General features: G+C 36.8%; 1 protein-coding gene across 3 annotated transcripts; it reads left to right on the plus strand.

The window, feature by feature from the left end:
* Nucleotides 1-5,611: 5,611 nt before the first annotated feature.
* LOC131036269 (formin-like protein 8) lies at nt 5,612-55,723 on the plus strand. 3 transcript variants are annotated; one of them, XM_057968121.2, is made up of 8 exons: nt 5,612-5,762; nt 5,873-6,245; nt 35,477-37,239; nt 37,411-37,607; nt 51,778-52,013; nt 52,156-53,071; nt 53,222-53,419; nt 54,542-55,723. In XM_057968121.2, the coding sequence occupies exons 2-6, from the start codon at nt 6,027-6,029 to the stop codon at nt 53,026-53,028; spliced, it is 3,288 nt and encodes a 1,095-aa protein (XP_057824104.2). In that variant the 5' UTR covers nt 5,612-5,762; nt 5,873-6,026; the 3' UTR covers nt 53,029-53,071; nt 53,222-53,419; nt 54,542-55,723. The 3 variants fall into 3 exon arrangements, with proteins under 3 accessions (XP_057824104.2, XP_057824102.2, XP_057824105.2); XM_057968119.2 differs by having other exon boundaries at nt 53,256-53,419; XM_057968122.2 differs by lacking the exon at nt 5,612-5,762 and adding an exon at nt 11,932-12,073 and having other exon boundaries at nt 6,109-6,245; nt 53,256-53,419.
* The last annotated feature ends 16,366 nt before the right edge of the window (nt 55,724-72,089 follow it).

Below are 72,089 nucleotides of genomic sequence, written 5' to 3' on the forward strand. Positions count from 1 at the left end.
GAGGATGGGAAGCATGTGCCAAGGCAAATCACCAGATTCTTAAGACTTCCAGTGCAGAGAATGAATCAATCTTCACGTGGAGGTAGGAAATGGGTGCTACGTCTTAGTAGCCAGTCACAAATCTTGACATCTGATGAGTACATTCAAAGAGAAAAAGATAAAGAGGCTGAAAGGAAAAGAGATGAGGAATTGGCAAAACGAAAGAAAGAACAAATGAGATAGAGGAAGGCACAACATGAAGCAGAAGCGATAGAAAAGGAGGCTATGAGGGTGGAAAAACAGGCCAAAAAATTGCGGATTCCCAAGAGAAGTTCATTCAAAGACAAGAGAAGGCAAAGAAAGATGCAGAAGAAAAGCTTGAGAAGGAGAGGAAGGCAACTGAAAAGGTAGCCAAGCATGCAAAGAGGACGAAAGATGTGGCCACAGTTGGAGAACCTCTACCCATCTAACACCCAATTCTCATGGACATGATGAACCTCTTGTCCCTAGCCTTTGCAGCCATCAATACTATGCAAGTTGTGACTGCACCTGGATGCTCAGACACCATGCAACTTACTTCAGGTGTAAACCAGGCATTGCTTGCTCAAATAACAATTTGCTTAGAAACCCCTCCAAGCCAAGAAAGCACCGTTGTTGGGTCAGACCCTAGTAGGCCACAGTCTGTTGGGGTTGGATTTGTGACACCTCCTCCATTTAATATCCATATGGATAATTGATCGAATTTATGATCAATTATATTTTGTGAGCCCTCTGAAGAGTATATTTTGAGTTTCGATATAACTGTGATGTGATTATAGAATGACATACTGCCATATTTTGTAATGTTTTCATAAATCTCAGATGAATATTCCAATGAATTGATGGTGTTGTTATAACTCTCATATGTTTTTTTTTTCTAATGTGATTATAGAATTTATCACTATGAAAAGAGGCCACGTCACAGTTCAAATTGCTCACTATCAAAAAGGCCATATCAGTGGCATCTGATTATATAGATCCTAGTGATATGTCCTCTTTTGGTAGTGAGAAATTTGAACACTTGTAAGTGTTCAAATTGTAGTCATCATATATAAATTGCACTGTCTAATATGTCTACTGGGTCATTGCATCGAAATGATAAAAAAAAGTGTCCTATTTGTAAAAAGGGACCAGACAAAGAATTATTTTCTTGTGTCTACAAGATATCTTGTTAGCTGCCAAGTTTTCCTTGTTGGCAATATCTACCAGAATATCTAATTAGGCACCATTAAACAATTCTTTGTCTGATATATATGTGTGTGTGTGTGTGTGTGTGTGTGTGTGTGTGTGTGTGTGTGTGAACACAACAACATAGGCATATAAATGTTGAAATTGAAACAAATTAAATTCCCAAAAAGAGATGATTGAAACATAAGCAAATCACAAATTTTATTGTCTACTAGATCATTGTCAAAGTAAAGTCCCACAAAGAGAAGATTGAAAGATAAACAATTCACAAAATGCATTTTCTACTAGATTTTTTTCTAATGTGAAGTGAGTGTGTTTCTTGCAACCATATGAACTAAGTGAGGAATTTAAACAAATTGAAACATAAACAATTCACAATTGAAACATAAACAAATCACAAATTGCATTGTCTACTAGATCATTGTCAAAGTAAAGTCATATTGACTTTACCTGAGAGGAAGATAGAAGTCTTCGACATAGTGACTCCTTATCATATTTGTAATTGCCCGCCATAACAATCACAACAAAATACAAAACAAACTAAAGTGTGTTATGAAATACATTTAATAAGAAATGCATAACTACCTAAGATATCTACACAAACTAATTTAAAATGTTAGCATTAAAGGCATAATCTCCAAAGAATTGAAAGTATGTTAATAAACACATTTACATTGATATGATGATCTTCCACAAGTATGGTTCTTCCCTCGATGCTCTAGCACGCCTACAAAAAATAGTAATAATCGGGGGTAGTATAACGTTCTCACAACAAATCATCCATACAATATTGAATGCATAACAACTAATTGACTGTCTTTAACATTTGACAACGTGCATACAATCCTTACACACTCATACATACATATTCAAATGCATAAGTACATACATATGCACATGTACATATAATTGCACATATGCACATATACATACATATGCATGTGCATATGCATAACATACGTACATATTGCAAACAAATAGTTACATAAGGAATGTGCAAAGGGAATTTGTAGAACTCAGATTATGCAATGAATTGGATTGTAATGAAAGTGACATGAAAAATTATGTCTTATAATATAATTTGAATGTGCAATACATTCGATTGTGGTAGCTAGCTATTTTCAAATTTGAATTTTTGTGGGAAACAGTCGGTCATGTTGTATTAAATATGCAGTTCTCCATTGCTTTGAATTGTTTAGTTTTCTTCTATGCTTTGAATTGTTTACACTATAATATACAAAGTATAATGCAACTACGAAGGAACATAAACCATCATTGGACATCCAATATGGCTGTTAATATTATTTATAGTGACTATATTGAACGAAATGTTGATTTGCTGAAAATGGTATAATTTAAATTGAAAGATTTATAACATTTAACATTGATTGCAGAAGGAATTTAATTATTCGGTGTGTACCAATCTGAATGAGTGCCCTTGAATAAGGAATTTAGTGATTTTGTTGTTGATTACAACAAGTTATGTGGCTATATGGTGATTGTCCATATACATATACACATTTATATAGACAATAACCATATAGCCATAGAACTCGAAACCATCATTATAGAACATATTATGCTATCGTGCGTGTTTCTACATGTATACACACACACACACACACACACACATATATATAATATACATATATATGTATAGGTGTGTATATATATGTATGTGTATACGTAGATATGGACAATAACCATATAGACACACAACTTGAAACTGTATATAACAAGGAGACAAACTAAAAGCATGAGGTGCAAGAGTAAATATATGTAACTGTGATGTGATTGAAAACTGAATATTGTTGATATTCTATTAGATACTGAACAATTCCATCATTGAACATCTTTCAACAAAATAAAAATGCTACCGTGTGTGCCTGTATAAATATATATATAGAGACAGATCATTGAAATGAAACCCTCAATGCCAATGAGATAAATGATGAAAAACAACTCAATTTATGCAGGTACCAATGAGTACAAATCCATCATTGAACATCTTTGAACAAAATAAAATGGTGTTGTATATATATATATACACTCACACACACATATACATGTATATATATGTGTGTGTATATATGTGGAAAATAACCATATAGGTAAATAACTCGAGACATTATGTATCAAAGAGAGAAACTAAAAGCACAAGATGCAGGAGTGAAAGATATAACTGTGATGTGATTAAAAACTAGATATTGCTAATATTGTATTAAGATGCAGATTCATTTCTCAAATGACTAATAATTGAATGATGTTGTTGTATTTCTCATATGAAATTTATTGGAAGTAGTATAGTGTATGCCCGACAATATTATTTATAGTGAGTATATGAATAAATTGAAGACAAAACAAACAATGAAAATGCCTAAAAAAATCTTCATTTCCCAAAGTTTTTAGGACGATGTAGTTGGCGGTAATTTGTGCCAAGTGGCCCATAACGTGTATGTGAGAAGGTTGTTATATGTCGACAATAACACACACACACATATACATATATACATATACACATATATACATATACATGTATATATATGCACGTACATGTACATGCACATGTGTACATGTACATGCACATGTTTACATGTACATGTACATACACGTATATACATACATGTACATACATATACGTATATACATGTATATGTATATGTATATACGAGTATATATGAGGACAACAACCTTAAGGCTAGTATCAAGCATACACATTATTCCTCTTTCAAATAATTGTGAACAATAATAATTTTTTTTTGCATTCTCTATAATTATTTTGGCATTATAAACAGAGAGAACCATTTAACAACCCACCCATAAAATAAAATGATAAATAAAGAAGGGCTTTTGAATAATTATAACAATAACCAATTTTTTTTGCATTCTCTGTAATTATTTTGGCATTATAAACAGAGAGACACCATTTAACAACCCACCAATTAAAAAAATGATAAATAATGAAGGGGTTTCGAATAATTATCAACAATAATCAATTTTTTTTGCACTCTCTGTAATTATTTTGACATTATAAACAGAGACACCATTGAACAACGCACCCATAAAATAAAATGATAAATAATGAAGGGGTTTCGAATAATTATGAACAATAATCAATTTTTTTTGCACTCTTTGTAATTATTTTGGCATTATAAACAGAGAGACACCATTTAACAGTGCACCCATAAAATAAAATGATAAATAATGAAGGGGTACTGAATAATTATGAACAATAATCAATTTTTTTGCACTCTGTAATTATTTTGGCATTATAAACATAGAGACACCATTTAACAACCCACCCATAAAATAAAATGATAAATAATGAAGGGGTATCGAATAATTATGAACAATAATCATTTTTTTTTGCATTCTCTGTAATTATTTTGGAATTATAAATAGAGAGACACCATTGAACAATGCACCAATAAAATAAAATGATAAATAATGAAGGGGTATCGAATAATTATGAACAATAATCAATTTTTTTTGCACTTTCTGTAACTATATTGGCATTATAAATAGAGAGACACAATTTAACAACGCACCTATAATATGAAATCATAAATAATGAAAGGGTTTCGAATAAATACGAACAATAATCAACTTTTTTTACATTCTTCGTAACTATTTTGGCATTATACACAGAGAGACACCATTTAACAACTCACCCATTAAGGGAAATGAAAACGACGGGGAGAAACCACGATGGGAGAGAATGAACAAACTCGATAAAAATGCATTTTCCCTAAGTTTTTAGGGCAACGTAGGTAGCGGTAATTTGCGCCATGTGGGGCCGTTTTTGGTATGCGGGTAGGCGGACATGGGTGGTCAATGATTTAGTTGACCACTCATTTAAAACTTATTAATATTAAAAGTTTATTTTTTAAAATTCATTACATATTATAAAAAAGATTTTTTGGTGTTTTAAAAATGTGATAAATATATTATTTATTAGGCATTTAATAAACATCTATTGCATTTTCATGTGCGGGTATTGGTGCAAAAAAGGTCAAGTATCGGTCATCACTTCGAAATGACCACTTTTTGACCTTTCGACACATAACGACCCGTAGAGATCGGATCGTTACTACCCAAAAGCCAGATCAAAAGCTACAAGTAGTTAAGTCGCATATGAAGACAACCCAAATTTTTTTTTCGAAATTCAATGTACCGTTTAAGATCTATAGATGCGCGAAGTTAGCTATGATGACTACTGATGCTCTTCCCCTATGTGATACCATCCAAGAACAAATATAATGATACCCATGATCACCACATCACCACATCAGGGTTTTTACCAGTAATTATCTAGGGAAAAAAACTGAACCAGATTCAGGCACAAAATACAAAAAGACTAGACAAAGTTTAAGGGAAAAGTAAACTGAAATTTAAAAATATAACTTGGAAAGAGGGAAAAGATCTGAAATGGTCTGAGACGAGGCAATTTTCTTTTTACAGCACTTGTAAACGGCGCGATTAAGGGGCCGCGTGCAGAACGCGCTTTTGTCTCAATTGGAGTCAACCATTACATTACAACGACAAATTAATCCAAGGTAAGATTGGAATAATGCGCACGTCGATCACGAATTTGTCGTCTAATTGCAGAGCTGTTATCTTATTCAATTATGACTGAGCTCCTGGCATGGCCCATTGTGGGAAACAGGAAAGGAAGGAGGCGCATGGCTGGCATCCTACCTAAGCACGGCAACGGACGGGAACTCGTCAAAAATATCTGAACTGCGGTAGCCGCGTTGTTTTTGTATAATTTCCCTTATTATTATGGTTGTGGGAATTATTTACGGGACAGTGAACGATCAATGGCATCAGAGGGGATGGAATTATGCAGATTTAACAGGGGATTTTGGGGGTTGTTATTTGTATGTTTTATATTTGGGTTTCTAGCTGATTCAGACGCTAAGGAAATGACGAGGTTAACAGGCAAAGAGAATTCAAGGTACAGAAGTATTTCACAGATTTATATGTTGAGAGGGCTTGCAGACACCCATTTTGAAAATCGCAGGGATAAACTTGACCAGGTAATTTCCCATGCCTTGGATTTTTTTTTCTTTCAATGGGTTTGTTAAAAAATTATAGAAATCCCAAGTTTAAAAAAATGATAGAAACGCATTTTGATCCAAACGAAAACCTATTTAACGAAAAGCGGAAACCCATTTCAACTTTGAATTCGTGTTCTTTCCGTTGGCAATGGTCCTTGACAAATTGAAATCTCGACCACCGTTGTTTAATAGATGTTCTATACATCTTAGCTGCTGTTATGGTAATGAGTAATGTATAATTGATCGCAAGTATACGTTTAACGCAGTTTATCAGTGTTTACTTACCCTGGGTAAAGAAGGGGCTTCGATTAGTGGGATCCTGTCTATTTAGCATGATAAACAGACAACTCAAACCAGAGAGGAGGGCGTTCAAACCGACAAGAAACCTAAATTTTAGCACAGATGATAGCAAGCATCAGTTTAACGCAGTTTATCAGTGTTTACTCACTCTGGGTAAAGAAAGGGCTTCGATTAGTGGGATTCTGTCTATTTAGCATGATAGACAGACAACTCAAACCAGAGAAGAGGGTGTTCATAGGGACAGATGACCGACAAGAAATTGAAATTTAGCACAGAAGAACTAGCTGCAGATCCAAAAAAATGGAGGATTAGATTTTGCGTTTAGTTCTTTCATTTAGACGATCAGACAGACCAAAACCTGAAGGCAGATCACCTGCCTTACTAGCTGAGATACCAGATAACAAGAGAAAACAAAAAAGACAAAAGAACTACGACTAACATGAAACTGCACATCAGAACAGAAATAATAGCTAGACCAGGTGAATATAAGATGCAGTTGAGAACTAGGGTGAACGTTTCCGAACTGATCACTATCTTTATCCTTCTTATTGTGAAAGGAGGAACTTTAACGTTCAGAAGGCAAGATTGTCCAGGTCATTTCAGCCAAAGTGCAGATAGTTTTATCCAGATTAACCACATATAAGTGATATTATTCCAGGATACATCCTTTTGACAAGGTTTGCAATGTACATGTTCATTGCAGACTTGAGATCTTTCAGAACTTCCTCGAGTACGTAGGAAACATCATTGCTAGTTGTCATCATCCCAGTGGCCAAAGTTTGAGCTGTGGACTGTACATTCCTAAATATTATTTGTGTTCTCACAATGGCAAAGTCGGGAATTGAATTGTTGGTTCAGGATGTGGAGTTTGTATTACCATTTCCATCCAGTTCCAGCCCATTCTTATTGGAAACCCCAAGGCAGTTGTGATTAGGAGGATTCTTAACTAAATTCTTTTGCCCTTTTGAAATTGCACTTCCGATTTACCTACACTTAGGGCATAAGGGTTAACAACTTAACAATTCCTTTACCCTTTTTTGTCCGCTAACCTTCATAAGCATGTTTTAAGTTTAAGTAGGGGTTTTGCCAAAGTTCCAAATATTGAGGGTTCTCAGAAGTTTTAAATTTTGTGCTTTCTCTTATAAAACATTCTTTGATTTGTTCCTCTGCAAACCTACCAGCCTCATACCTGCCAGTTAAGCATTTCAGCATTTGCTTTGGGTGAACATAACTCATTTTTTTTTTTAGGAAAATAGCAGCTATGGGGCTGCACCTGTTTGTATTAAAATAGAGTAAAATATTACATCTGTATGTCTTCGAAGTAGTCCATCACTGGATAGAGCAAAGGTAACTACCTCAACATCTAAACCCATCTCCAAAAACACCATCCCAGACAGATGGAACCGACCCAATCCTATTCTAGTAACCAAAATGGAGCGGGACACCAAACTACCATCCCAAAACAAAACAAGCTACTTTAAGCTCCCTGGTTGAAAAATGGAGCTGGCTGCTATACATTATAGGCTGAATATAAACAAAGACTGCAAAGACAAACCAAAGACATATCATAACTGTTATCACAAAAGCTCGCACCCTTGCTGAGCTCTCAACTCAACAACCTTGTGAAACATGGAAACAACCCCGAAGTGTGGGACTTTGCTCAAGGGGGTTGAATCTCCGGAGAAGGTCGGCTTCCTTTCCAGTCCAGGTGCAGGTGTTGAACCAACTCAACACTTAAAAACTAAATCCTAAGCCTATCCTAACAATTTTGTAGAGGTAAAGGGGAAGAGAGAATGCTTGAAATAGAAGGAGGTGATGCACCAAAAAGAGATTGTTCCTCTCCCCACTGAGATGACACAAAGAATTAATTGAAACACCCAGGAGATGCACAAAATTTAGTTGCATGAGTGACTCCAATGCATGTATGGAGGTTAGAATTCGCTAAGCGTCAAGAGGGGAGAAGGATTCCCACAAGTCACACTCAGAAAACAAGTTAACACAGCATATATGGAGAGAAAAGCCACAAGACATGCACCTATAATGAAGGTAAGAAAACATAAACAACATACATAGGTTGAAAGAAGGCAAGAATGGTGATTTTCAATTAATCATAAGGCCAATGGCCAAACTTACAGTTGTATAAATGCAAGATAAATACAAGAGAAGTGGGAGAGCATGGAATAGCTCAAGCTACCAAGGAGAGAACCCCTTACAATGAGGCTTAACAACCTTTATATAGAAAAATGGGTTACAATGGTGATCATGACCCCTGCATGTCAGTCTGGAAGTGCAGGGAAGGGCATGCACTTGGCTTGTACATGCAGCAACTTAGCCATACCCCAAAGGCAATTATGAGGAAGGTGGATAGACTAACCTTCCAAAATCAGACATGACATAAGTCACCAAGCATGGCCCCGTACCTCCTTGATGGAAATCTTGCCAAAAACATTTAATGCACCCTTGTGGCTCCACAAAAGAAAGTGCACAAGTCACCAAAACTGTCGGAGCATTAAAAGCCTTGAATGTCGATCATGCCATTCAGAAGTGTTGCTAGTCGGAAGGAAGTCCGGGGATTTCGGAAGCTCGGACTCCCGAAGTGAGGAAGACAAGGGAAGGAGCAAGGAACTTCGAAACCTCGGGGTTCCGGAGAACTTCAAAAGGCTAAGGAAAGAACTTCAGAACCTCGGGGTTCTGAAGTTCCGGGAAAGAAGGAAAGGCCAAGGGAGGAAAAGGAACTAGAGAGAGAAGGCAAAGGGGGAAGGAACTTCGGAACCTCGGGGTTTGTTGTGATGTTTTCACACATCGCCTCATTGCAAATGGGGACCCTTGCTTTTTTGCTTTTTAGGGTTTGTTTTTAGGTTTTTTAGGGTTTTGTCAGTTAGCCTTTGCATTTTGAGTGTCGCCAAGGGGGTCACCTGGATAGCAGGTCTTGCTTGAGTGATGTCCTGATCCTGAAATTTGGCTAAGTCTGAAAGTCCTGATCCTGAAATTTGACTAAGTCTGGAAATTGAAAAACCTCAAAAAACTAGATTTTGCAATATAGCTCCTGGAGGTCTGAAACCACTCTCAAACATCCTGAAAGTATATATGGAATATAACTTAAAGTATAAGAACTTATACTTAAATGTTATATTCCATAAAAATTATCCTGATAGAGAGTTCAAAAAGTCAAATTTCGCTCCTGTCCCTCACTGAGGATCTACAACACATTTCGCTCCTGTCCCTCTCCAAGGGACCAAGGCGAAGCGCTCCTGTCCCTCACCAAGGGTCCAGGGCGAAAAGGCTTATTTGGGTCATTCCTGACCTTGTTTGGTTAAATTGAGACATCAAAGGCATGGTGGAGGACGAAATGAACATGATAGAGCATCCAGACTTGATCAAAGACGATGAAATGATGGAGTTTTTGCCTAGAAGGTCAAAAGCGCTCCTGTCCCTCACTGAAGGACCAGAGCGATTTTCTTTATAGGCACAATTTTAGACCTTTCTTGGACATTAACTCTTATTCATAGCATGAAGTAAGATGAAATCTTCCCTAGCAAAGGAATTTCGAGATGAAAAGTGAGACAATTTGGCTTAGAGGGCAAAAAGTGCTCCTGTCCCTCACTGAAGGACCGGAGCTCGATTTTCAAATTTGCACTGTTCTTGCAGGATCAAGACAATTTTATGATTTGAAGAGGTCAAGGGAGGCATGTTCTGTCCATTGAATATAATTTGAGTGGTCCACAAAGGAGTAAATCAACCCAAGTGACAAAAGTGCTCCGGTCCCTCACTGAAGGACCAGGGCGAAAATGTTATTTAATGCATATTTGTCACTGACTTTTCTATTTTGTTTTGTGTAGGGTCTCCCGGAGTGATAATTGGACGTGACTTGATACTTTTGAAGATTTTGAAGGCATGAAAATGGTGAATTTTGAAGGTTAAAGGGAAAAGTGCTCCTGTCCCTCACTGAAGGACCAGGGCGATTTTTACAAGACCAATAACTTCCCTCCGAGATTATGCTAAGGCAAGGTTGTGCGAGATGGGAAGGGTCTTCTAAAGCGTGGTGAACAAAGATTTGCCTTCAAAAATTTGATAATCCTAGCCTAAAATGCAAAAGGCGCTCTTGTCCTTCACTGGAGGACTAGGGCGAAAATCTTTAGAACACCAATTTTGCCTTACAAAAACAAGTTAAGCATGCATGGAACAAGTGAAAGAGATCATCGCTTACTCCGCAACGAGAATCGACAATGAAAGATGAAGGATTGACGACAAAAGTGAAAAAGTGCTCCTGTCCCTCACCTAGGGCCCAGGGCGAAAATGTCATAAGGCACGTCCCTTCTAAAGATCAAGTGAATTAAACTCAAGACTCCAATCAAAAATGTCATTTTAAAATGCCTAGATGAAGTTTTGAATGTGAAAATGAGGAATGCAAGGCCTAGATTGAGAATAGTGCTCCTGTCCCTCTCCAAGGGACCAGAGCGAAGTCATTGGCATTCATTATTTTTTGCCATATCCCAACGTTGACATCCTCCAAATCGCATTATATGCCAAAATCATCAACTTTGAAATATTTGAAAAAAATTAATTGGCATTTAATAAAGGCGCATGGCATTTAATAAATTAATTTTGAGCCTTAGAAAATCGAATTTTTATTATTAAGGCATTTAAAGTTAATTTTTGTGAAATTAAAAATTAAAAGTTGAGCGCACAAGGCATTATTTTGCCTTTATTGTTAAGTCGGCCTTCTTCTTAGTGGGATTTTATTTTATTTTAAAGCTTATTTGCTAGGTCGGCCTCAACAAGGATCAAGGTAAGCGCTCTATATAATGGGAGAGGTTCTTTAGCAAATTCAAATCATTCTTGCATTATCTCTCATGCGAACTTGAAGAGCAATTTGAGGAGGGCGAAATTCATCTTGAAGGCTATTGGAGAGGCGTATTTCTTGCTAGTTTGGAGGATAATTTCCAGATTTTTTGAAGACATTTGAAGGTGAATTTCCAGATTTTTGGAGAAGCTAGTGGAAGGTGAAGCTCTTTTGAAGGCCAAAGGAGGCGTACTTCATCCAAGGGAGGACTATAAATCTTGCCCAACAAAATCCAGTCTTCTTTCTTCATTTTTTCAAGGTTTTGTAGTTAAGCACTCAAAGGAAGAGGTATGAAGAATCATTTTTGAAGTTCTTATTCAAGACTTATTGTGATCCCATTGCAATTTTATAAAATCTAAGTCTTGAAAATCCAATTTCCATTCATTATTAATTTGAAAATGTGTAATTCTTGATTTATCATGACTTTTTCAAATTAATATCTTAAGTTTTACCTTTGAAAGGTCTTAAATTTCATACTTTAAGGTTTGATGCTCAAAAGACTAACTTTAATATTTTGTGTAGGCATCAAATGGAGATCCCGGAGTAGGAAGATCAAGCAAGGACAAGGGCGACCTCCTCCAGTCTAGCATCAACAAGGATGGCCTTCTTCAGTCAAACATCATCAACAAGGGCGACCTCTTCCAATCCAACATTACAAGGCGAGGTACATCAACATCCTGCACATCAGAGACAAAAGAAGTCAGAACAAGGGTTCATTGAAGAAGCAGATAATTTCAGAAGAGTTAATTAAGATACCTTCTCAACAACATCAAATTGAATATCTACCAAACCAAGTGTCAAATGAGGTGGCATCCCAGTCATCACTCCTCCAATCAGATTGATCCACCTCAGCATGTCCAGATTCAATGTACCTAACTCATGGAAGGTGGCACAAACTTCGATGTACCTACCTTGGCTATCCATTGGTCGATTTTTCCAGAGAGGACATGTGTCCAAGCAATACAATTATTTCATTGGTCAAGCATTAAATGTAATGTAATGGTTGTAACAAACCCTAATGAGGGTTTTCATTGTTGAATCTTGGCCATTGATCTCAAATTGATCTTAGCCATCGAATTGTATTGAGGGCACTATATAAGCCCTGACATTTCATTTGTAAAGGCAATAGATAGAAGCAGTTAATAGAAGACAGATAGAGAGTAGTTAGAAGGTGATTAGCTAGTTGATAGAATAACAATTAGAGTAGAGTAGAGAGAGAAGGCAAAGATTGTTGCCAAAATGTTGTTGTAAAAGACTTGTAACTTCATTGAAGAAATGGTGAAATTTATGGGTCGATTCGACAATTTGCATGGTCTCTATACTTCTCATGTTTGATTTTATGATTAGATGAATGGAAGAAATGTGCTTGATTGATGGTGAAATTCGTGTATCCATACTACTACCAATTTGTTGATTGCAGACTTGCCTTGTGTAGTCAACTGGAATCATTCAGCTTAAGCTTAACTTCAATTGTCGCTTCTTCATTGATATGCATCAACCTGATGGTGTCTATGTCTGCAGTGATGATTTGAACATCATAAAGCTTTCCTTCGAAGATCGCACTAACCTTGGGGAGATGGTCCTGGGATGTCAAAACAAGACTTAGTTAGAATTTCATCAAAGATCATTCATTGCTCTTACATTCTTAGTGTTAGGATTAGATCCTTTCCTCGCCCTCGTCTTTTTTTTTCTTTTTTTCAAATCAAAGCTAGTAAGAGCCCGTGTTCCAACAATATTCAAAGCAGATCAGACGTTCAATCATCAAATGTAAGTCCCCTTGTGATTCCAGCAAATCACATCATACCATAGAGAACTTATCCACACGTAGAGATCCTACAGCAAAGAACCTTGAAGTCACCCTGATTGATCCTTTTCGCGATATCTTCAGCATTCAGAGGCTTTACTCAAGAGAGGATAAGGTACCCTTGGGTATTTTATTCTGTGTTTGATAGTGTACAAAATACACGTCAACAGGGTTCCGGAGTTTCGGAGAGAAGAAGGGGAGGTTAGGAAGAGAACTGCGGAACCTCGAGGTTCCGTAGTTCCGAAGAAAAGAAGGAAGAAGGGCTAGGAGGGAACTTTGGAACCTCGGGGTTTCGGAGTTCTGGGGGAATTGCGCAAAGGAACTTCGGAACCTCGAGGTTCCGGAGTTCTGAAGAAGAAAGGGAAAGGGTTAAAGAGAGGAGGGGAACTTTGGAACCTCGGGGTTCCGGAGTTCTGAAGAAGAAAGGGAAAGGGCTAAAGATAGGAGGGGAACTTCGGAACCTCGGGGTTCCGGAGTTTTGGGGAAAGGAGAAGCTTAAGAGAAGAGGTGAAGGAAAGGAAGGCTAGGAACTTTAGAACCTCGGGGTTCCGGAGTTCCGGGGAAAGAGGGAGAAAAGCTAATGGAAGAAAGGGAACCTCAGAACCTCGGAACCTCGGGGTTTCGGACTAGGAAGAAGGAAGGAGACAAGGGCAAAGAACTTTCCAAAGTTTCGGAGAAGGGAGAGAGAGGGCCTAGGGACTCTGACAAGGCAACACTTCAAACCATGATTCTTCTGCCTTTATCCTTGATCAACTGGGGGCAGCGCTGGTCCATGAAACATATCTCTGATCGGTTCTTGCCGATGGACCAAGGGTGTCATAAAATGACAACAATAACCCTTACCCAGACCAAACTCGACCCCTAGCATCACGAATTGTGACACTTGCGCTTTCCAGAGACCAATCGAGCTTTGTAGACACATTTTGGGCCACAATTTACATGGTCTTCCAGAGCCATCTCGTCGTCTGCCTCCTCCATCATCGTGCCAGATTCCACATTCTCCTCCACGGTATCCACTGCAAATTCAGGTTCATCTCTTTCAAACACCATCAAACCATCTTCCTTGATATACCTCTGCAACCATCCATTAGTTTGTTTTGGGACCATTCCCAACATCAACTTCAAGAAAGATACACTTCTTTCTGCCGCTATCCTCCTATGCGGGAGCACAAAGGGGTTAGGAGAGTGGATTAAAGGATATATAGCTACCTCTTTCCCACAGCGTTGAAGGACATAATTATCTTTCGGCAATGGGACACCTTGCTCAGGGTCTACATCTCTAAGACGTCGTCCAACTCACCCAAGAAATTGCCACTAATCAGCCTTTTGTAGATAGCTTTTGCCACAACCTTCGACTCACATGCATTTAGCAATGTTGCAAGAAACATTGTTGAGACGTCGGTGTTCACTCTATGGGAGTGGTTGGCTATCAAGAAATCCTCACCGAGCACCGCCTTGATGGCATGAATGATCAAGCTATGTTTAGCTTTAAAAATCCTCCTGAGCCTTTTGTTAGAGACCTCCTCTAGGAATCCCATCTGTGTTTTTGCGCTCACCAAGCTTAGCGGAGTGTCCATAGCTATCGCTCTCTGCAAATCTACCACTTTATCAAACAAATGACTCACCACAAAGCTGCCGAGATCTCAGGGAAGAATATAACAAGGCTACCATGCTTGAGTCTCAAAATTTTCTTTCTTGCAATCAATAAATCTTCATCCGAGCATAACACATCTGTCCATCATTAATGTAGGCACTTTCATTTGCGGGATAATCAATATTCGATGTCCCATATATCATGCATGTTGAAAACGAGGCACTGAGTTGGCCAGTGGATTGGCCAACTTAGCCTAAACCAACGCCACACAACCACCCACAACCCTTTGTGCGTTTGGTGCAACTGTCATGAAGTTCTCAGGAAGGCCTGGATAAACATATCACTATTCTTGGTGGCAAGAGGCACAATGACCCAGAGGTGACCTGTTGCATAACACGATAACCAGAGAGCCCGTATTCCCTCTAGAGGCACCGTCGAAGTTGATTTGGACTCATCCTGGTTCAGGGGTTTCCTATTTTACTCCTTCCCTAGAATTTTTCGAAAGATTAGCCTTCCGAAACCCATCAATGGAGGGAACATAATTCATTATTACTTTATGTATTGCCCCCCTACTAGGAGGCTGCCAAGTCCTGTAACTTAATAATAGTTCTGATATGATCTGATCGATGATCATGTCACTGGATGCTTTTGACTCCTTTCCTTTATATCTCTCAATGTCAGGGAGTGGTCACACCTCTTCATTGTGGATGCCCTTTGGCAAGAGACACACCGTTTCACCATTAGCACCCTTTGAAAGAGTGCAACTCTTCATTACTTCTGCCCTTTGAAAGGGACACAACCTTTCACAATCAGATCTGCACTTCTTATTTAAATCAGATTTGCACTTCTGATTCCCAAATTATCCCCCACTCAAAATGAGGTTCTCTTCTCCCTTTTATATCCCATGTTTGAGGGAGTCACAACTTTTTCTTCCATGTCTTTTGACCATTCATTAACTTAATTAAATTTTAATTATATTTAATTATATATTTAAATTTTATTTTTAATCTTTTCTATTTTAATATTATTATTATTATTTATTATTAAATTATATTCCAAAGCGGGGAGATTACACTTTACCACATTATCGGGGTTTTTTAAACTTGAATCCCCATGTTTCTTTGTCTCAAAACTTGGCATACTGACATTAAAAAACAAGATCTTAAACAACATAGCTTAATATTGGTTTTGTAAACTGTTCCCTAAGAAATCTACCAGAAGCCAGAGAGAACAGTTTGCAAAGCACAGAGAAAAACACAGAATAGGCCTCGCTAATGAAGGCAAAATAAAAATCCAAGTAAAGAGCCTCTTTTACCCAGAGAAAACCAGAGGCAGAAGACGCTCTGTTCCTTTGATGCTTCTGAAATCCAGCGAAGTCTCTTTATAGGAACTCTGAACAACAAGATCAGAACCAAGTGCAGAACTTTTGACATTATTTTGAATTCATTAGAGCACTGGATTTCAATTATTTGAATAACTTGCCAGCCAATTTAATTTTGGTCCAAACGAATCTAAACTCCTATTTTTCCAATTTAGCTTGCCCAGTCCGTCGAAGCCATACAAGGAGTAAAAGAAAAAGTAGAAATTTAAATTTCCCAACTTCTTTCAGCTTCATAACCACTTACAAATCCATTCCACAAATTGGCTCCTAGACTACTACTTATCTTCAATGCAAAATGATAGTTACCACATAGATTGGTGGTGTATGACCATGGAACAAACTAAGTATACATCACTATAGCCACCACATTGTTTACATGCAAATTGTTCATTGAGTATTGAATTCCAAAAGTTAAATAGCTCCATAACATCTCATTTATGGTATCTCAAATAGAAATAACGACTTTTCTTTCTTTCCTAATTAAACAATTGGGTTTTGACAAATTCAAGGATAAGGTGGTCATGTAATAAGCATTACTCTATTATTATCATATTAGAGAACCATCCAAACTTTTAAATCACCATACCAACTCAAAACATACAATGCCGTAGCAAGTGTTAATACTTACAACATTAAATCATACCAAAGTCGATGGTTAAAAATTATTACAAAATAATCAGAATTGCACACTGTAAAACTTGCAATCAGCAAGCACATAAATGACATTCCCAGCAAAAAGTTTTTTTGTGATTGTCACTTTCTCATCTCTCTTTTTGTTTTGCATCATAAAGTGTAATTCCCCTCTCCCTCATGAGACTCTTTCATGCTACATTCACAACATGAAGAGAGGTCGTTAGTGCCATTAGTCATAAAAATAATTAACATATAATCATTAACATCAATAATATCATTCTTCAATAGTATAATCAATAGCTAACCAATGAATTAACAAGGCGTTAATAGAAAATCCTAGTTAACCATATTAAGTATCTATAATTAACAATACAACATATAATAAATGCCAAATAAAAAGATCATAACATAGGAAGGTACATTTTAGATAATATCATCACCACCCAAGAAGTCATTCATTTACGCCAAATTAAAATTACAGAATTACAGAATGTGGTATTGGGAATTCCTAAAGTTTCTTGTAAAGATGGTGTTTGTCATGGTTGAGTATACTTCTAGTGATTGGGTTTGGTTTGGGAGATGAACCATATTTCAGTTTAAGCAAGGAAGGTGGGAATCATGGTAGTTATTGGCACATACCACATGACAATGAATGGTGAATGGCACTTTGAAATAGAGAGTGAGAGAGGGATTGCTCTTATGAATGTGAGATTCTCATTCTTTAAAGCAATTGTAAAGATCAAAGAGAGTATTGTAACGTCTATATGGGGTCATGCGGGTTTGGTAACGGAGGCATCAATAGAGAAGCTTCCTAGTTTATATAATGGATGGTACTGGTGAAGGGGAATGGTCACTCTCGTAATATTATATATAAATTTGATGCATTGGTGGAGGAGTGGAAGGATGACTTGGGCTTGTTCAACCCAGGGGCGTCCAAGAAGAATGCCAAATCAGTTAGAAGCAGGAATAATTTGACATTATGTGAGTAGTTCCTTAAGATAAATTTGGATCAGAAGAATAATTCAACCCAAGGTCCCAATAAATGTGCCATTAAAGCAACAGAAGATTCTTGTTAGAGGTGTGTTTAGACAGGAATTTTTCAGTACAAACGTTAAATAAGTAATTAAGTGGAATAAGAGTCCTGCATACCATCTTGACAGCCATTAGCTTCATGACATATAGAGGTCCATGATAGCCATTATTTAGGATCTTAGTGAGGGAGAAGTTGAGGAGAGGAGTGAGATAAGAAGAAGAAGATTGTACCTTACAAATACCAAAAAAGTCCTTGGAGGAGGAGGAAGGAATGTCTGGAGTGTCAAGTGTGTCAAATGCAAGAGAGCCATCAAGGAGGATGGGAAGATCAGAAAGGGGAATCTTGATAACAAGATCCACAAAATTGAATTGATGAAGTTGAGGGAATGGATTAGTATATGTCTACAATTTTTGGTTAGGTGGTGCAACAAATTTATTATTACCAAACTATCCCTTTTTGATGGCAACCTTCAATTTTAACCTGTCCAACCACCAACTTTCATTTTGCCCTTCATCTCTCCACCTCACAATCCAATGAGCCTAAAAAACAGAGGATAACCTGTACATCCATTGCAACATTCTCTCCAAAAGAAGAAGTTCAACATGTTTGAGTATCTTCTAGGGATTGGGTTTGGTCTGGGAGGAGGGGGAGGTGGACCATATTTCAGTTTAAGCAAGCAAGGGTGAGAAACATGGTAGTTATTGGCACACACACATGACAATGAATGGTGAATGGCACTTTGAAATAGAGAATAAGAGAGGGATTGCTCTTATGAATGTGAGATTCTCATTCTTTACAGCATTTGTAAAGATCAAAGAGATTATTGTAACGCTCATACGGGGTCATGTGGGTTTGGTAATGAAGGCATCAATAGAGAAGCTTCCTAGTTTAGACAATGGGTGGTATTGATGAAGGGGAATGGTCACTACCTTAATATTATGAATAAGTTTGATGCATTGGTGGATGACTGGAGCGATGACTTGGGCTTGTTTAATCCAAGGGCATCCAAAAAGAAGAATGCCGAATCAGTTAGAAATGGGAATAATATGACATTTTGTGATTAGTTCTTTAGGATCAATTTGGATTGGAAGAATAATTTAACCCAAGGTGTCAATAAATGTGCCATTAAAGCAACAGTTGAAACAGCAAAAGATCCTTGCTAGAGGTGTGGTTAAAGAAGATTTCTTTAGTACAAATGTTAAATAAGTAATTAAGTGGAGTACGAATCCTGCATACCATCTTAAAACTATTAGCCCCATGACATATAGAGGTCCATGATAGCCATTATTTGGCATCTTAGTGAAGGAGTAGGTGATGAGAGGAGTAAGAGAATAAGAAGAAGATTGTAGCTTAAGAGTACCAAAAAAGTCCGTGAAGGAGGAAGGAATGTCTGAGGTGTCAAGTATGTCAGATGTGAGAGAGACGTTAAGGAAGATGGGAAGATCAGAAAGGGGAATCTTGATAACAAGATCCACATGATTGAATTGATGAATTTGAGGGAATGGATTAGTATATGTCCATAAGTTTTGGTTGGGTGGTGCAACAAATTTATTTTGACCAAAATCATCCCTTTTTGATGGGAGCCTTCACTTTAACTTGTCCAAACCACCAAATTTCATCTGCCCCTTTATCTCTCCACCTTACAACCCAATGAGCCTAAAAAAAAGACGATATTTAAAGAAGAACCCATACATCCATCACAACATTCTCTCCAAAAGAAGAAGGTCGACAAAGTCCATCTTTCAATAAATCCTAGAAGAAGCAGCTAACTAATTCTAAAAGCCACAGAACAGGAGCAATCATCTAAAAACAGCAAGCCCTATCCTTTTCTAGCAGTTACAAAGGTCTATCATAGAAGACCTAAGAACCCTGAAATGGTGAAACATAGTTCAAAAACTTGTGTCTTGTCAAAACTTGACATATCCGATTTTAACTGAGCAAAAACTAAACAAATCTTGGCAACATAAAAAATAGTTAAATTCCTTGAAAAATATAAAATTTCATGCAAAATACAGTTATAAAATGTATCAAATGAGTCTATGGAACATTGGGGAGTGTTCTCTATTAGATCTGAATACAAAAATAGTACAGATTTGCATTAACATCAAAGTTCCCAGACTTGGACTCGGCTCGGACTCGACAAGGCCGATTTGACTCGTGACTCGGCTATGACTCGACAATGACTCGGCAAAATAAAAAACCCTTGAAATTAAGAGATTTTTAACAATTTAAAACTTGTTCCATGCACCCATTATTGAATAAAGCCCAATTATAATGTGTGCTAGCTTTTTATGCCATGAAAGGCATGCTGGTAGAGTATCTACTTGTTTGGGGCTTCTGTTTAGTATTTTCTTTGGCCAAATTGAAATTTTGGGAGCACCAACATGAGAAATCATGAACATCTTCACTTGGAAACTGTAAGGAATGCTTGTGTATGGTAGCATTAAATAGTGTGCTTTTTGAACTTAGGTTTTACCTTGGGACTATAGTTGACCTTGGTCTTTCTTGGACCTCTTAGTTTTTAGGCTATATATATGTTGGATGGAAGGGGGAATTGTGAGGCCAGAAGGGTTTGAAAATATGCTCCTCAGAGACATGTCCTTTGCCAAAAATAACCTTGTGCCCCATGGGGGGATTTTTTGGGATGTGGGGACAGGTAGGAAATGTCCCCAACTCACCCCCTTTTTTCAAAATTTTAAGAAACATCCCTGTTGTGAGGTACTCACACATCGCCCCATTGCAAATGAAGACCCCCACTTTTTTCTTTCTAGGGTTAGCTCTTTTAGTTTTGTTGTTGGTCGTTTTAGTGTCTTAGTCTTTGCATTGAAGGGATTGAGTTTCTCAAAGGTCATCAAATCAGGTGGATCTCCTCAAGGTGGAGTCAAGGAGGTTAGGTTAGTTGAGTGATTAGGGGTTATTTAGATCATTCCTAGGGTTTTTGTGTACTATCTGGTCACGCTTCAAGTTGCTAAATCAAACCTTGGTTGAATACATAGTGTCCTCCTAGGTCCCGTCCCTTACATCAAGGTCAAAGTGAACACGCCTTAAAAGTTTGGAATGTCATCCTGATCCTGAAATGGCTTGAAATTTGACTAAGTCTAGAAATTTGAAGGATCCTCCAAAAACTAGATTTTGCATTATAACTCATGGAGGTCTGAAACCACTCTCAAACATCCTGACAATATATATGGAATATAACTTAAAGTATAAGAAAGAGAAAAGACATAAGATATGAATCCTGACGGAGAGACTAACTTGTCAAACAAGTCAAAATATTGACCTGCCGTGGCCGAGTCTTGGAGCTTGGACTCGGCGAGTTTTGCCATAACTCGCCTGACTCAAACTCGCCGAGTCCGCAAAACTCGCCGAGCTTGGCTCGACTCGGCGAACTCGCCTGACTCGCGGCGAGTTTGGGAACTCTGATTAACATGCAAATATAACAGCTGATAAATATGATATGTGTAAAATCATCATAAAAAATTACATATCCATGCAAGTTACAACAATTTACAATTTTCTTGTCCCTGTATACATTCTAATGATGGTTTGGGTCCTACTCTTGGCAATCAACTGTGGCTTTACCTTTGAACTAGAAGGCAATGACTCCATAGACATAACATCATCATTTGCCATGATTGCATCCAATTCAAGGTCTGCTGCTTCTGCTGCACCCACCTTTGCTTACCACTTAACATCAGCAATGTTGTCGTCTATAAACATTGAAGATCCTCATATAGTGTTGTCTAGTTGCTATATGGATCAATGCTATCCATGTCAATCAGCTTTTAAGCAGTTGTGTCCACATTCTTTGCAAGAAGGAAGGTTGTAATGCACAAAGATGAGGCCATTGAGACGCTTTTGTGTCAACTTCTTGTGCTTCTTCCTATGAATGGTCTCAAACAAGATCCAATTTCTTCCCATCTAGGAGTGCTACAAGGTTGATACAAAACTTATAGGGCTAGCTTTTGAAGATTTGGGGTTTCTGCATTCCAATCTTCCCACCAAGCAGATGCCAAGAAGACATTCAAGAGTTTGAATTTTAAGTAAGCAATAATTGTAAGCATTAAATAAAGTGAGGTCCGAGATTTTTTGTTATCCGGTGCTTGAGTGGTTCTCTCTTGGATGGCTAATGGTGAAGAAAAGAGCATTATACTAACATGCTTGTACATTTGCAATTCCATTGTAATCTGGTCCCTAACCTTAAGCTCAAGCTTCATCCTCACAATGCATGGGAAGAGGCCCTTCATAACCTCCCCAGCAACATCTCTTACGTCTTATAAAAAGAAATGAATGGGTTTTAAGTAATACCTCGCTACATGAATGAGTTCGAGGAGCTGGCTGTTTCAGTTATAGTAAATGATTTCTCAAATGGGTTCAAATTTTGTTGTCTTTCTTTTAATAGTTTTGGATGGTCTCCTTGCCTTTCCATGGCCTCATAAATGCAAACTATTGGGTTTCGCTCTCCATCCACTTAGTGTTAAACCCTGAGTAAAGGTTTTGACACCAACACGCAGATTAAAATTGCAATTGAAATATAAACTTAAAAAAAAATGAACAATATCTTGTAATTAAAATTTATAAAAAAGTGAAATCAAATAAATACATTTCAAAATTTAAATTGAAGTTTGAAGTTATTTCGGTGATTAAAGTAACTCTCTTCACAATACATCATAAAAAAATGTCTTTGTGATTAGTCTTCTTGGAATAAGAAGATTCCACCCATTGGCTCATGAACGTTTGCATAAGAGATGTTAGCAAACTACAAGTGCTCTGTAATGTGAGGAAGTTAGTTGCAAACTGTGTTACATCCATTCGCACAAGCTCTTTCCTCTTGGTGTAACTCTTGTCAAGCTTAGAATCCATGGATGATTGTTAATGCATTTGTTTATGTTCTTCACATCTCTTTCCTTAGGTCTCACCCAATCAAGTTTGCCATGATATCTGAGAGAAATGTCAAGATAATGGGTTGTGCAGGGGGTCCAAAAAAGTGTTGGATGTCTCTCCTCAAACAGTCTCTTTGCTGCCACATATATAGCTGTATTATCTGTTACAAGTTGTTCCACAATTTTTATGCCCACCTCTAACAGAATCTCCTCTCACATCATGCACAAATTATATGCATTTTTTATCCTGTTTGAGGTGTTTGTGTGCCTCAAGAACATCTTCTCATCATTTGAATCCACAAAGACATAGATTAGTGTGCGATTCTTTCCATCTGTTCATCAATTTGATAGCATGGTACATAGTTCACATACTTGGACTCAACAAACCAGAAGTTTTTGACTTGGCAAAAAATCAACTTAAAAAATTATTTAATTTTATTTGAAAAGTACAAATCTAATGCAGCATATCATTACAAATTATATCAGATGAGTATAAAATTGTGGGGAAATTTTTTCTTGTAAATTTGAATACAAATAGAGTACAAAAGTACACATTTGAATACAACAACTAGTTGATACTATTACGAGCTTATGATGATTGTCTTTGAAAATCATCGTCATAAATTGTATATTTAAGCAAGTTACAAATTACAAGATTTTACAATTTCCTCTTCCTTGTTCCAATGAAAAATTGGGGAGAGGGTTTAGTCCTCGCACTCGGCTATGACTCCTACCTTGGCTTGGAAGGTTGTGCCTATGGTTCCACCTTTTTGTTAGATGGCAGTGCATCCTTTGTCTCATGTTTGGCATCATCGACATTGATGCCATCCAATCCAATCTTTATAATTCACCTTATTTATGCTTGAAAATCTTCTCTCCTTTGAAGCCAATCAGTAATTAAAATCTTCTTCCACTGTGAATCCTTTTGAGCAGGTACGAACGTGGAAGCTTGAGTTAAATTGAAGTGAACTGCTTTATGTCCTCTATCCTAGAGTTTTCGAGGGGCCCAAATATGCCATGGGTGTAAAAAGGGAGGGGAAAGGTGTAATAGTAAAGAGGATATTGTGACAAAAGATGGATGAATGTGGTAAGGAGATGCCACGGAGGGGATAAGGTGGAAGGGATGTGGGGGTGGAGTGAGGTGGATGCTCTCCCTTTTGTTTAAAATGCCTTAAAAAACTTTTTCTTTCATTCCAAAATTTTGGTGGGGCCCATGCAATGTCAAAGGCAATTGCAATGCCTTAAAAAAACATTCTAAATTTCCAAGCCAGAAGTTAGTGGGTCCCAGCAAAAGAGTCCTTAAAAAAAACTTATTTAATTCTCCATTTTGAGTTTAAAGTGGGGCCCAAGCATGTTACGTGGTAGGAGGGATGGAGAGCTAAAGGTAAAGAGTTTGAAAGGGGGGGGAGGAAGGCGGTAGAAAGGGAGTGGGAATGTGAACTGATGCCGCGGGGCTAGGCTAGGTGACGTGGGGAGTTATAAGGGCTGTGGTGGAGGTATAAGGGGTAGAGATGGATTAGAATGTAGGATGGAAGGGTAGGTTTAGGCTAAGTAGAGGGTGTGAGATGGAAGGGTTTGAGATGGAGGTTAGAGAATGTAGGTGTAGGTAAAGGTAGGGTGAAGGTAGGTGAAGGGTAGTGGATGAGTATACTAGGATGGGAAGAGGGTTGGGTAGGTGAAGGTATAGGTGAAGGTAGGAAAGTGAATGAGATGGAAGGGTGGAAGGGAAGGTGAGGGTGAATGGAAATGGGAGTGATCAGGTTTGGGCATCCACTGGCAGTGCTGAGAGAAATGGAAGTGAGAAAACCTTGGCTGGGCAAAGGAAGTGCTGTCAATGCCTCGGTTGTTCTTTCAAGAGGGCAAAGGAAATTTTCCTATACGTAGCCAAATTTAGCATTTCATCCCTAGCCTTGCAAGCAAAAGATGAGTCATTCATTGCAAAAGCCTTGATAACTGACTGACTTCACTTCATCCTAAAGAGACAAACTTGACTTGATTAACTTTTGACGCACTGGCTTCTTCAACACAAAGGTTAATAGCAAAGACTCTACCACTATCCCAGAAAGCAGAAAAAGTGGGGGTCCCCATTTGCAATGGGGCGATGTGTGAAAACGTCACAACAATGCATCTTTGAAAGGACATGTCAAAGTTATTTACTTATTGTTAAGGCCAACCCTTTTAGAGGAGCATGGATCCTTGAATAGTCACCTCTCTTAGTAAAGTTGTCCCTCATAGAGATGCCTCTTTTGGACAATTGAAATGGTATATAAGGAACATAAGGTGGAGGTTAATAGAACAGGCCTAGCAATGGAAAAATCATAGGAATCAGGGAAGATCAAGAAAATATTATTATAGTAGACTAGAATATATCTAGAGCAGACATAAACATATCATTACAGCAGATATAAATATAACACTACAGAAGACAAAAACATATTATTACCAGAGACATGAATACATATTGTTGAGCAGATTTGAAAGGGAGAATCTGCAGATTTGAAGGAGACCTGAATTGAATCCGAGAAGGTTCAATGAAATGGAAATATAATAGCATCTGATCTGAAATAAGAAATAGAATGATAAAGGAAAGAATTCTTATCTGATTGCATAATAAATTATAGTGAAAATTCCTTAATACTTTAACCAACGAACTGCCTCATTATGGAAGGTAGAATAGAACACATGTAAGGGATGCAAGTAGTACAAGGTTCCATTCAAGTAGAGCAACCCTGAGTGGGGCCAGGAGGCTGAATGGCGGGTGTCATTCCGTGCTCTTGGGCTTGACGGAAAAGAATAAGCTTGAGGCACCTTATATGATGTTCTAGGGGACTCCATAATGAGGATAGGTTTTGTAGGGGAAGTATTATTGAATCCCACATGCATGTTATGTAATTTACAATGGTGATTAAGATAATGTTCCTAACCCTAGCAGGAAAGATCGATTTTATATCTAACATGATTGAGGGCTCTCAATCAGGATCTAATTGGTAAATGATATCTCTATTTCATTTCTTACTTTACTTGAGATTGTGATTTTAGGGCAAAAATTAGGGCATTTACAAAAGGGGACATTACAGACTTGCACCTCATTCTCTATGCTGATCTCTAAGATAACCTGCTCTAACTTTAGGCCCAAAATTTTTACATTTTTTACTAATTTAGAGGCATTAGTTTAAAGAAAACTATTTCATTATTTGAAGCTGCTAAGAAATTGATGAGGGTGCAGTTCTTTCTGTCCGAACACCCATTTGAAAGAATATTGCATCCAAACTTCTGTCATTGCCTCTCTTGTTCTTTTAGAATTAACTTTGCATCTTTAACAACATTCTAGAGCAACTTCTTACACATGTCTCTGGAGAGAGCATCTTGTACCTTATCCCACAACTATCAATGTTGTTATCAAATTCCCTTAGTACGGACTCTTCACCACATTGAAGAAAAGGTTGTAAAACCAGAAACTCACACATGCCTTATTTGCTTCTTGGTGCAATTGTTTGTTCCACTTTGTACTTTGCAATGAAGGCTTTGCTTTGGGTATATTTCTAGGTACAAAAGGCTTTGTGTCCGGACTCTACTCAAACTAGATGTGGTGGATGTGCCTCATATATGTGGACCATGACTAGAGCCACAATGCTTGGCATAGCTACCTCTATTTCCACTCACATGTTAGGATTAATGGCTATTGCTACAATTGCTTGTGTCCTCGCCCTCTCTAGTTTCTTCTCATTCAACAATGTAAGGATTTATTGCATCTCTTGTTTTGTCTCTTCAATGACATTTTCACTGTTTTGTGTCATGGTTAAGAATACCTGCAATATTTATTTGAGGCGATAAATGACTTCACTAATCTTCTTCGTGCATAAGAGGCATATCACACTCCTCAATACCTACTCTATTATAGCATATGTCCACGTAGGGTCTTTGCTTCTAGTGGGATGACTTCCACTAGTTGACGTTGAGCTTGATGCGTAGTTGGATGTAATTGCATCTAACTTGCACTATGTTTAAATACAAAAAAAAAGTGTTTAAAAAAATAGTAATTTGAATATGAAAAGTCAAATAAAATTTATATTATAGATGCATTATAAACATAATAGGATAATTCAATAGCAATGCCATTAATTGACTTTACCAAACCTTGTTTTTTGAATCTGAAGTGTGAAACCCTTTGTTCAAGGAAAAGAGCAGTGATTTCATTCAAAAAATTCATGCGAAGCAGTGATAAATTTCCACAAGTCGAATCTATTGCAAGTAAAATTGTAAATAATGTTAACAGATCTATTATTAACATCCTAAAGCCTAAAACTAATTTATGTACTCAAAATTCCTCAAGTCTGCTTTTTAAATCTGTTATAAAATCCTTTTAGATCACTCTCAAGGATGCAACTGTTGTTTGAACTTTATATGTGGGCATCTAGGGTTAAGTATGCAAAAAAGATGCATTTTTTAGTGTTCTTTTGTGTCCCAATTGTGTTTCTGTGTCTATTGTGCATGGTTGAGTATTTGGCTGGACTAGCTGAGTTTCTATGAGTACTTAAACAATTGCCACCTTTGACTTGACAAAATAGGCCCACAAACTCGTGAGTTTACATTGTGAAAACTTGCCCAGTACTTGTTGAGTACTTTGCGAGTTTCTAATCTTTGATATGGTGCATCCATACTTGTTCCACTGCCTCCACTTCTCCTACGCATTTCTTTATTTTATTTGCCACTGCTTTTTGGAGCAATGACTTATATCATATGTAGTTGGTGTTATGTGCCCTTTCCTTGAAACTATTAAATACCATGATCAAATTCTCTCAATATGGGCTTCTTGCCACATTGAAAGTAGGGTTGTAGAAGCAAAAATTAGTACAAGCCATGTTTGCTTTCTCCTGTTTGTCTTTGTTCCAAGTTGTATTGTTAAGTGAAAGCTGTGATCTTGGTGTGTTTTGGGAAACAAAAAGGCCCTGTGATTGGACTCTGCTAGAGCTCAATGAAGTGGATGTATTGTGAATCTGCTTGGAGCCCACAATCTCTGTCATGTCTATCTTTGTTTTCAGTCCCATGTGTGGATTCATTACCGCTGCAATGGTTGCAATTGTCCTTATCTTCTCCAATTTATTTTGATTTGTCAATGCAAGAGCCACTTCAATCTCTCATTCTACCTCTGGTTCAGCATTGGGACACAATTTGACACTGGGCAAACAATGTGTGCAAGCACTTGAGGTGATTGATGCTGCCACTGATCTTCAACCCACAATAGTTGTAAATAATAGTTCTCATCTTGATATGCCATTCTTCCAAGTGACATCCTTTCCTCCAATGGGTCAACTTCGACTTCCTGATGCCATTGTGTTAAGTGCAAACCCTGGTACTAATAAAATTAGAAAAGCATATTTATTCTAGTCTTTAAAATATAGAAAAAAATGTTTCTTTTTTAATACCATAAATTGATAAGCCCTACAGTAATTTGAAAAAAACATTTTTGGTAAAACTAAAATAACAGTCATAAATATTGATTTGAATGCATAAGAGACATGCCTAATCATGCAAATGAAGAATTCAGGAATGAAAATCAATTCTGGAAATGCTTGGGAAAAAACAAGAAAAGACTTGGAACTTCAAAAATTGCAGAAATTCGTTTCTTCAATTGCCTTGAATTGCTCAAAGGATGTTCAAAATGCTGTTTTTAAAGGCCAGATTTCAGCATTTTTTACATTTTTCAGTGTTTTTCAAGGCTACAAGGAGATGGGGGTACTTGGAGACTGGTACCGGTACTGGTACAACTAATTTTTAAAAATAGGAGACGGGGGGTACTTGGAGATGCCATTTTAAAAAAAAAAAAATTAAATAATTTCCAAAACATATCATGATAGAGAACTTTGAAAACAAGAACTGTGGTAAAGTTTAACATTAACTTTAAAATTGAACAATAACTGAAAGTAAAATTGCTTATATTGCTGATACCATGGCCAGTCTAAATTGTTTAGTTGAAGTAAGGTAATATGGATGTTGAGCACACTCAATATTGTCGGCTCAATAGTAAAGGCAATTTCTCTTTAGACTATTACAATGATAAGAAATCAGTCCTCTTAAAAAGTCTACACTGTCAATAGATCCAATCACTATAACTTTGCATGGATTTTTGTCTTCCTGTGAAACAGTTTCCTTATTGGTCATTTCCCTACGACTTTGCTTTGCTGCAAGCTTATCTTATTTTTTTTCTTTTTTTTTTTTGCCTTTTTACGGCATTTTGCCCTAAGTTTTCTAGGAGGAGACGTCAATTTTTGGTTGGGAGATGGCAGCCAAAAGCACCTTATGCGTCAAGAAGTTTCCGGAGATATCTCTAGTGTGTCTCTGGTACTGGTATGGGTCTCCAGGTATAGGAGACGGATCTCCTAGTAACTATGGTCTTTTTCCATGTACTGTATCCATCCTGCATCAGGTGAGTCTTATGTGCAGACTTGTTGAGTAATTGATTTGGGTCTGATTGTGGTCAAACTTGAGGTTACTTGTGAGTGTTTGGGTGAAATTCCATTACATCAACAAGACATACTGAGCGGGCCAAAGGGAAGATGCCTATTCTCATAGAGAATTTGAGTTGCCCCACAACTCCTTTGTACATGATTCTCTCCTCCCCATCCAGGTGTCCCTTAATGGATTTTTAGATAGCACTCCTGTAGGCACCCATTTGGGGTTCAAGAAAAAGAATACTAAATAAACGTAAAGATAAATTTAATCCTACATACATCATTGCAATTTTCTAAAACTTTGCTACCATTCAGAGTATGACTGGTGTTTGAACCAGATCATTATGACAATTGTTCCTTCATGCTACTAGACATTGGGCCACTAGCCTAGAAATATGGCAGCTCCTCTTACTTATTTTGTAGGCAAAAATTCCAAAAATGCAGGTCAAAGTCCAATATATGCAATAAATGAACAGTATCATGTTTGGAAAATGTGGGCTTCATGCGTGTGAAACACAACATTGGTTATTCAGGGTGGTAAATTTTATACCCCAAAACGAAAAAAAATGTAAATGGTAATGGAAGGACAGAGGATCATTCTCCTCATACATTTATACCGTTCAAGTTCACACTCGGCTTAAATGATCACAACTTCAACTTGCTATGCTATCAAGGATGTGCTCTTTATGCCAAAATACCTAAACCATGCAACAAATAATCAATAATAGTCATCAACAAGGAGAATAACAGCAAAGAAATAAAATGAGGGGTATTTAGAGAAAGCCTGTGCATGGGATATACAATAAGGGGGGCTTGCCTATATGATTCCTTGCACAGTTTCTAGATGCTCTCTCGATCCCTCACCCACTGCCCCCAATTCCATCTCATGGCATGGATACGATACCTGGAGAAGAAACTGATTAAAAATCAAAATAGAAACAGCTGCACAAAGATTCTGTAACCCTGGAATGGAATTTGAGGAAGAAACTGATTAAAAATCAAAATAGAAACAGCTGCACAAAGATTCTGTAACCCTGGAATGGAATTTGAGGCATGAATCGCAATGTGCGAATTTCGAGGTTTGCTGAAAACCCAAAAATTAAAATTTTTCACAAATTTGAAACCTGTAATTTTTCTGAAAATAATCAGAAAAATAATAATCTGCAGAAAATAATATTGATTTTTCTTAAAAAAAAATCAGTAAAAAAATAGACAATTTTTTTTATAAAAAAAAAAATGTGAAAAAATTAGGGCAAAACCCTAGATCGTGGCAGTGCAAGGCAGAAACTCAAAAAAAAAATGTAAAGGTAATCGCAAAAATTGGGAAAGGACCCATGAAAAGACACGGAAATCGCGCCAAAAGAAATAAACGCCTCCGCCGCTAGGAATAAAAACCATAGGCCGCAAAAAATTGTGTGGAAATAATAGTCGCGGTTGCAACAAAACTCATGTGCGTAGCACAGAGACAAATCGTGGCTTTTGAAAAAACCCTTGGCATAAAAATCGCAGGTCGCAAAAATCTGTCAAAAAATAAAGTGTGCGCGCCAAAAAAATTGTCGCAATGGCCAATGTGAAAATTGCGTGAAGAATGTAGAACACAGGTTTATAAACACCACCAAAAATCCGTGCCGAAAGAAACCAAAGAAGAAAATCGTGCCGCCGCCTCAAAAAATGCGATTTACAGGTAATCATGTAGAACCAAGGTCGTATGAAAGCATGAAAAAACGTGAACAGTGCCAAACCCTCCTGCAAAATAAATCCGCAAAACCCTAGCTCGCCCAAAAAACTCTCTTAAAAAATCTTTGAAATTTTTCGCTAAAAAAAATCCTTTCAAAAAATTTTTAGAATAACAAAAATTTCAGAAATTTTTATTCCATGCTTTGATACCATGAAAAATAATTGAATGATATTGAATGAATTAATTACGAATATACATCGTATATAAAAGAATTACAAGATGGTGTTCTAAAAAGAATGAACTGTGAAACTAAAGCTTCAACATGAAGCTAAAATGCTTAAAACACTAAATAAAGCTTAAAAGCTAAAATCTAAAAAGCAAACTATGTGTTTTTATAAAAGAAGCAATAGTTGCATTTAAACAATTAAAACGAATTAAAAAACCAAATGATGAACTAAATGACCATTAATAGTGTAAAGCGGAAAAAATCGAACCCTAGTTGTTCTCCCCTCCCCAACTCCAAGGAGAGAGAAGGGGAAGCCACTAGGGTTGATGGTTTTCACTTAGGGGAGACTTTACATTCAAAAGAGGGGTTGAAACCCACAAGATCCGATCCCACGCAATGCAAGATTGGATTCTAAATGAGTTTCAAGGGTTAAGACATCAAGGATACCCTCTTTTGTAAAGAATGTAGATAGAAAGATTGAACTAGGAATGCATGTAGAAGCAAGAAAGATTCACTTATAAACAGAGATAGGGATATGGGATGAAGCTGCGGACCTGGAATTAGCAGTAAAATGTCGAGACGGTGCTGTTCTGCAAATTTGAGCGAAAGTTGACGGGACGATGGCGCCCGACGTGCACACGGTCCTCCGAAAAATCCGTGAAACGAAGGGGGATCTGTTCGTCTTTGCACAAGGATTCTAGATCTTCAATTACAGCCGCGTACCTGCAACCTACACACAGAAAAGAGAGGACGATTGGGGGGTTAGGGATGAGGGGTTTGCCTTTAGGTCAAACCCCGGTTTTGGAATTAACCAAGAAATGAGAATGCTGTAAATGTAAATGTTTGTAATGTAAACAAGTACTGATACCTTGTTGTAAGAATGTTTGTATTCTTACATGCGAAGGTGTAATGTATGTTGTATGTTGTATGTGATCTCCTCTTCAATGGTTGAATCCTTGTCTTGAATGCAACACTTAGCCTTGAATGGAGACTTAGAATGCTCAATTGTTTGAAGGAATGCTTGAATGCTTGAATGTTTGAATGTTTGAATATCGCTTCCGCCTTTTGCACACATGTTTTTCCTCTTTTTTACCTCCCTTTCTAGGAGAGGAAAAGTAGTTTATATACTTGTCAATTAGGGTTGATAGACTGATTTTCCCGACCTTAGGCCGACCAGGAAACATTATTTTCCAATTTGCAAACTTAAAGACCCGATGCCCACAAGAGAACGGGCCCAAAATAGGGCCAGGGGTCCCACCTCCCGGGACAGCAGGGTGCAAGGAGGGATCAGGCCAGGGTGCGGAAAAATGCAGTTTTTGGTGTTATAAACAGGTTTCGGGGTCTCCATTCAGGTTCAACGTTGCGCCACTATCGTGAAGACCCAAATGCAGTCGAAATTGCAAGTGTCGCAATTTTAGGACGCTACAAATAGAACTACTAAAAAGGTAACTGACTAAAAGAATTAATTATTCTAACAAAATCAGCTCATATTTGGGCTGTATTTGAAATGGTACAGCAATATTTGGTTCAATGTCGCAAAAATATTCATTTCAGTTACTAAAATCTAACATGAAATTTTTTGTAAAATAGGGACTTGAATGATCCATATCCGATGTGTATCCATTTCCATGTAACTCTGGATCCCTGACATTGCTTCGGTAGGTGTTGATCTGCTGTACTCTATTTTTTGAATGAGGGGCACCTTCTCAAGTTAATAAAATCTTATTTTGTCAGTCCTCTGCCTATTTCCTTTTTTTTGCTTGGTAAATTGTGTACATGGGGTCCACTCCCATATATATAAATCAATATTAAGAACAAAAATTTGCATCAACCCTTAAACAGAGGTGCTGCAATATCGCACATTTCTTCAGGATTTTTCTCTTTCTTTGATGATCTTTAACCTCATTTTATGCTTGAATTTTGAATGGGGGGACTACTTCCTCTTTACTTTTGTCCATTCATAATCTGTCCGAGGAGATAATTTTGGGTTTTGTGTGATTTTTCCTTTGGAACAATCATCATTGCCAATAATCACTGGAATAGTCTCTGGTGTCTCTAGTGACACTGGAAAGATCTCAGAATCTGCAGTCTTTGCAATTGCTTTCTCCAGCAAGATTGATGAGGCCTTTGAGATATCTCCTTCAATAGAATCCTCTTACAGGACCCCAATGGTTGGGTTTTGCAAAATAAGTGAAGGTGATGTACTTGGCTTTGAATAAACTTCTGGAAGGGCTTGGGATGAAGCCATATCATTTCGAGTGCCCGGTGGAATGACATGGTGGGGTTCTACTCCAATCTACCAGGTGGACCTTCCACTTGAAGCATGACGTCTCCACTCACGAGCAATCAGTTGAAAACCAATTTGCACTTGAAAGCCATTTTTTCATAATCTACAGGTTGCCTTCAACATTTGTTGCCCACCTTTAGAGATATCTCTGCAGAAAAACCTTTGGATAGATCCATTTCCACACATAAATGCACACAAATGGAACTTTCATAATTGAATGTTTCTTTTGAAGTGCAATGATACTTAACATATGCCATTTCCAATGGTCCACAAACACTCTGATTCCCAGAAATGCTAGGGAAGATAAGGTAAACGCACCCACAGGTAAGCTGAAGAGAAAGTCTTAGTTTGTGGCTCGAAGGAAGGGAACCAGGGTTTAATGCATAAGAAATACTATTGGAAAATCCAGGGACATTTTATTAGCATCTCCTCCTTCTCTTCTAGAGAGTCAAAGTCAAAGTTAAAAAAGTCCCTTGCACAGGTGTAAATGCAGATTTCTTCCTCCATATTTCTTTCCATTTTTGGTGATCCAATAGTGGTCACATAGCTTCAGCCATGTTTTCATAAATCTGCCATTGAGGGCATGATTCTGTAAACATTGCTTATTCCTCCCTATGACAGATGTCACTGTCTGAACAAATCTCAAGAACAAGGGCTGAGTGTCAGACAGGAAGGGGGCTTCCTTGGTTGACAGTCATGCTAGGAGGAGAAATATCGGAAGGAGAGACCACTGAAAGGGTTTTGGGTGGCTGTAATTGTATGCCCCCGACCAAAATCCCAAGTGCCCACCTGATACTGCACGAGCTACCCTCCTTCTGTTGAAAATCCTGTCCACCAGAGTGTAGCAGATTAGGTTAGGTAAATCACGCAGCAGGCATTAAGGAGGTCTTACTTTTGTAGTCCTATGCTTGTGTCATTTGATTTAAATAAAATATTTGTTGCTTGTTCATTCCACAGTCATTTATTTTTCTATACAGTAACCTGGATTTTACTGATTGTGGGCAATATGATTGCTTTGAGAAACATTTAGTGCTTCTAGCTGACATGCAGGCAGTGATAGCAAGAAGGCCTAGGGAATGTATGAGTGATTTAGCAACCACAGCTTCTTGATGTTTGTTATTCAGATCATATTTTCTGTAGTGTTATTTGAGCCTGAAGGAAGATACCATAGTGACAAGATAGACGAGCATATCTGACTAAGATTTTAGAAGCCTAAGTTTCTGGAGAATAATTAAACTATTGCATTATCCGGATGCCTCTATATTTCATTAAAATAGAGAGAAGGATCTTAGTCCTGCCATTATGTGTTGACAAATTGACAACCAACTTTGATATAAGGGAATGTTCTATATTTGTATTCATATGGTGATGTATCTGTATACCATAATAAAGGAGTAAAGGATATGTAAAATACATATTTAATGTGCTCACTCTTTATAAAATGATTAAAGGTGGTTGAAACTTGAGTTTAGCAACGATAAATGCTATAAAAAACTTAACATGTTTAGGAGTAGTTAAGAATTGACAACAATCAGATATGGCTACAAAATGACCAAGTGAAATACGAGTATATTTTTGTTAAACTTGCTGGTGTCTATTTGATAAATATAGGAGACTGTCACTGCAATGATTTTCCATAATTAATATTAGTCAACAATTTAAAGAAGTTAATTGTCCTCATTTATAGAAAATTTTAAGTTTTTAACAGTTATTTCTTGTGAAACATTTACATTTTTGTGCTACATTCAATAGTTCAGTTCATTTTCCTCAGCAGCACAAAGAACAGTATATGTGCATCATTATTTAGTATTTTCTGTTGTGTCGATTGGTTTCATTTCCAGAAATATAACTGAATGTTAGGGTTTTTTTAATCGTAGTACCATTCCAACCTGCAGGCTAATTGGATACCTTATTGAGTTGTAAATTATGTTTTATAGTATCCTGATTTGCAGGTCAATAATCAGATCTTTATTCAGATTTTTATCTATCTGTGGTAATTAGATATAAGCTATTTAATCTTTGTAATTAATATAACTATATTGTGTTATCCTGATCAATATAATTATATTTCTGTTGCTCTTTCGGCTTGGAATCAGGATTTCAATATCTGGCCTCAGGCTGAGCATCTGCAAACCAGTTGTGGTTTTGAACAATTGGAAGGAACAGACATTGATAGTCAGAATTTACAATACTTTTCAAATAAAGGGATGGATGCAAACATTGTGAAAAGGATTCAGAACTCATATTCTTTACTTGAGCACAATTTAGCAAAGAATATGAATATCCAAGAACCTCGGATGAATGATTTTCTTCACAATTCTCTCGACAGGCATCGTTCCCTTGACCCATTTGATTCATCTTCAATTATTTCAACAAATGGGGAGCATGGGGAAATTATTAGGCCTGTCTCTGGAGAAGATGAAAATTCAAACTTGCTGTCATCTCTCGAGCGACTCAGAGCTTTGCTCCAATTTGATGCTCATAAGAAACACTTTTTTCGGAGTCGATATCTAGAGACTCCTGCCATGTCTCTGGTTTTAGCTTTTTCTCCATCGCCTTCAGGATTACAGAATGATCAACATAAGGCCCCTGGTCCATCCCCTGAAACTTCATCACCACAGTTAGTGCCATCACCATCATTGGGAATTGTAAATCCAACTCCACTTTCATTAATTGCGTCACCTCCCAAGCTGTCAGAAAGTTTACTTCCCGAGCAGTCAACAAAGAATGGTGGCAACTCTAAGACAATTATTTTAGCTGTTGTTATCACAGCAATATCAACTTTACTTCTTACTGGATTGTTCTTTTACTTGTATAAATGCTTTTTCAATAGCAGGCGTGGATTCCATCATCTTAATGATAATAGGCCTCTTTTATTTTCAAGCATACATAGTGAATCACTAAATCCCAATGGTGGTGAATCAAAGGTTTACAAGTGGGCAACATTTGAGGACTCCAGTGGAACTTCAAATATAACAACTATCTTAGGAACAGGTAAGACTGATGAGACACACTTGTCTTCCTTCAATCAGAGGAACTTTCGAGTTTTATCTCTTCCTTCACGCCTTAGGAAGACGACAGGAGCTCTTGATATTCATCCTCTTCCTCCTTTGCCTAAGTCAAAGCAATCGCTGGAATTGTGTGATAGGGGTACTTTCACCTCAAATTCAGCAGACACCATTCAAAATTCATGTTCACCCTCATCCAAGGCGCTACAGGCTGATTTGTCTGCACATTCTGCAGCAAAACACACTTCCACTCAATCAATTGCTACTCTTTTTTCCGCTTCCCCTTATTCACAGTCTACTCCACCTCCTGCACCATCAAAACTTCCTCCAACTTTACCAGTGTCCAATCCCTCCTTGCACCCATCTGTCAACTCTACAACACCATTGCCAATAAGTAAATCTGCGCCTTCTCCTCCACCACCAATAAATAAACCCCTGCCTCCTCCACCATCAGCATACAAATCCCCACCTCCACCACCATCAGTAAGTAAACCCCTGCCTCCCCCACCATCAGCTTATAAATCCCCACCTCCTCCACCCCCTGGAGCATACAAAGCACCACCTCCTCCACCCCCTGGAGCATACAAATCGCCACCTCCTCCACCCCCTGGACCCAACAATGGCAAGTCTAATCTACCAAAAGCACCCTTACCACCTACAAGGAATTCTCAGTTACCTCCTCCTTTGCCAGGCCAAAGACCTTCTGGTTCTGGAGCTTCTTTGGAGCACTTAAATGCAGTAGGGGAAGATGGAAATCCACGGCCCAAGCTCAAGCCTCTTCACTGGGACAAAGTTAATGCTAACCCTGATCACTCGATGGTTTGGGACCAGATAAGAGCAGGATCTTTTCAGTATGAATGTTTTCCTAATCTTATTTTATAGTTAAAGATTTCATAATTTTGATTAAGAAATAGCATATGCAACTAGATCAGATAACTATTTTCTACAGTTTGAAGAAGCTGCTGCTGTCTTTAAGGATGATCACTGCTGGTTGCTAAAAGTAGTGAAACTGGCATGTGCAGATTCAATGAAGAAATGATTGAGACACTGTTTGGTTATAGTTCTACAAACACAGGGACAAATAGAATGGCCAAACAAGCACTTAATCCTTCTAGTCAGCACCCTCAGCTTCTGGACCCAAAAAAGTCGCAAAACTTGGCTATATTTTTGAAGGCACTGAATGTAAGAAGAGAAGAGGTCTATGATGCACTATTGGAAGGTATGCTCATTTGCCACATATTTGCCAACTGTCAGATATGGAAATATTTGATTTTCTTAAAATTTTGATATTTTAAATGTTGTCTTGCTGGATTTTGTTGATAGGATTATGTACACTGTTGTTTGAAGAGAGAGCAGAGCAAAAATTATATAATTTATTATAGTTTCATGTTTGGTTTAATATTTACAATGACATCTTCGAGTGAATATTCCAGAGGTTGATTCAAAAGATTCGCAGTTGCAAACAGATTTAGCTAGGAAGTCTGATGTTTAATGTTGTAAGCTCAGTTTTAGCAGATGTGAACTTGCATGCAAATATTATATGAAATACTAATAATATAAGACAAAAGATAAGGTTCTCTTTAAACATTTTCAAAAGAGAAACATGGTGTTATGAGGGCTGATATTTACTTCTGCTTCAAACTGATACTGTACTGTGGAGGAGGATCCTTGTAAAGCAAATTAATTGAGCTCCAGTGATTTACTTTGCAGCAGATAACAACTATTTTAAGGAAGACACCACAGTGAATTTAGTTATTTTGATGTAGACAAGGGAAAGGGGCAAAAGCAACTACTACATCCTTGCAGCCATGTCCCTGGTTCCTTCAGTGGATCCAAACTCAGCACAGAATTCAGTGAATGATTTCAGATTTTTTCCTTAAACATGTAATAGGCAAACACTACTGCTACAGGATGAACATAACATCCTAATTTTTTATTGCTGAAGACAAATTGCTCCAGAAGATATGACAGAACACTATAGGCTGCTACAATTCACACTATATGCAACAACAGAAACTGCTCTAGGCAGCTACATTTAGATTCTACTACAGCAGTGCTTTATCCCATTTCTTCTTTTCTCTTCAAAGAGCCTTCTGCTCTTTTCTCTTCAAGAGTTCTTTTTTCTCTGTGACCCCCTCTGCTCCTTTTCCTTTTAAGAGCTTCTCCCTTTTCCTATTATTGCAAAACCAATTTAAAGATCAGTTTTCCAATGCTCTATTTATTGTTTCCTTGCCTTCCATCTGCCTCTTCAATTTCATTATTCATATGGGGACTTTTCATTTCCATCTGATGACTCTTTACTTCCTAACGATGACTCTTTGCACTACTATGTTTCCTGGGGTTGAAACTGCTGCGATGCATCTTTAACTGATGTCTAATTTATGCTCCAAACTATGATGGTGCACTCTATCTGCAGATTAAAATAAACCACTGAAAGTCTGCATCTGTTGTCATGAGACTGAACCTGAATTCCTTTAGTCCTCAATCCATTGAGACGATATTTCAAATAATCATGAAGACTGCTAACAACAATGAAATCCATTAGTGCAAAGGTGCTCGCCAACTGGTTGGTGCCTTTACACAGTGTCTGGATGTTGTCATTGATGCCCTCTATTTTCTTTTGTGTACTTCTCTCATAAATCAAATTCTTTTGTGATTGTGTATCTTTCTTTTATCTCCAAAACCCAGTGGATGCAAGCAATTACATGCTCATGTTGCTCGTGCTCCCAAGGCTTATCAGACCTGGCTAAACGTATTTATGCTTGTAACAACTCTTGTTTCTTCAACTGCTGCGAATGATCTTCTCACATTGTTTGTGTAACTGCTGCAATAATAACCTGCAATCATCTATATGTAGCAACTGTATAGCTTAATGATATCAGATTTCCACAATCCATAATAATAAGCTGTAGGTTTTCTGGAATTAGATTGCGTTTTCTTTTTTGCATCAATATGTAGCAACTGTATAGCTTAATGATATCAGATTTCCACGATCCATAATAATAAGCTGCAGGTTTTCTGGAATTAGATTGCGTTTTCTTTTTTGCATCAACGTTGATGCAAAAAAGAAAACGCAATCTAATTCCAGAAAACCTACAGCTTATAACTGTATAGCTGCTGCAAATGACTTTCCATAGCTGCTATATAGCTGCTGCAAGTGTATTTCCATGGTATTTATGAAACTATTGCAATTTCTTTCCACAATAACTGGAAGGCTGTTATAGAATGATTTTATTCAGCAACAGTCACTGCTTCAAAGCAGTTTTTCTGTTTACACATTCTGCCTTTGCCTAAGAATATCTTGCTTTCTTTGTTGTGGTGCCCTTAGAAGCCTTCATTAGTGCTCAACACAACCTTTGCATAAAGAGGAAATTCTGTAACTGCAAAACACATTATTTTTGAGTGATGTAGGATTGCACTACCCAAATAAGATGCTCCTCTGTCACACTTTTGAGAGGAATTGTTTTGACAGCATTTTCTAAACATTGAGAAGTTTTGTGCGAATTAAATAATACACTACTTTAGGGCACCTCCATGTCTCATGATATCATTTTTTAGCAATATTTTACTCTTGAATATGATGGTACCAGTCACAAGGGTGCAGTAAGTTGGAATTTCTTTGTAATTGAATATCTTTATATAGGTGTGCTCATTTTAGGATATGATCATAATTGTTTTCTGTTTTTTTAACTTTCTCATGAATGTCACTTTGAAGAACTTTTTTTCATTGCATTGCTGCACTCTCTGATGGTTTGCAGATATCTCTTCTGCTTCGTCTGTTAAAAATTAAACTCTGATTGAACATCTTTCTGTTTAGATTTGTTTTGTTCTCTGCAATTTTGAATTCGTTTCGTTTCAAGGCAATATAGAATGCTTGTTGTATAGGTATACATCTTCATACACATGTTTTAGTTGCTCTCTAGAAAGGTTTTATTTTTCTTTGCAGTTCTCAATGAAATAGGAAAGTGTGTTAGAGTTGATCTTCCTATTTTTTTATGTAGTATATGCAAAACCTGCTAAAGAATGTAGACATTGAAGTACAACTTGAGTGGGCTTGATGGTAAAGTTGTGTGTGTTCCATATTGGTGGTCACAAGTTTGAACCTGGAGGTGGGGTAGGGTTTTACGGCACCGTCTACCCAGCCCCTACAATGCATTGGCACCCCATACATGTTACCATCCACCATAACTCTAGTTCTTCACTTTTGCGATTGTCTGTCAGCACTAACTCGTCTCAAATGTCTCTACTGTAACTCACTGTAACCACTAGTTCTTCAGTTAACTGACCGTAAATACCTGCAGAAAAGTTACCTCTCTGCCAAATTGTGCTCTGCTGGAACTGTTCGAAATTATTGTTTACTCAAGAAGAATTGTTTTATTTTAATTTTAAATAGGATTATGGTTAAATTTTTTCATTTTGTTTGATAATGTAAATTTATAATTTTTCTAAATTAATATTCATTTTTATTAATTTTTATATCATTTTTATTTTAAACAATAAGTTAGCATTTTATTTCATAGTTGTTTTTATTCATTTAAAATATGAAAATATAAATCATGAAATGTAATTTAAAATATATAATCTAATATAAAATACAGAATATTCAATATAATTTAAAATGTAGAATTAAATATAAAATATTAAACATGATGTTAATATAGAATGTAAAAATATAAAATACAAAGTCCAAAATGTAAATTTTGATGTAAAATATAAAATAGAAAATATAAATTTTAACAAAATTAATTAAAAATAGGTCTCTTTAGATATAGTTTAAAAAAATAACATATGATTAAAAAATATATGTGACCATATATTAGTTATGAGATAAAGAGTATAATTAAAATATAAACAACATTTTAACATAAAATAAATTTAATATAAATAAAATTTAATTTAATTGAATTTAAACTAGCATACCTATCTTTAGAGGAATATAGTGAGTACACGAAAAATATCATATTTGTTCATTATTCCATTTAAAGATTTATTATTTATTTATATTGTAATTAATATTAATTTTATTTATTTTTGATCGGTAATAGGCCGAAGCCGATAAGATGTACATACCCTACCCCTATGGGATTTGAACTTGTGACCTCTCTTTCAAGAGCACAAGTTCTCCACCACTAGGCCAACTCAAGCTGTACAATTAATATTAAATTATTATTATATTATGATATTGTAATTAATACTAAATTATTTTGAAGATATGATTATATTATTATTTAAAGTATTTTATTATTTTAATATTATTAAGTTATGTACGGAATTTAGTAGAGCACTTTCAATCCTACATAATGAATATTAGATAATCATCGCTCTCCAACTCAAGTTTCTTTGATGTTAGTAGAATTGGAGGTAATTCATTAAGGCCATCTGGTTCAACTATTTCATCCACCATGTCTGTGGCTTCTCCATTAGGTGTGATTTGGTCCCATTTTGTTGAAGGACCCTCCATGTATGTAGGATCAACACGAGAGAGAAGACAAATTGAGCTATGAATGTACACCAGGTTCTTTGCTTTCTTTGATCCTAATCGGTTCGTCTTCAAGGAATGGATAAAACTATAAGTACTCACAAGATGAAGAGCTAGCTACTTGTGAGAGCAATCTTATTGCATATGATTGCGATTCAGGAGTTTCACCTCCATGGTTCCACCACCACTCTTAGGGTCTTTCTTTGCTCGCATATCATATAAAGCTTCTATTGAAGCAAAATCACCATGCCCACGTGAAAACTTTTTCCATTGACTCATAACTGAAGCCTCCTCATCTCGACCATAAATCTTTTTTTGCAGCCCAAAACCCCTTCATTACGTTGCTATCCTCATATGGAGCCATCTTATTGGTCTCTTGTTTAATATGCCATTTAGGATTTAAGGCATAGGCAGCACAATGAAGGGGTGTGTCAAGCTTGTTCTATCTTCTATGTAACTTTTCTTCTATCAAAAGATATAAAGAAAGATCTCTAGCATTTGTTATTTTCTTGACTCTTTCACACATGGAATCTATTTCTTCATAAATTTTATTTTAAACATGTCTTGTTTGAGTTTGCAGATTTAATCATCTCACATATAGGCCTAATAAAGTCCACAACAAATCTAATATTAACCCAAAAATGATCATCAAGGACCAAACCTCTCACCTCAACTGCAATATTTGATGCAGATTGTCTCCGAGCTACCCATGCATCACTAACTTCGATGGAATACAAAGCTCCTTTGACTTCGCAAAGGCGGTCAAGGAGAATAAAATAAGATGCAAACCTTGTATCAGTAGGTTTCAAAATTTTCCACCTTGGCAAATTTTCGATAAATACCCTGTGTGTGGTGATGGTTACATATGAACATCTGTATTTTTCTGCCCTTCTCTATGAGATCTGAAATCCACTGGAACTTGCCAATATCCTTGAGTGCATTACTTGATGAATGCACACAACATGGTGTCCAAAATATATGCTTGTACTTCTTTTGCACCATCAAACCTGCTGCTTTACAAACAGGGGTAGCATCAGTAATAACTTGGACTACAGGTGATGCCCCCACCTCTTCAATGCTGTCACACAGCTGGTTGTGAAGAAAATCTGCATTTTTTTCTTGCCTTGAATAGTCGATTGCCTTCAAACAGTAAGGGCCTTTGCTGCATGTTACCATGATATTAAGTAGTGGACAATTTCTAGTGTATGTCCACCTATCCATCACTATACTACATCCTTCTGAAGCCCACACTCTTTTGATTGGTGCAGTTTGTTGCTCTAATCGAAGTTTTTCTTTATCAATGAGAGTAGTGTGAAGTTTTTCAAACCCAAGTGGTTTATACCCAGCTGATCTACTATTGATAGCTTGAACCATGTCTCCAAAAAAAAGGCCAGCAAGCAACATTAAATGGAATTCCATTTGCATAAAAGAAACATGCAACTGTTGCATCAACTACTTCTCGACTGTACACATAAAAAGTCTTTCAATGGGGTTTGAGCTGCCAACATGTGGTCTCTTGTGAAAATGTTGTGGTGTTACATCTCTAGAGGACACATCTTTCTCTGCTGTCCCTCTATTCTGATTATGAGTTGCAACAGTTGTCCCTGTTGTTGAAACATGAGAGGAGCTAACATTATGTACTTTCCCATCAGCCCTTTCTTGATCCCTCACATCATCATGACGTTCTACCCCATTTGTACAAGGTTCAACACCTTTTCTAGGGATGTGAAGGAAATGAGCCCTCACCCTTGTGTAAGTACCTTGCCATTGCATTGGACAAAGGTTACATTTGATTGTGGCTGTTCCCCTTTACCTTTTTACTAGGAACATGATTACAATACTTCCACAATGGGCACAAGGCTTGTCTTCCTTTGCTCGACATTCTACACAAAAAAATAAAAAACATCACGGGGTGTACTTGAACTTGTTTCAGTTTGCACAAAATGGATTTGTTGAAATTTGAAGAAACCTGCAAGCATGGCATTCAGTGAGACCAAACAGTCAAGTTGTGAACATAGTTCACATGACTTGTGAATGCCTCAGGCTTCCACATTTTGCATACATGTTTGGCTCTACAAACACATGACTAAATTACTAATCAATGTGCCCTGAGAATGCTTCCGCATTTTGCATATAAGTGGTAGACATGTATGCAAAATGCAGAAGCATTCTCAGGGCACGTTGACTGTCAAGGCTCAGAGTCTTAGACAATTGCATTGGCAGACATGTATACCCAATAGTTGCATACAACTGCATTGGCAGACACACGCAAAACGTGGAAGCATTCACATGGCAAGTGTTCTGCCAATGCAATTGTTGCCGTGTGAATGCTTCCACGTTTTGCATACGTCTCAAAAAAGTTTAAAAAGACAAGAAATGTTGTATAAAATTAACTAAAAGGAGGCTGGTGGGTAAAAATAAGTATGGCATGCATAATCTTAGCATTTTATAGCAGTTGAAAATCTGATAGAAGATAGATGTAATGTATCCTTTGAATTTTTAGTATCTTTGAGGGAATATTTTGTGATATCCAATCAAGTTTAATTTTTAATTTCTATTCAATAATATATACACTGGAAACCATACTCTTTTCGATTGATATTTCTGATAATTAATCAAATTTCTACTATGAAAGATCTCTTTTGAAGATAGCAATCAGATTTGTTGATAAATAACAGATGTCATTGACTTGAAACTTTAATAATGTCTACTAGAAAAGTTAAATAACTTAGCACAATGGTGATTTCTGTGTGAAATCGCTCTTGAAAAATTGTAGGTTTTTGTCCCTTAATTCTTACCATGAGGTTTTCGTCTTCAAATTAAATGAACCGCAGTTCCATGCTCCAAAGGAGTAATAATCAGATATTAAAATATGTATTCTTCATAATACATAAGTTGGTTACTTCTCCTTGTTTGGTGTCTATCATATATCTTTTTCCTTCAATTTCATGATTCTTCACATGTCCCTTGACTTTTGATTAAACTTTAGTTTTATATTTTATAATTATATTTTATTTTTGATATTTTAAAATATTATTATTCCATTTCAAAATGGGGACATTACAGTCCGCCCTTCCCAAAATTGTTTGTCCTCAAGCAATCACAAACTAGGATAATCTTAGAATTTCTTCTTTACTTGACTGAGTCATTTTGAAGACACCAAGATCCCAAATCAATTTTGGAAATTTGTAATTCCCAATTCTTGATCGAAAACTAAGATCTATACACTCAATTGTAGGATTTTGAAGATAATTTGGTATGATAACATGTTGATCATCTTAAACCTTCATCTCTTTTAACTTTTTATGTGATTTGGCAGTAGCATCGTCAATCTTCACACAATTTGATGTTGGAAAAGATAATCTGCTAACTTCAGAAACATTAGTGTTAATGGTGGATCTATCAATTATTCTAGGTCTAATGCTTGCAATCTGATTCGTTGATTTTGGCTTTCATTCCTCATTAGGTCCCACTACTTTATGAGGAGCAACAAATTGTTAAGATCGCTGTTCACTGAGACTAAAAATTCAAACGATACATTACATCTATCTTCTATCAGATTTTCAACTGCCATAAAATGCTAAGATTGTTCATGCCATACTTATTTTTACCCACCAGCCTCCTTGTAGTTAATTTTTATACAACATTTCTTGTGTTATCACCTTCCATGCATCTATTTATCTCGCTAGTGATTTTTCTGTAATGTTCTTTTAGTTTTTCCATTAGATAGAAACATGTTCTAGTTGGGGTTCTTGGGAAGTACTATTTGATCATGCTGACCAGTGGCAAAGTCCTCACAATTACTCATTTCTATAGAAACCTCTGGATGAAAAATAGTTTTAAGTTTTTATTTCATTAATATTTTTCATATCCTGGTGTTTCTCACTACCTACCTTTGCCTAATTTTTAGTAGATATGCTAGTAACCTTATACTTTTTTTTTTTGCCTCCTTACTGTTGGGTTCAACTGACTAATACATGAACTTGGGTACTTAGTTTTTACAGATTGTGCGTACTTTCACCTTTGTACGTGGGGGACAAGACTCAATTATCTAACTGCAGATTTTTAAGCTGTTTGATCTCACCCACATGAGCATTTAGTTTTTCAATCTGAATGAAGAATCAGTATTCATACCATTTGCTTCTTCTTCCTATTTTATCCTAATTCCTAAAAAGAGGGGACATAAATTGCCACTAGGCTATAATTGGCGAATGAAGAATTTGACATGGAATTAGGGGAGACTGTTGCTTGTGAGAAGTAGCTTCAAGGATAACAAGGGGTTGTTTAGGAATCCAAGAAGATGGTCTATATAACATCTTTTGGATATTTTAATGACTGAATTCTGGTTTATAAAGGTGCGAGTTTTATTGAAAATTATACGGGAAAGGGGTTGGTGTAAATCTTTTTGATGGATCTGTGTGGTGCAGAAAAAGAAAAAAAAAACGAGGATGTAAACGAAAAATTAAAAAAACCTCAAGTTCCTTGATTTTGAATTTGAACTATTTGAATCTAGGAAACAATCTAGGTGAATGCACAGGATTGCATTTTAAACACATACAGAATAACAGGGGACTCATGACAAAATACAAAGCTCATTGTTGATAATTTAAATTCTGAAAATCACCGTACCATTCTAAGAAATAATTTTTTCTGCTCTGGATTTATGTCTGAAAGGGTCTCACGTAGTTATGTTCTTTTAGGGTGAAATATTCGCGATACCTAATTTTGAGTTCTCTTTGCTGGTCCTTTTTCCTTTATGCGTAATTTAGGAATACAGTTGAGGTACTGTTTCAAATTCCATTGCCAAATTCAAGTATCTTCCAGAATAAGGCCTTCTATTTTCTTTATATACGTGTAATTTGGGCTCCTGGTGAGTGGCACTCTATCCATGCTCGAATTGGGGGCCCATCAGTTTCATTGTTCTCTGATGGATTTTGGGCCAAGATAACTGTGAGATTGGAATTTGAGTCTCGTTCCTTGCTTGTCTGAACCATATTCTATATGGTGGCTATATTTCAGTGTCTTTGCTGAAGGGTGAAGATACTGGCTGAATAGTTGCACATCCCTTTATTGCACTCCATTATTCCATGAAGTTTGCTAGTTAGGCATTTCAGTATAGTTGATACATGTAAGCTGTCACCCTTATCTGCGATTCAGATCTCCACAAATGTCATGCTGCCTAACATTCATTTTGTTAATGTTCCTAACCAGTCATAGTGATTTTTTATCATGGTATCTGAGGTATGATTTATGAAGCCTTATCGTGTTACCTGGTGAGATTCCCCTAATTTCCTCTGATTCAATCTTCTCCATTATTTCATTATCTCTCTCCTGATTGATGATGGGCTAACACTCTAAGCTACATAATCCTTAACAAAGCACTGAAGTTCCCATTGGGCCAGTTACAATTCTACTTCCATCAACCCAGTATATAAATTCATTTCCCCAAAGAGCAGTGTATTTTCTGTCTTCACTGTATGTAACCAGAAATGAACGACCATTCCATTTTCAGGTTTTACAGTTGACAATAAGGTTTGAGGTAAAAAATAATTGGATGATAATTGAATGAATTAATTATGAATATACAACGTTTATAAAGGAATTACAAGATGGTATTCTAAAAAGAACGAACCGTTAATCTAAAGCTTTAACATGAAGCTAAAAAGCTTAAAACCCTAAATAAAGCTAAAAAACTAAAAAAACTAAAAAGGAAAAAACAAACAAACTATGCATTCTTATAAAAGAAGCAATAGTTGCACATAAAAGACTAAATGAACTAAAAAACTAAATGACTATTAATAGAACAACTAAAAAGGTAACCGACTAAAAGAATTAATTATTCTAACACCCTCTCTTAATGGTCATTGTATCAACTAAGTACTAGACAAAAGACACTACAGGTCTCTTGATCACAAATGCAAGAACACTCTGCCGTTGTGCAGACCCTCCCAGGATCTGCAAAGTGTTAATGACCAAGAAAAACTGATTCTGTCCGACTGATGTAACCCTCACATGCGAATTATAGAAAGCCTGAAACCATGATTTTGAGGAAAAATCAGCAAACCTTCCAAAGAGCAAAACACACAATTTTGGCAAAAAGTGCAATTTTTTTCGCAAAAGAGGACTGCGCATTGTTCGCTCCAGCAACTCCAAAACAAATTGCAAGATACCATGATTGCAGATGTTCGCCCCAACAACTCTAGGTGCGACCCAAAACAAACTGCAACAAAGCACGATTTTGTGGAAAAAACCGTCAAACCTTGAAAACTTCGCAAATCACAAAATCTTATGCGAACTTTGCGAATTATAGATGATTTTTGAGGAAAAAATTGAAAAAGCCAACGCAATTTTTGAGGAAAAAATCGTGAAAACCTACAAACAATTTTTGAGGAAAAAATCTTGAAAACCCTTATTAGACAATTTTCAGGTAAAACTCGTGAAAACCTATGGACAATTTTTCAAGAAAAAATCATGAAAACCTAGCAAATAGGAAATTTGCCTATCACAAAGCATAGAAGGTTGACTCCTCTTCATAACGCTCTGCAACATGAGCTTGCACCTGCTCCTGAGACACTCCTTGGTTAGATTGCATGAATGCCAACAATTTCCTGCAATCTTTCTTCATATGGCCAAACTGGTGATAGTAGTTACAATGTACACCTTTCTTCTTTGAAGATTGCTGAGGTGGACCTTGCCCCTTCTGTTGGAAGGGTTGAGGTTTACCCTTATTCGTATCTGAGGCTTTACTGTGAAGGCCTGTTCAATGTATGAACTAGCGCTATTTCCAAACTGTTACTTCCATCCTGTTGCAGAGACAAGGTTACTTCAGATCAACACTAGTAGAAGAGATATTGAGTCTATCAATGAAACGCTCGTGGGAGGCTTTTTTGTGTGATCACTACCATATCCTTTGCTTCCATTTTTCGGCCTATAGCCTCTAATTGGTCATGGATGTCAAAGATGCCATCACAGAAACTGAGGTTGAACGGGGTCAACCTTGTGAAGGCATGAAAAATGAGATAGAAGAATATGATTAAAAATCATAACAGAAACAATCGGCACAAATATCGAGACACTAAAAAATTGGGCATAGAATTCGAGGCACAAATCTCAATGCAAATATCAAAATTTGCTGAAGACCCAAATTTTTTTCTGCAAACCTTAGATTGGCGATCACAGAAAAATAATCAGCAAAAAAGACGTACTGGCATAGATCTTGAGGTTCATAAATGGTGGCACAGAACCCAAGGTGTGAGATCTGAAAAACCCAATTGTTTTCAGAAAACCTAGAAAATTTGCAGAAAACTAGACAATTTTGCACAAAAGTTGTATTGAAACCCTAGCTGCTGCCGACAATCTGAGTCTGCAGGTCGTTAAAAGCAAAACAATTCGTGAATTTTGACACAAAATTCACAAAATCTGTTGCTGCTAAGAAAATTGCAGGTTAAAACAAAACGGACGGTGCCAGAAAACTGCGTTGGAAGCACGCAGATGTGGAAAAAATTCATGCCACTCAGAACCCGTGGTGCAGAAAAGGTGGCGTGAAATAGAGAATTGGGTGCTCAGGAGCTGGAAAAACGCGAACAACAGGATCATTGAGCCAGAAAATTGCGTAAATCGCATCGCGAAACACAGTAAAACGTGATCTCAGGCCAAAAAAGCAAATATTGTAGACGCGAGTAGCAGAAAAAACGTGCCCAGAATAAAGATCGCGATCTACAAAAATTCTCAAACCCTAGCACGCCCAAACATAGGCGGTTGCCAAAAAACACGATTCAGAGCTGCAAAGAAAAATTCTTGACCATGAACCCTAGCCGGAATTTTCAGAAACAAGTATTCTCATGGAAAGAAAAACACTTTCAAAAAAATCTCACTAAAAAATTCCACTTGGAAATTTTTTAGAATTATATAGATTATTCAAAAAATTTAATCCATGCTTTGATACCATGAAAAAAATTGGATGAAAAATTGAATGAATTAATTAGGAATATACAACATATATAAAGGAATTACAAGACGGTGTTCTAAAAAGAACGAACTGTTAATCTAAAACTTCAACATGAAGCTAAAAAGTTTAAAACACTAAATAAAGCTAAAGCAAACAAAAAGCAAACATAAAGCAAACTATGCGTCCTTATAAAAGAAGCAATAGTTGCACATAAAAGAATAAATGAACTAAAAAGCTAAATGACGAACTAAATGGCCATTAATAGAACAACTAAAAAGGTAACTGACAAAAAGAATTAATTATTCTAATATGAGGTATGTACTATTGCCCGAAGGTTGCCAGGGTTCCTTTTCAGCCTACATGCATTTGAAGACTAAATATAATATATGGATATGAAGATTAAAATATAAGAATTCTCATTATGAAAGGAAATAAGCATAGGTTTTAATAACAATTCACTTTCCTCCTCCTTGCCTCCTCCGTTCTGCATGCAGGTGATTATATTGGGCAGGTCCACTTGATACAGGAATCAAGAATTATCACAATCTGGCAATTGACTGTCCTATATCATTAGTCCAGTAATTCCTCTGCTTTGATCGTTAGTATTTTTGTACTTGGATATCAAGAGTGGCAATCTTCAGCTTGTGCTACGTCCATGGGTACTACCTTTGTTAGATCTTATTTGTATTGAGTTGTTTGTCCATCCATTGTTTTGAACATTACATATGTTTCTGTACGTTTTCCTCTTATCATTTTTCATCAGTAATAGACAATAAATCATGTTTATATCTATATTTTTGATTGTTCGAATGTTTTTATTGGCTAATAATGACTAGGGTTAGGGACCATAGACCCACAAATTTTGAGTGAAATTGCCACTCTGGTTGATATTCTACTAATCAAGTTTGGGCCTAAAAAATAAAAGTGTGAAATTTAAGCCACCTTCACCTCCCAGACATAGAAACCTATTTGCATTGAAGTTAGCAATTATTTTCATGAAGAAAAGAACTTTGGTTTAAATCCAGCAATTCTCGCAGGCATTCTAGGGGAAACAGAATTGCCAGATACTTAAACTTCCATCAAGATACACATCTGCATATCAGATATGTATATGACTGTCAGAACAAAAAAAATCTGTCTGCATGTTGCACTTCACTAAAGACACAAACATAATATAACAAAATAAATTTTATAAACTAAAATATAAAAACCAAAATATATATAAATAAACATAAAAGTTATGTTATACCCTTAGATGCATATATTTTGGAATTGCTGTATCCATCCATTTCTGTATTAGGAGATCTTGAAAATCTGCGATATCCATATTGGATGCTGATACCAATACCCCATCCATTTCCATGCAACTCTGGGGAATGCTTCACTTGATCAACAATACTACTATTCTTCCTTCTGTGAGAACTCCAGGCGCTAGGCAATCAGGAATTTGCATGGCCCTTAAAAGGTTTCCTTGTTTGACGATACAAAGAGCTTCGAGCCAAAGATGCAGTCAAATAACGACCTTTTTTAAATCAGCAATCATGTAGTAGAGATATCAGAATCTTAGTTGGAGTTTTATTGAGGAGAATACACATACATAGACTACTCTTTTCAATTACAATTCAAAGGAAAGGGTTACTGAACCAGTTACCAATGCTTTTGACATGATCTTTGAATTGAGGTTTAGCTGAAAAAGAACAAAACTGACAATCACAAATTACATGCAGAGCTCCACTCTCAAACACTCAAATAATTTCTCACCTCTTCTTGTTAATTTCACTCAGTACACCATTGCAGGTTAATGGCTATAATGAAGAGAATACAAACCTTCAATCTTATAAGTTTAGAAGATGCTGGTGAAGTGTATGGTTTAACATTATTGGACGGAATGGCTTCATATTTATTCTGGTTAAGTGTTTGATGTCTTTAATTCTTACTCTTATTTTGGTGTTTGGAGAACAGGTGAAGGCTTAAGTCCTGAGCTTTTGGAGACCCTTATTAAGATGGCACCAACCAGAGAGGAGGAGAAAAAATTGAAAGAATATACTGGTGACATCAATAATCTTGGACCAGCAGAGATCTTTCTTAAAGAACTATTGGCTATTCCGTTTGCCTTTGAACGGTTTGATAAGATGCTCTACAGGGAAAATTTTAAAGAAGAAATCAGTTATATCAGAAAATCATTTCAGACATTAGAGGTATATTCTGATTGCCTTTCTTGATGCTAATTGATGTACCTTGGTAGATGAGAACCAGCATGCATGGTAAATTAGAAAATACAGAGAGATGTAACTTGATGAAGCTATAAGTGATAAAATTTTCTTGATTCATGGTTTACAGGCAGCATGCAAAGAATTGAGAAGCAGTCGTCTGTTTTTAAAGTTGCTAGAAGCAGTTCTAAAAACAGGTAATCGCATGAATGTTGGTACTTTGCGTGGAGGTGCTCAAGCTTTTAAGCTTGATACACTTCTCAAATTATCAGATGTCAAAGGTACAGATAGAAAGACAACTTTATTACATTTTGTTGTTCAAGAGATTATAAGAGCAGAGGGCATACGTGCTGCACGTGTGGGTCAACAATCTGGTTCAGGTGCTACCAATTTGGTAGATGATAAAGACAACTTGAAAGCTGGTGGAAACATGAGTTCTGATAATAAAGAAGATCATTATAGAGAAATTGGCTTGCAGGCTCTTGCAAACTTAAGTAATGATTTATCCTATATAAGGAATGCAGCAACAATTGATTCTGATGCGTTGAGTAGTTCTGTGTCGAAACTTGTTACAGGGCTTAACAAGTTGCGGTCATTTTTGCAAAGAGACTTTACAAGTCATGAAGCAGCAAATTCTATGCAACGAGGAAACTTTAATCAATTGATGAAATTGTTTCTGCATCAGGCAGAGGAGGAGATTAGTCAAGTACAAAGTGACGAAAAGACAGTATTTTTGCATGTGAAGGAGATAACTAAATATTTTCATGGAAATGCAGTAAAGGAGGAAGCACATCCTTTCCGTATTTTTGTGATTGTGCGGGACTTCACTGGCATGCTGGATCAAGTATGTAAAGAGGTTGGCAGAATGCAGAAGCAAAATCCTCCAGCATCATCTCAGAAAGGGTCTTCTTCAATACTTGTCCAGAATCTACCGCACTCTCTTTTTCCCAATGCTTTTGATAGAAATGCAGATAGTTCTGATGAAGAAGGTACATTTGAATGATGGCTGCCAGATACATGTCAGATTTCAGAGTAATTTTTTTCAAGTAAGCACATATATCTTTTTAATTTTCCTACTGTTTTGTGTATTGTGTCAACTGTAGTACATGACTTTGAAGTCAGAAAGTTCTTCATAATGCATAACTTTGTAATCTACTTGATTATTTGATACCTTTGTTCGCAAATATGTTGTGTAGGAACACTACGATAAAACTTTGGTTGTATGTGCAGTGACCAAAAGAATGACTGGTTATACCCATTTTTTGGGTCAGAGATGGTTGGTAAACATCTCCTATGAGCAGGATTTGGGAAGGGTTTAGAAATATTGCTGGTTGTGTTTATACTGTTTTGCACTTCCATTGGAGGATGTGACTGTCCATCAGCAGCTTTTCCAGGTATGGACAAGCCTGATGCTGTATATCAGTGAATTTCTGTTTTGAAGATTTTAACCTTCTCCTGTACAGACAAATTGCTGTATATCAATGAATTTCTGTTTTCAAAACTTCAACCATCTCCTGTACAGACAGATTCTTGATTTTAGATGTTCTGTTTCTTGAGATTATGCGAAAGTGGATATTTTTTCTGACTTAAAGCTCTGATTTCTATGGAATACTGAGTATCAAATGTTTTTCCAAGCTAAACCTGGTTGCATTAATCTGTGTTTCTTTTGTTTTAGGGCATTGTAAAAATGCATCTAAAGATAACTGATTTCCTTTAGTACCATGTTTATCTTTATGTCCTAAATAACATTTCGTGCCCTTGAATGTTCATCTATTCAATTTGTACCCCCATACAATGTTCTGCCTATATGACTTGCTACTCCTTTTTTCTCTCATTTCATTCATTTTATTGAATTACTTTTCAGTAGTCATCTATTCTCAGAATTTTCAGTACAATTACTATACAATAACTGTAGTCAACCACGACCATGGTCTGTTACATGTGCCATTTGGAGGGTGTTTCTCCAAATCCAGTATGCATGATCAAAATTAAAAAGAATTGCAAGTCTTCACCCGGTGTTTATAACGTACATCTTTGTAGTTGTTCCTACACGTCTCTTTTCTTATTTGGGGGTATATATCCAGTTTATTTCCTTTCTTTGTATGCTTATGTTGGAAATCTGCTTTGTTTCTTTAAAGGGGCATCAAGTTGAATGAAACTTTCATCAAGATTTGTAGTTTTTCATGTAATCATTGGAGGTGAAAAGATAAAATTTTAATTTCAGCATTTTTTCAATTGTTTTGTGATGCTCCATCTGTCCGAGTCCAGGAGGCAGGTCGAAGGTTTTCTTGACTTCCAATGATGTTTAATGTTAAATTTACTTCTTATGTTGTTATATTAGGATGCCGATTAGAATTTTCTACATGCCACTTGATGAAATGTGTAATATAAAGTATTCCTGTTTTTTTAAAGTGGTAGTGTAGCTATGAGTTAAAGATTGTTTTGCTCCTTCAGCTTCTCAATTTGGAAGGCAATATCAGGGCCATTTTATGATCTGATGCTCAGCTTTCTTGCAGGTCAATGTTGTTTTATTGAAAAGTGAAACTTAAGCTGAGCAGTAACTATACTTTCTGGCGCTGAACTTGCTTACCTTTTTGTAGATGAAGTTTGATTCGTGATCTTTGTAAACCCTTGCTCTGGCAGCATTGGACATTTGATAGTGCAAAGTAACGGTTGAATCTGAGTTTTCTGCTATACAATCAATAACTGGATGTGAAATTACAAATTTTGATAATTCCGAAAGCAGTGGTGTATCGTTTGGAGGTTTGCAGCAGTCTTTAGTGAATGATGTCTTGCCAACAGTTTTGAGCCATCCAATTGTAAGCAAATTATCAATCTTCTGGTGTCAGTTAACGTGTATCATGTCATCTTTAGTATGATCATGGTTTCATCAAGTTGCAGCTGTTTGGGGTTCCTGTAACACAGAATATGCGAACCTAATTAGAGGCATTACCCATTCTATGTATAATAATCAGTTAAAAGCTCTGTGATTTTGACATGTTGCATATGGTGAATGATGTACATGAGGTTTTTGCAAAGGAGCTTTTAAGATCGAAATTTGAAGAGAATGCTCTGCAGTATCTAGAAAGTGGTCCATAGGTGGGTGGCCATAGGTGGCCATATGTATGAGAAAGCCATTCAAATCGGGATATTTGTGTGCCTGATAGCTAGGGGGACCGTTATTAACATGAATGCTAGGCAACCAATCAGATGATATGGAAAAAAGACGTGGGATTATATATACATTCTTTAGTGCAAGAGGTAAGGTATGTTTGGTGATAGCCTCTTTGAGAATGTGCATAAGTTGAGTTTGTCGGGGATGCATTTATCAGGGAAAAAGATTTCTCCAAAATTAGTGTAGCTTACTAAATTGCAATTATACAAGATTGCAACTTTTGACATCTGAGCTTGGAGTTTTCTTGGTGATTTGCTCTTCAAGATATTTTGCTTTTGTGATTTTCCTTTAAAAATGCTATTAATTTGTGGAAAGTTCTCAACCCTCTTGTAAATTTTTAAGGGGAATCTACAGAGTTCTCATTCTATAGAGGATACAAAGTGCTTGAGTTTGTTATGGATCCATAACGTGCAAGAGGCTTTTAATTGTGTATTATTTTGCTTTGAAATCCTGATGATCTGTTGCACTCAATGCAAGTTTGCTACATTTTCCAAGTTTACATGAGTAACATTTGGAGGTTTAATGTTTGCTTAAGCTTCTCTAACATTGGAAAAAGCAAGCCTTGGTGAGCTTGATGTATTATTTTGTAATAACTGCCCCTTGGTTACTTTTTTTTCTTTTTTTTCAGAATTAGCACTAATTTAAATGGCCAAGCATTTGTTGACTAAATTAGAATTGTTAACTTCATAACCTTTTGACCATGGTTGTGGGGACAACTCTATGCTACCCCTTAGATACTCAACACTAGAATGGTGGTAAGCTCCCCATGTTTAGGTCATCCCTAGATCTAGATCTAATCTAATCCACAAGGGTTCATTTATGATGACCTTGCTCATGTATCCTTTTTGGGAATAAAAATCTCTCTAGTTCATACACCAAAGATAAAGAGAATTCATTCTCTCCTCTTGCATGACATCTCTAATCTTGCTGTTTAATCACAATTATTCATTGAGCTTATGTTTTCAATTTAATCCAATTGTAATAAAATGATAATAAATTTATTTCAATCATGTGTTGGTTCCATGCCAACGTTAGTATATGAACACACAAAACTACATAGGGACAAAAACATTTCAACATCCCATGTTCACATAGTTATTAGCTCCTACTTGTGTCGCACACATGTAGGTGATTAGCCATTAAACATCTCATAGTTAGCAATGATGACTAGCTCATAACTACACCAAAGGTAAACATGGTGACTAGCTTAGACAGTGAACACGTATACACAATGTGATTAACTTAACAACCTCACTAGTACACATAACGACCAATTATCAAAAAGTAGTTCTACCTTATTGCAAGCATTGTTTCCTTCTCTTGACCCGCTAACACAAGTTTGTAAGTACATTTTATCTGGAAAAGGAATGTTAGTGCATTCCATGTTGCATAATAGTTCCCGTCCTTTTCTCTAGTTCTTTGCATCAATTATGATGGGAGAGTATCTTATACTACACGTGATCATCACCAGGTAAGGTGTATGCATAACAACATAGATCTCTTAAGGCCGATAACAAATTTTCATAGCTCAGTAATGGTCTATGACATTTTACAAGAGTTGATATGAGCAGCTCTTGGATTCGATTGTGTGAATGTTTTTTCCATAATCAAGATGTCTTATGGTCTTGCCATAGGCCCAAGACTAATGAATATACTACCAGTCAACTAGATTGAATGAACAATCAAAACCATGAATTTGCACCTCATGCAAACACATAGGAGACACACATTAAATCTAATACACCAACGTTAATACTAAACTCTTAAGATAGGTAGATCTTGCTATTGTTAAAAACTCGTCTAAATGCTAAAAAATTGGGTAGCTTTTGACATTTATCACTTGCATGCTATAAGTGAAATCCATTTAACCTTATGATATGGTTGAATACTTATTTTGGTGGAGCACACTCCAACTCACGTCACATTGGAGTTGTGAGAATTTGCCAAGATCTAGGGCACAAATAATAGGACAAATAAGAGAGACAATAGTTTGACAAGAATATGAACTGTATTCTCATCAATATGCAAATATGACCAACTGGATTATTAAAAAGTTACATACAATGTAGATGAACCTGCTTATAAAGGCAAGGCCATATGGATATGTGAGCACACAATCATGACATGTGGTTCAATGAGAAACAAGGGTAGCCGAGGGTAGGTAGGAGAAATAATAAAATACTCCATAAGAGGTGGATCATCCATGAAAGTTGGAATGTAATAACAAGATAAGACCACAAAAGGTGAAATTTTTCCTACATACATCATCCCTATGTGCACATTTTCCTAAGTGTTTCATATCCAAACTACTATGAAATGCATTATTCTAAGTCAACTTAAGTAAAGTGTAATTATGAGACATAATTTATACCAACACACCTTTTTAAGTGCAACTTAAGGGAATGTACACTCAAGTTAACAATGCAAGATGGGTTCCGGCTACAAGGCCATGTTAGGTACCCATGTACAAATGCAAATGTACGCAAACCAATGCAATCTCTCACAAACGGAGAAAGAGAGAAAAACCCAATGGGAAAAAACTCCCCTTCAAAAGAGAGATGAGAGTGCACAATTTTCTCAGTAATGTATGAGAAGAACAAAACTTCATGTGATGAAAAAGTCCCCCGCCGCCCTCCCCCCCCCCCCCCCCCCCCCCTAAAAGAGAATAAGAGAGACCATGAAACCCCCCCAATATGAATAAATAGAGCCAATATTGCACCAAGAATGTCAAAGTGTGACAAAACTAGGTACCAATGTCGAGGACGAATGATTGATGAATCACTCGCTACAACATGATAAAGATCAGGCATGGAGACAGATGGATGAGCACCAATGATAGATGTACTCAATCCAAATACCTCCTCAACAAGAGAATAAAAGTCTCACATGAATATTTCTAATCTAAGTGTACAAGAGGATTGCATCAAATATATTATCAATGACAAGATACAAAGAGGCGTGGCACTTTATTTTAGTGCGTTACAACATAGCTCATGCAAGAGAATACATCACGACATTGTGCAAATATGGAAACATGAAGATGATGCCACCAAAGAAAGATGCTTTGTAGAATATTACAGATGAAGATGCCTCCAATTGGGATGTTGCCAAGAGATATAAAGGAGCAGGCTAACCCCCTCCCCTCCCCCTCCTGTGCTTCCCCCCGCCCCCCCTTGACTATCAGTTGAAGCGCTGCAAGACAGGTATGGTAGACAAAAGAAAAATTGTTCCCAATTTTTTTTATTTAATGAAAATTTTTGTTTTTAAAAACTTAATTAAAAGTTAATAAAAACATTTATTTAAAAATCCCAAAATGAAAACAACTTTATTAAAAACATAATGAAAAATCAATTTTTAAAATTTGTTTGACAAAAAAACTTTATTAAAAAATAAAGAAAACCACAATTAAATTTTTTTTTTCCATTAAAAAACTTATTAAAATTAATAAAGAAAAAACATTTTTTTAACATTAAAAACTTTTAATTTAAAAAAATTATTGAAAAGGCGTAAGTTAAAAAAAAAATATATTAAAAAAATGCCCTGCGTGTGGCAGGGCGTACCACCCTTGCCACGACCAAGGTCGTGACAGACAGACATAACTATTCTGGCTCCAAAATGGCGTTATAAAACGCGTGTTATTGATTTGTACGAAAAATCACAGCCATTGTCTGCACGATCAACAATCAATAATGTTCGTGTTACTAACATTCCGTGGTACAACAGTGTCGTTTTGGAGCCAGAATAGCTGCGAGGGTGATAGGCGGTGGTTCCCTTGTCACTGCAAGCTTACCTACGGGCCACAATACTTTGTGGGTCTTGCAGGTATTGTGGTAATCATAGTTTGCGGGGGCTACAATACTCTATGGTACTCGCAGGGTATTGCGATACCAAATAAATCTGTAGTATGTATGTATGTATATTTTCAAAACAAACAAAAGAGCCTTGAAAAAAATAAATCCGAATTTTTAAAAATGATTTAAAAAAAAATGCCCCTTGCAAATTTTAAATTCGCATTTTAATTTAGATTTTTTTTTCTTTTTTTTTTTTTAATAATTTTTGAAAAAAAACAATTAAAAAACAAAAAATTAATTTAAAAAAAAAACATATTTGTACTAGCAATCCGTATGGTTGCTAGGAAGGGGAAATTTTTTTAACTTAGGGTGACACAGGCCAATTTTCATGAATGAACAGGTGATTTTGGGGTTTTAAAGCCTTTTAAGCGTGATGACGATGACTAATTTTGCCAAAAATGCTCCAAAATTGCAGATAGCTTTCGAGACAAGTGACCACCCTCCACCTTCAAATGACTCTAGATTTTGTCTCAGACGTCAAATTTGGACAAAGTAAAAGGCACTTTTGATTTTCTTGAACCTTCTCAATCCAACGGTGACCTTAAAATTGACCCAACAAGCTCCAATAATAACTTGCAATAGAAAGCTCCAAAATGCAAAACCCCTAATAGCATCAAATTTATCTCAATTGGCAAACCAATGACACTCTAATCGCTCTGATACCATGTGAGAATTTGCCAAGATCTAGGGCACAAAGAATAGCACAAATAAGAGAGATAATAGTTTGACAATAATGAACTGTATTTTCATCAATATGCAAATATGATCAATTGGATTATTAAAAAAATACATACAATGTAGATGAGTCTGCTTATAAAGGCAAGGCCATATTGATATGTGAGCACACAATCATGACATGTGGCTCAATGAGAAACAAGGGTAGGTGAGGGTAGGTGGGAGAAATAATAAAACATTCCACAAGAGGTGGATCATCCACAAAAGGTGGAATGTAAAAAGATAAGACCACAAAAGGTGAAATTTCTCCTACATACATCATCCCTATGTGCACACTTCCCTAAGTGTCTTATATCCAAATTACTATGAAATGCATTATCCTAAGTCAACTTAAGTAAAGTGTAATTATGAGACATAATTTACACCAACAAGAGCAAATATAAGCTTATTTATAAGTGGGTCATATGTTGTAAAACTTTGGTGATCACCCCAAGATGAGTGGGACGAGCTATATTAAGAGAACAATTATTCTTTACCTATGCCATTGTAGAGTCCCTATTTCAACCCTAGTTGTGATACCACAAAGTCAACTCATGTACTGATTTGAGTTCAACGTTGATGTTAGAAGGTACAAAAACATATGGTCTAAAGGGTTTACACCATAGTCTAGTTAATCTAGTGACATTGTCCCAAAAGGATCCATTACATTATACCATTGTCTTATAGGTCTTGGGTTCAATTCACTAACACATAAGTAGCATATTGAAGCCACATGCTTTAGCCTATATCTAAATAGATGCATGGACTAGTATAAACTAATAAGTAATAAGTTCCATTCATTTCATTTATTATCATTTAAATATATATTATTTATTATATAGATTAAACCCATAGTAGTACAATATCCTATTTCTAAGTACATAGCTTTTTCATATAATACCAATAATAAAACTTAGCATATCATGATCCACCCTATTGTATTTGTTAATAACTATTATTAATTGTCCATAGTCAATAAGCTCATCTTAAAGAACTTAGTCCTAAACTCAACATAGTTCCAAGTATATAACTAGAGCAAGTAGACCATCCATACATATTAAGAGTTGTCCAAAATCTCAATCATAATTACTTTAAGTCACCATCATTGTTAAATGCAAGCTAGTGGGTTTTTATAACTTAACCTACCAATTCCTAGCCAAGTTTATCATGCTCTTATTTCTTGGAAGAATAAGCCTCACTAGGTTTAGAGGTTAACATAGACCTCCCCATACTCATTGATTCAAAACACAAGGCCATAGATCTTAATACCCCCAAAACCATTTGCCTTAGTTTAGATAAGATTAGAGACATTCTCACACATTCACATCAAGATAGATCACAATGACGATAACTCTAAAACTTCATCTAGATTGGAGAAGATTTTGGAAAGCGAAGCATGACAAAATCCATCAGTAGATGAGCTTGATGATGATGGAATACTTTTTTATTAGCTTAGACCTACATTCATTGGAAGGTGATTGCAACACCATATAATGCAAATTTCAAATCAAGTTGAAGCATATGGAAAATGGAGAGAGAGTCAAGTTTAGGAACGACCCCAAACCCTCCCTTGTAGTCTTGGATTACCTACTTACCCCCTTCAAAAGAAGATTGTAGTCTCGTGTAGTTCTTCTCAAAATAATTTCTCAAGGAACATTCTCAAAGGTTCTTTTACCTAAAGTTTCATATCCCCCCAAGTACGGATACTTAGGGGACCAAAATAAAATGAGCACTATATTAGGAAAACCAAATTAGGGTTATAAGACCAAACAAAAAAACAAATTACCGTTTACAATATCCATTCCAAGTAACTATTTAATCACACAACTCTAAATTATTGGATTACTATTTTATACCTCAACAAGGTTCCATTTATGATTCCAATCAATTAATATCATTAAACAACAAGTGGGGAAACCTAACTAAGTTCACCCTACATGAAACATGTACTGAGAAACTTCAAAGGACACCAAGGTTACATCTATGTTTCATAATTTAACTTAAACACGCTAAAAAACTTTATAGGCTCATCTCAACAACATATAAGCTAGTTGTGAATTTCAATTTTGTTCTTATGTTAAAATTCAATAATGGTGTTTCAAAATGCTCTCGCTTCGGCTCCAATGGCTCTTGCTCCTACTCAAATGACTACTGCTCCTTCTCCTTCATTGCTCGCGTCTGCAGGTGCATCTTCTGGGTCGTCTGGTTCCCTGTCTACACCTAATGTCCCTCATTCTGGAGTTGGTTCTCAGATGGGTGGGTTTCAGAAAGGGTCGCCAGCTCCTCGTTTGGCTTCCCTTAGGGTGTATGTCACTACCTCTCTGGCAGGGTCAGATCGTGAGAATACTATTGTTGTGACTGGCTTGGGCCCTCTCCCACCCCCTCCCGTGGGTGTTGCTTGCCCCGGGGGTCATTCTGCTACTATTGGTGTTGATTTTGGGGATGTTGATCTTGGTGTTGTTGAGGACTTGGTCCCTCCCAGACTTCCTTTCTCTGGTGGACGAAGTTTTGCTCATGTAGCCAGAGTTGCCACTCATCCTCCCAAGGGGGCTCGCCCTCTTCCTTGTACTAAATCCTCCCCCGTGGTGGTATTTGGACAAGATGTTGTGGATAATATCAACTTCTATCAACAACGCGCTTTGGTGTGTAGGTTTGCTGGATCTTGGCCTTCCCTTCCAGACCTCCATCGTTGGGTGTGTGAGTCTTGGAAGCCTCTAGTTACTCATAGCATTGAGCTTTACCCTTGTGCTATGGGGTTCTTCATTGCTAACTTTATTTCTTATTTGGAAAGGGATTTAGTGTTGGGTAAGTTGTGGTCTTGGGGTAATCACTCTCTTTCTTTGAAGTCCTGGACATCTTCTTTTAACCCCCTTACTGAACCACTTAATGTGCGTCTAGTTTGGGTTTGCCTTCCCAACCTTCCTCTCCATTTCTAGGAGCTTTCTTGCTACGAGGCCATTGGCAACTCCATTGGACGTTTCTTGAAGGTGGACGAGGCCACATCTTCTATGGAGCGTTCTACCTTTGTCCAAATTTTAATTGACATTGACATCTCCTCGCCTCTCTTGAGAGATGTGGTCCTTGTGGTTGGGGATGTGCCATGGACGCAACCGTTGGATTATGAGAGCCTCCCCTTTCGCTGCCAAAAATGCTTCTCAACAGGCCATCTTGCTTAGAACTTCTCTATTCCTTGCCATAAGGGTGTTGCTACTTGGTGGAAGAATTCTACTTCAGATCATTTGATGGTCATGGTTGGCTCCTCTCCGGAGGATGATTTCTCCTCCTCAGAGGATGTCGTGCCCCTCACTACTGCAGTTACTCCTTATGATCCTTTCACTTGTACTGTTTTGGCCTCCATTGCTAAGGTCCCCACTCCTGATTCTCATGTCCTGCAACCTCGTTCTACTCCTGCGGAACTTGCCGTTGGACATTACTGCTGCTAGGATAAGATGTTGTCATTGATGTCAACATATTCGTGTGATTTATTTCTCTGGTGGATGCAAATTGGTTTATTGGGATCATGGTTCAGTATATGGAGTATTACTAGTATCATCATATCTTTCTGTATTGGTTTTAGTGATCCAGGTGCTTAATTGATCATATCGTGTGATCCGGTTTACAGTTTGGTTCTTCTGATTAGTGCTTTGCAGAGTTCGGTATTTCCTCTGGTATATTTCTGTGTGATCAGATCTTGAGTTGTGATTTTGAGAGATTGTTTGGGATGCTCATATGTATCTTCATTTAAGATGGATTGTGATTTGGTGCTCTGCAAGTTATCTTTCCTCGTGGCTTGATGCCATTGAGTGTTCTTGGATGTCAACATGTTGATTGATGAAGATTTGCATAAGTGGTGTTGGTGCAACTATTGCAGATGGTTCTAACATGCTTGTTGGTGTTTCCTAATCATGTCCTATTTGTCTTGGTGACCTAAATTGATTATTGTGTGAGTTTTTGGTGATTTTTATGATCTGGTGATGTTCTTCATGTTATGCAGTATTTTAGTGGTGTAACGTGTTGCAGTTGGTCTTGGCATGATTTCCGGTGGTGATGAGAGTTTGAAGATTTGATTTAGGTCCATTTTATGCTATCTATGCTATTATATTGGTCCAGTGGTTAATTTATGTATCATGCGATGTAATTTTGTAATTAGGTGTTATTGGTTTGGCCGACCTTGTAGTCAAGATTGATGAATTGTATAAATGGGTGTAATATTCATGTAATATGAGTATTGGTGCCGTGTCTGCATTATTAGAGAGTGGTGTATGTGGTGCATAAGAGAATTTATCCATCGGGGTGGTGTATTGAGCAAAGATTGTTGCAGGGCAGACAAATGTGCTTAGTCGGAACTGTCATCGGGCATAAGAAGATGCTAATTTTGTAGTTCATATAATCCAGATTGTACTCCAATCATTATTGTAAGGTAGGGAACCTTCCCTGAGGGTTGGAGCTTTCTAGGCCTTCATATTTTGATCAGTGAGCTCTAGGCAGTGTGTCTGAATGCATGTGCACTCCCTATTGTAATATTTACACATACTACTGCAAAGTATCATCTTATTGTGGGTAGGTTGCCACTGTGGTTTTTCCCTTAAAAAAGTTTTCCATGTCAAAATATTGGTGTTATGTGTTGAGTTATCATTATTCTTATCTTTATTGTTGATTCCGTTGTTTAGATTTGAGACCGTGCTTAATTGTTTTCAACCAGTGAAAACTGATTGATCCCCCCAGATATCTGTTTTCCTTCTTGGTGCTACCAACAAGTGGTATCAGAGCTAGATCCTTCGAAAGAAGCTTAACCGCTTGAGGAGATCCAGGATGACAACTTACGTGTTTAAGAAGGCGAGTCCTAGATTTGATGGATATAATTATATTGTCTAAAGGAGCGGATGAAAGTTCATTTGAAGTATCTTGGAGAAGATTATTGGAAGATTACAAAGAATGTTTACAATTTTACTGAGAATGGACCGGTTACTGTTGATGAGATCAAGGAAGCTGAATATAACATAAGGGCTAAGGAAGCATTGCTGAGTGCTTCGACCAATTCAAAGATGACTAATGTAATGGGACTTCTGACTGCACATGAGATCTGGAAGAAGTTGGAGACCCTGTATGAAGGAGATGCACATGTTAGAGTTGCTAAGTTGCAGAGTTTGAAAGGAAAGTATGAAGCATTGAAAATAGGAGAAGATGAGAATATATCAACCTTTATGGCTAAGGTGAATGATCTTGTTATGAATATCGGATGTGCTGGTGGAACCCTTGAAGAAGATGAGATTGTTGCTAAGGTGCTGAGATCTTTGCCTCCTACTTACAAACATAAGGTAGCTTCTATTGATGAGATCCGAACTGTGACTATTGTGACTAGAGATGTTAGTTGGAAATATTACTACATTTGAGTTAAGCGAATTTGGAGAATCACATAGAAAATATAAGATTACATTCAGAGCTTTTGTATTTGGGAAGCAGAAGTATGATCCAGGAAAAAGTTCATGCTGGGTATCCAGATTTGAAAGAGAAAAGAGAGATGGAAAAAAAAGAGAGAGAGTTGGATGAGATTCAAGCACTTATTGCTCAGAGATTTCCTAAAGGAGCCGGTAAGTATGATGGGAAGTTACCTTTGAAATGTTTTTCTTGTAATAAGATAGGACACTTTGCTTCTAGATGTCTTGAGAGAATGTCCAGATATGATAGGCATGAAAAATATGATAGGCATGATAGATCTGATAAGAATGACATATATGAGAAGCGTGATAAGTATGATAAGCCCTACAAGCCTTACCCGAAGTACATAAATCAGAAGAGATGCTACTATGTTGCTGATGAAGGTGTGACTGATGAAGAATCTGACATTGGGAATTCAGGACATGAGTTTGTGTTTATTGCTATCAAAGAAGATGATCCGGTACCAGTGACTCCTACAAGCTGCATTGTTGAGGAGAAAGCCTTGGCTGCTAAGATTGAAGAAAGAGATGAATGGGTAATAGATAATGGTTATTCACATCATATGATAGGTGATAAAACTAAATTTGTATGGAAATGTATGATGATGGTATAATGAGATTTGGAGATGATAAAGCTTGTGTGATTCGAGGTAGAGGTTTTATATTTTTTGATGGTAAGAATAACACCGATGATGTCTTATATGTTGAAGGATTAAAGAATAATCTTTTGAGTGTTGGTCATATGGTTGACAAGGGATATGATTTGCAATTCAAGAATGGTAAATGAAAGATCTTAAATAGCTCTAGTGTAGAGATTGCAACATGGACTAAAACTAGAGGTAAAATCTTTCACTTGAATGCCGGTGAGAAACGTTGTTTAATTTCTTAGATAGATGAAAGCTGGTTGTGGCATAGGAGGATGTGTCATGTTAACTTTGATTATATGGTAAGAATAAGTTCTATTCAAAATGTTAGAGATCTGCCTAAGATTGTGAAGCCTTCTAATCCGGTATGTAAAGAATGCCAATTGGGGAAGCAAACTAGAACATCATTTAAAAGCAAATTGTATAAATCTAATGGATTGTTAGATCTTGTGCATATTGACTTGTGTGGAAGCACTAGAGTAAGAAGCATGCAGGGTGACAGGTATTTGATGTTGCTGATTGATGACTATTCAAGAATGATGTGGGCAACTTTTCTAAGGGAGAAATAAGAAGCATTGGAAAAATTCAAGATATTCAAAGCAAAGGTGGAGATCGAGACTGGATTGAAGCTGAAATGTCTAAGATCTGATAGAGGAGAAGAATTCACGTTCGATGAGTTTGATACATCCAGTGAGAAGAATGAAATTAGAAGAAAATTATCTTCCCCTAGGACCCCTCAGCAGAATGGAGTTGTTGAAAGGAAGAACAGAACAATCTTGGATGCTGCAAGAATGATGCTGATTGAAGGAAATGTTGCAAAAATATTTTGGAAGAAAGCTGTTAGCACTACTACTTATACATTCAACCGGGTGCATATAAAAGATGATTCCGGTAAGACTCCTTATGAGTTATGGTTTGGTCGTGTTCCTACAGTTAGATATTTCAAAGTTGGTGGAAGTAAATTTAATACCAAAAGAGATGAGGATATAGGAAAGTTTGATGCAAGATGCGATGAAGGAATCTTCTTGGGATATTCAACTAATAGTAAGGCCTATAGATGTTACAATAAGAGGTTGAGAAAGATAGTGGAAAGTGCAAATGTAAAAGTTGATGAATGTCTTGGTAAGTAGATCGGAGCTTGCGGATATGAGATTGATGAACAAGACATTGCTTCTAAGCTTGCACAAACTGAGATTCTACATCAGATTAATCCGGTAGAGATAGTTGATCTGGTTATTGTTGCTACTAGCGAAGGACTTCAAGATCCTGAGAGCCAAAATATTTTGAAGACTCCGAGGTATGTGAAGTTGAATCATTCCAAAATTCAGATTATTGGTGATAAGAATAAGGGTGTAATGACTAGAAGAAGATTTGCTGCTGAAGAGATATGTTTGATTTCTAAGATTGAGCCTAAGGCTGTTGCTAAAGCATGTAAGGATGAAAATTCGATAAAAGCTATGGAGGAGGAGTTGAATCAGATTGAAAATAATAACACTTGGGATGTTGTTCCGAGACCTAAAGACAAAAATATGATTGTCACTACATGGGTGTTCCAGAATAAACTAAATGAAGCCAATGGAGTGGTAAGAAATAAATCAAGATTAGTGTGTAAGGGATGCTCTCAGATGGAAGGTATTGATTATGAAGAAAATTTTGCTCCTATAGTAGAATTGAAGCTGATAAATTGCTTCTTATAAGAATTTCAAAGTTTATCAGATGGATGTCAAGTCAACCTTTTTGAATGGTGATCTTGAGGAGGAAGTCTACATTGAGCAACCAGATGGATTTTCTTTATCCGATGAAGGTGATATGGTATGCAAATTGAAGAAAGCTATGTATGGACTGAAGCAAGCCCCTAGAGCTTGGTATGCAAGATTAGATAAGTATTTGTTGAATTTAGGATTTTGTAAAGGTATTACTAATAGTAACTTATACTTTAAGGTTGAGAATGATAACATTTTGATTGTTGAAGTATTTGTGGATGCCATTATTTTTGGAGGAGATGATGATTTGAGTATAAAATTTGCTGATGATATGCAAAAGAAATTTGAGATGTCTATGATAGGTAAAATGAAATTATTCTTAGGATTGTAGATTACTCAGACCAGTAAAGGAATTTTCATTTCTCAATCTAAGTATGTGGAGGAATTGTTGATGAAATTTGGGCTAAATGATTCTAAACCTATTGGAACTCCTATGGTGACTGGATGCAAATTGTCTAAGAATGATGAATCTAAGAAAGTAAATCGAACCTTGTATAGATCTATGGTTGGTGGACTATTGTACCTGACTCAAAATAGACTAGATATTATACACGCTATGTCTTTGTTCTAGATTCCAAGCTGATCCTAAAGAAACTCATGTTACTGCTGTTAAAAGAATTTTCTGATACTTGAAAGGAACTGTTGACTATGGGCTATGGTATTCGAAGAATGATGATTTTATGCTTTGTGCCTACACTGATGCTGATTGGGAAGGTGATTTAGATGACCGAAAGAGCGCTACCAGTGGAGTATTCTTTTTGGGGAAGAAGTTGGTGTCATGTGCTAGCAAGAAACAAGATGCTACATCTCTGTCTACTGGTGAAGCTGAATACATTGCTGCTGCTACAAATTGTACTTAGGTAGTTTGGATGAAACAAATGCTGAAAGATATTAGAGTTGTGTATGATGAGCCTACTGTTATCTACTGTGACAATTCAAGTGCTATTAATATTTCCAAGAATTTGGTACTACATTCTAAACCAAAGCATATATCAATTAAGTATCATTTCTTGAGGGAGAAAGTCAGTGACGAGGAAGTAAAATGGAGTATGTGTCTATAAAAGATCAAATTGTAGATATATTCACTATGCCTTTGCCCGTACATACATTTGTGCATTTGAGAGACATGTTAGTGGTCTCTACCCCTCCTGATGAGAACTAGTTGCATTGAGATGCATCAATTTGGTGGAATTTATAGTCTTATCTCCTTGTCCGGGTTGATGAGTTTGTGTTGCTACTCAGCCAGAGTAGTCAGTGGTTCTGATGATCAGTGGTAAGATGAGTTTTGGGGGAAAGAGCATAATTCTGTATTGTCTTTGGCATTGCTATCAAAGGGGGAGAGAGTCATGTGAAAAACTATTTTATCTTTAGAGATTTGTGTGTATGATCTTAGGGGGAGCCGATTGGATTTTTGCTAATGTTGTTTTATTCCTTTGCATTGACTATTTTTCACATTCATATGTTGCCATCAATGCCAAAGGGGGATACGTTGGACCTTGCTGCTGCTAGGATATGATGTTGTCATTCATGTCAATAAATACATGTGATTTATTGCTCCGATAGATGCAGATTGATTTATTGGGATCATGGTTCAATATATGGAGTATTTCTAGTATCATTATATCTTATTGTATCGGTTTTAGTGATTCGGGAACTTATATCATGTGATCCGGTATACATTTTGGTTCTTCTGATTAGTGCTTTGCAAAGTTTGGTATTTCCTGTGGTATATTTCGGTGTGATCAGGTCTTGAGTTGAGATTTTGGGAGATTGTATGGGATGATCATGTGTATCTTCATTTCAAATGGATCATGATTTGGTGCTCTGCAAGTTATCTTTCCTCGTGGCAGTTGATGCTATTGAGTGTTCTTGGATGTCAGCGTGTTGATCGATGAAGATTTGCATAAGTGGTGCTGATGTAGCTATTGCAGATGGTTCTAACATTCTTGTTGGTGTTTTCTAATCATGTCCTATTTGTCTTGGCGATCTGAATTGATTATTGTACGAGTTTTTGGTAATTTTCATGGTTTGGTGATGTTCTTCATGTTATGCGGTATTTTAGTGGTGTAACGTGTTGCAGTTGGTCTTGGCATGTTTTTTGGTGGTGATGAGAGTTTGGAGATTTGATTTAGGTCCATGTAATTCTATCCATACTATTATATTGGTCCGGTGGTTGATTTATCTATCGTGTGATGTAATTTTATAATTAGGTGCTATGGGTTTGGCCGACCTTGTAGTCAAGGTTGATGAATTGTATAAATGGGTGTAATATTCATGTAATTTGGGTATCGGTGTTGTGTCTGCATTATCAGAGAGTGGTATATGTGGTGCATAAGTGAATTTATCCTTTGATGTGGTGTATTGAGTAGAGATTGTTGTAGGGTAGACAAATGTTCTTAATCAAAGCTGTCATCAGGCATAAGGAGATGCTAATTTTGCTGTTCATGTAATCCAGATTGTAGTCTGATCATTATTATAAGGTAGTGAACCTTCCTTGAGGGTTGGAGCCTTCTGGGACTTCTTATTTTGAGCAGTGATCTTAAGGTAGTGTGCCTGAATGCATGTGCATTCCCCATTGTAATATTTACACATACTACTATAGACTATCATCTTATTGTGGGTAGGTTCCCACTGTGGTTTTTCCCTTAACTGGGTTTTCCACACCAAAATATTGGGTTATGTGTTGTTGTATCATTGTTCTTATATTATTGTTGCTGTTGTTGTTTAGATCTGAGACTCTGCTTAATTGTTTTCAACCGGTGAAAACTGATTCACTGCCCCTCTTAGTTTTCCTTTTTGTTGCTGCTAGCACTTGCTTTTGATGTTGTTATGTCATTGAAACCTTTTGTTTTTTTGCTACAACAATATACATCCATAGTGGATAGATCCATTGCAGAGACCTCCCCGTACTCTCCTTCCACCGTGGACTGTTGTTTGTTGCAGGAAAGTCTTCCCCCTCGCCCCCCCCAAAACCCCTCGTTGTCAAGGCTTGGGTTCTTCTCCCCCTCTTTGAGTTGGGGTTTGGGTCTTTGGCTTGATAGGTTTTTCTTTACGTCTATCTTGTTGTGGAAGTGCTATTAAGGCTAGTCTTTGTTTTTGTTCTTCGTAGTTGCAATTAATGTGCTGCTAATGCGCTACTATTGGTTATTTGATTGTCTTTTCACCCTCTGGGATGTTATTTGTAAGGGCCAACACCCAATTTTTGCTTCTTTTAATGTCAAAAACATATAAGCTAGTTGATTACCTACCAATAAGAAATTCTCTTTGATCGCCCAATCATAATGTGATCATTGTCATATAACTCTCACTACTTATGTTGCTACAGGAATCTCCAATTCAATTCCTCACATACACCTATTAGGATAAATAAGGAGTCAAACTAGTTTTATATAACACCTCTAAGTTTTTTTTGCTAGGTACAAAATACTAGAATAGTATTCATGAATATCAAGTATTATAATCATGTTATGACATCTTTATTGGTGGGACATAATAGACATCAAGGCTCCATAACAATCATTTAATCTTCAAAGGACACAATCATTTTGAACTTGATTCTAAGCATAGTAAAAATCAAAGTCATATGGAAGAGAATTGGCAACATCATAAGCATTAGAACACTATATGGATGTAAACATTCAATAATAACAATAATAATGCAATAATAATTCAATACCCTTGTTTTGCTACAATTATAATAAAAAAAACAATAATAATTCAATATTCTTATAGCGGTCCATCTCACTAACTATAAGATATTCACACTTGCCATTTAGTAAGTATGATCTTATTTAACCTTATTTAACCCTCTTATTGAGCCACTAATATTGTGTCAAGTGTGGGTTAAACTTTCGTACCTCCCTCTATAGTTTTGGGAGGTTTTGCATTATGAAGTCATTAGTATCTTTGTTGGTCGCTTATTGAAAGTCGATGATTCTGATGAATACTAAGAGGGGGGGGGGTGTGTGAATTAGTATGCCAAAAATCACTGTACTTAAACACTTTACTAGACTAGCAGTAGATCGGTAAAACAGTTTAGCAGACAAACCGGTTAGTACACATGCAAACCAAACAACAAATAATGCATTCACCCACAAAAGCACAAACAACATAACACAAGAGATTTTGATGTGGAAACCCAAATGGGAAAAACCACGGTGAGATGAAACTCACAAGTAACTATCTGCAGAATAGGAACCAGACCAGTTAGGGTCAGACCGGTTAAGGTCATACAATGTTCTTTACCAGAATAGATCCTGTTAGGAATCTCAATCTCTGTTAGGAGATAAGTCCGATTAAAGACTACCTTTCTAGAGGATTTTAGATCTACATATGTGAACCACCTTGTTAGAGGATTTACAAAAGGCTTTTGGGCCTACCCGGTTAAGGGCTTCAGACTTGTCGAAGATGTGAGTAATCAACAAGTGAGTGATCTAGAAAATAGCACAGATTGCAACATTACTTCAGTCTTCAACACAT

This window comes from Cryptomeria japonica, chromosome 6 (assembly GCF_030272615.1).
Source record: "Cryptomeria japonica chromosome 6, Sugi_1.0, whole genome shotgun sequence".
In the NCBI taxonomy this organism is placed as follows: Eukaryota; Viridiplantae; Streptophyta; class Pinopsida; order Cupressales; family Cupressaceae; genus Cryptomeria; species Cryptomeria japonica.

What these genes read in the sequence shown, in the direction of transcription:
- LOC131036269 (XM_057968121.2), top strand. Translation starts at nt 6,027, where the DNA reads ATGGCATCAGAGGGGATGGAATTATGCAGATTTAACAGGGGATTTTGG. An exon ending in GCAGGGATAAACTTGACCAG is followed by an intron (nt 6,246 to 35,476) that starts GTAATTTCCCAT and finishes GCTTGGAATCAG; the next exon opens with GATTTCAATATCTGGCCTCA. An exon ending in CTATGATGCACTATTGGAAG is followed by an intron (nt 37,608 to 51,777) that starts GTATGCTCATTT and finishes TTTGGAGAACAG; the next exon opens with GTGAAGGCTTAAGTCCTGAG.